Source organism: Culex pipiens, chromosome 2 (genome assembly GCF_016801865.2).
Source record: "Culex pipiens pallens isolate TS chromosome 2, TS_CPP_V2, whole genome shotgun sequence".
Lineage (NCBI taxonomy): Eukaryota > Metazoa > Arthropoda > Insecta > Diptera > Culicidae > Culex > Culex pipiens.
Window position 1 is genome coordinate 54,654,638 of NC_068938.1, and position 60,948 is coordinate 54,715,585.

The window sequence follows — 60,948 nt, forward strand, 5'->3', positions numbered from 1 at the left end:
TTGTAATTTTTGTAATTTTTGTAATTTTTATTTTTTTTAATTTTTGTAATTTTTGTTATTTTTGTAATTTTTGTAATTTTTTTAATTTTTGTAATTTTTGTAATTTTTGTAATTTTTGTAATTTTTGTAATTTTTGTAATTTTTGTAATTTTTGTAATTTTTGTAATTTTTGTAATTTTTGTAATTTTTGTAATTTTTGTAATTTTTGTAATTTTTGTAATTTTTGTAATTTTTGTAATTTTTGTAATTTTTGTAATTTTTGTAATTTTTGTAATTTTTGTAATTTTTGTAATTTTTGTAATTTTTGTAATTTTTGTAATTTTTGTAATTTTTGTAATTTTTGTAATTTTTGTAATTTTTGTAATTTTTGTAATTTTTGTAATTTTTGTAATTTTTGTAATTTTTGTAATTTTTGTAATTTTTGTAATTTTTGTAATTTTTGTAATTTTTGTAAATTTTGTAATTTTTGTAATTTTTGTAATTTTTGTAATTTTTGTAATTTTTGTAATTTTTGTAATTTTTGTAATTTTTGTAATTTTTGTAATTTTTGTAATTTTTGTAATTTTTGTAATTTTTGTAATTTTTGTAATTTTTGTAATTTTTGTAATTTTTGTAATTTTTGTAATTTTTGTAATTTTTGTAATTTTTGTAATTTTTGTAATTTTTGTAATTTTTGTAATTTTAGTTATTTTTTTAATTTTTGTAATTTTTGTAATTTTTGTAATTTTTGTAATTTTTGTAATTTTTGTAATTTTAGTAATTTTTGTAATTTTTGTAATTTTTGTAATTTTTGTAATTTTTGTAATTTTTGTAATTTTTGTAATTTTTGTAATTTTTGTAATTTTTGTAATTTTTGTAATTTTTGTAATTTTTGTAATTTTTGTAATTTTTGTAATTTTTGTAATTTTTGTAATTTTTGTAATTTTTGTAATTTTTGTAATTTTTGTAATTTTTGTAATTTTTGTAATTTTTGTAATTTTTGTAATTTTTGTAATTTTTGTAATTTTTGTAATTTTTGTAATTTTTGTAATTTTTGTAATTTTTGTAATTTTTGTAAATTTTGTAAATTTTGTAATTTTTGTAATTTTTGTAATTTTTGTAATTTTTGTAATTTTTGTAATTTTTGTAATTTTTGTAATTTTTGTAATTTTTGTAATTTTTGTAATTTTTGTAATTTTTGTAATTTTTGTAATTTTTGTAATTTTTGTAATTTTTGTAATTTTTGTAATTTTTGTAATTTTTGTAATTTTTGTAATTTTTGTAATTTTTGTAATTTTTGTAATTTTTGTAATTTTTGTAATTTTTGTAATTTTTGTAATTTTTGTAATTTTTGTAATTTTTGTAATTTTTGTAATTTTTGTAATTTTTGTAATTTTTGTAATTTTTGTAATTTTTGTAATTTTTGTAATTTTTGTAATTTTTGTAATTTTTGTAATTTTTGTAATTTTTGTAATTTTTGTAATTTTTGTAATTTTTGTAATTTTTGTAATTTTTGTAATTTTTGTAATTTTTGTAATTTTTGTAATTTTTGTAATTTTTGTAATTTTTGTAATTTTTGTAATTTTTGTAATTTTTGTAATTTTTGTAATTTTTGTAATTTTTGTAATTTTTGTAATTTTTGTAATTTTTGTAATTTTTGTAATTTTTGTAATTTTTGTAATTTTTGTTATTTTTGTAATTTTTGTAATTTTTGTAATTTTTGTAATTTTTGTAAATTTTGTAAATTTTGTAATTTTTGTAATTTTTGTAAATTTTGTTATTTTTGTAATTTTTGTAATTTTTGTAATTTTTGTAATTTTTGTAATTTTTGTAATTTTTGTAATTTTTGTAATTTTTGTAATTTTTGTAATTTTTGTAATTTTTGTAATTTTTGTAATTTTTGTAATTTTTGTAATTTTTGTAATTTTTGTAATTTTTGTAATTTTTGTAATTTTTGTAATTTTTGTAATTTTTGTAATTTTTGTAATTTTTGTAATTTTTGTAATTTTTGTAATTTTTGTAATTTTTGTAATTTTTGTAATTTTTGTAATTTTTGTAATTTTTGTAATTTTTGTAATTTTTGTAATTTTTGTAATTTTTGTAATTTTTGTAATTTTTGTATTTTTTGTAATTTTTGTAATTTTTGTCATTTTGATCATTTTGATCATTTTGATCATTTTGATCATTTTGATCATTTTGATCATTTTGATCATTTTGATCATTTTGATCATTTTGATCATTTTGATCATTTTGATCATTTTGATCATTTTGATCATTTTGATCATTTTGATCATTTTGATCATTTTGATCATTTTGATCATTTTGATCATTTTGATCATTTTGATCATTTTGATCATTTTGATCATTTTGATCATTTTGATCATTTTGATCATTTTGATCATTTTGATCATTTTGATCATTTTGATCATTTTGATCATTTTGATCATTTTGATCATTTTGATCATTTTTGTGGTCACTGGGTTATTTTAGCCATTTTGATAATTTGTATCATCTTGATTATTTTCGTAATTTTAAAATTGCTTATAAACTTTAAACACTGCATTATCAAAATCTTAGCGATTAGTCCTTGACAGGGTAACATCTCAAGCCGCGCGTATCCTGCGCGAGTTGCCCAGGTCGTGTGAATCGACACCATCATCGTATCGTGCTGATCCTGGCCCCAGGTTCGTCGCCGCCGATGTCGTTTGGGTCGTTTTGCCACGGTCATCATCAGCATCGCACCCCGGATAAGTATAAATCCCGACCGAAACGAGCCCGGCCACATCAACACCTTGCAAAGGTTCATACAAACGAAAAACCCTCTGCAAAGATATGCGAGGGTCCGAGGAGGCAGTCTCCGGGGCGCGTTGGCGGATCAATAAAAGTGTTTTCTCATAAATTTCCGCACGCGGGTAATAATAATGTTTTCGAAGGCCTCCCCGACTCCGGGACAAGTACGGCTGAGAATTGAAATAAAAATTCGCAGTCAGGGTATACCAAAAATAAAGCAAACCAAGAACTGACGCGGAAAGAACAAAACTCGCGCGAGAAAACAACAAAATACTGGAACGTGATTTAGTTCAACGAATTCGCATCATCTGGGGAGACTTGGAGGAAACGAGGCAACGAACCCGCGCAGTCGTGCTTTTATTAATCTTCGTCAAGGCACCGGAACACACAGGTTTGAAGTGTAAACGGTGCAATCGATGCAACAGGCCAGATAGGCAACCGCGGGAACGTGCGCCGAATGCTTAAACGGTCCAGAGGATACATAAATATATGTGTACCCGAAGCCCAACCAGTCATCATCGCATCGGCTTGATGAGGAGGACACAGCATTTTGGTGGGATGAGAGGCACCGGACTTGCTTTCTGATGTGATCGGATTTCGATTCCGTATCGCTCTGGTGAGATGGAATATTGGGATGACCTTTGCCGTTGACCGGGGTAGAATGTTTGAGTGCCGATCGATGGACTCTCGTATGAGTTGGTTTGAAGTTGTGCTTGAAGTTCGGTTTGATTGACTTGATGAAATGATCTGTTTTATAAATGCGGTTATGTTCTAGAAAAGTCGATACAAACAAAAAAAAAGAATTTATATTAAAAAATTAAATATTGAAATAAGAAAACATCAACCCATTTTAAAACAATTTTAGACAATCTAACATCTAAAGTAAACTGTTGCGGGTCAAAACTCTGAACGTTATGAACCACTTGTCCAACATATCGCGCCGATTTTCGCGTCGTCAACCTTTAAGACACCAAAGCTTGAAGTACTTCAACGCGAGTACCACCACTCGAGGAGACAAGGCCATCGGCATTCCGTCCGTCCGACGAGAGGTGACCACTCCAGCCCTGCCCCACCGTCCCCAGCTAACCCGTGCGAAGACAAAACGATTGATGTCACCATCAACGGCGTGTTTTATTAGATTTGCGATAGCGATCTATTGAATCTGATTTTCGGGGCCTAAGTAGATTATGGGAATGTGGCTTTTGAGGTTCCCTCCACCTTTTTTTTATAGAGACATATTCGAGAGAGAGCCGGACCGGCAAGCCAACTCTTGGGCCGATTGGAAGAGATAATAATTTAAACTAAATGCTTTATGGCCAGCTGAAGGGGGGGGGTGCCTGCCCGATGTCTAATAGGTACAAACGGCCACTGGCTGCCGCTGAGTTGCCGCCATGGCCCTGGCCACGGTAATCAGTCACTCGCTCGGTTGGCAAGTGACCACAGAGCGGTGGCGGCGACGGCCAGCAGCAGCCAGCACCGTGTGGCTAACCAATCCATCTTCTCACGTCGTTTGATGGGTTTATGCAAATTTGGGCTTGGGAGAGGCTGTTTTTAGTGTGGTGGTGCCCACGGTGCGTGGGCACTGGGTTGATTGAAAGTATTGAAACATTAATCGCTTACTTTTTTCAAAGGTCCATTATACATAGGAAACTCGATGAAGATCAACCGATTTCAACAATTTAAAACGCATTGGTGAATGTTTATATTTGATTTCATGCACTTAAACTCTTTTTATGAAATTTGAATTTAAGGACAACAGGTAGGACAATACATAAAATAATACGCCCTTTTGAAATGTTGGTCTTGATTTAAATAAAAAAATATTGTTTTCGAAAAGATCGGAAAATTTCACAAATGTTTCATATTTTAACATTGTAAATCGGACCATTAGTTGCTGAGATATCGACGTTACAAAAAGGTGGGTTGTTTGGGTAAGACTTAAAAAACATCAATATTCCTGTTTTTAAACCTTTGCATGGTAATATCTCAGCAACTAAAGGTCGTATCAACAAAGTTCAAAAAAGCAAAAATAGATAATTTTCTCAGCTCTTAAAAAATATTTTTTTCAAAAGTGGGCGAACATGTGCACTCATTTAAAAAATTTAAAAACTGCGACTATTTTCAAAAAAGTTACCTTAAAATGGGATTAATTTGAAATTTTTTCACTAAAGTTCTTTTTGATTGCAAATTAGATTTTACATCGAAAAATGAAGCTGAAAAATTTTCACGACCAATATTTGGATTTTTTGAAAAAAATAGTATTGATTCAAAAATTCATAACTCGGTCAAAGATTTTTTGCACAACCTGGAAATTCCTGAAAAGTCCCCTAAAACTTATCAAAAAATAAAAATAGTTTTTTTGCAAATCATGTTTGAAAGACAAAACGTTAAATTAAAAATCACCAATTTTTTTTATCGTGTATCATTTTTTTTCAGTGTAGTCCTTATCCTTACATACAACTTTGGGACCATCCATAAACCACGTGGACACTTTAGGGGGGGGGGGGGGGGGGGTTATGGCGATTGTCCACGCTCCATACAAAAAAGTTTTTTTTTTGTGTGGACAATTGTCCACGAAGGGGCGGGGAGGTTGAGATTTCCAAAAAAGTGTCCACGTGGTTTGTGGATGGTCCCTTTGCCGAAGACACCAATTCGATCAAAAAATTCCTACAGAGATACAGATTTTTGAATTTCCATACATCATTTTTGTATGGACTGCTGCCAAATTTGTATGAAACATTACATGGACAAACTAATGATGCAAAATGGCTTCTTTGGGCATACCGAAAGCACCATAAAAATTTCAGCCGGATTAAAAAATACAAAAAAAAATCGAATATCCGAAATCTGAGAGAATTTCTCAAGAGCAAAATGTGGTATGATACCAATTTACGGTATTGTTTTCATATTGCAATATTGGACCCACAATTTCGTATTATTTTGGTATTAAAGTGCACAGAAAAAAAAAGTTGAATTTTGGAATGTTGAAAATTTGGTAGGTTGAATATTACCTCTTTTTTTGAGTAATATTACATAAAAAATGTGTAAAAATGTGAACCTGATGAATATTCATCAAAAACTGATGAAAATTCATCATTTTCTAAGGTAAAATTCATCATTTTTTTAGCCACAAAATCTGTCACCATTTCCTGATGAATATTACCATAATTTTTTTTTCTGTGTGTTTCAAAGGCCTTTGAAACTATGGGAAAATTTTGACCAATTTTGACAAGATAATTAATTTTGCGCTAAAATGACTTGAAAACCAAAAATGTTGAAGCTGATTTTTAATTTTTTTTATGAAATTTATCTGAGTCGGAATAACCAAATACTTTGATTTACGAGTCAATCGACATATTATTTTGGTTAATTTCAATCCAGTTTCGTTTTAATAACATTCAATCTTGTTATTTTTCAGAATCTAGATGTATTTTACTGGGATGTATATTTCTGGGCAACCAAGGGCACATTTTGGTCTCTGTTATTTGCCCAAGTAATACCAAAATTTTGTATTCCCTTGTTATTTAGCCCTGCTCGGGGTTGATCCGACCGATTTTAAAAACAAATTGGCTCTCAATTTTCAATCGATAATATCTTGGAAATCATTGATCAGATTTTCAACGTTAAAAGTGAAATCTGATAAAATTTTATCACCTTCTTGAAAATAAAACATTCATATTCAGAGACGACTTTCAAAATGGCTTAGATAATATTATTTGCCCCTATTGAAATGTAAGTCTTAATTTTAATTTTGAAATTTAAATAATTTAACCTAAAAATAGCTAAAACTCAAAAACGATGCCCTTTATCAAAATTTTGCAAAAAAATCAATTTTACATTTGAAAATTATTTTTTTAAGTTATTTTTTTTGTGCAGTATCAAATACTTTCCAAAAAACACTATTTTCAAAAAAATCAAAACTTGCCCAACAACATCCATCATAATCTACAGCAATTCCCCACGAAAACAGCATGATTCGAAAAAAGAAGTTCTCCGATCGGGCTCAAAAATTTTCTGGGGGTTCCTTGGCCAAAATAATTAGACCCGTATTTTTTTGTTTGGCCATTAGGGTGACCTACATCGTGCTATGGTGGTTCGAAAAATGGCAATTTTCGTCATTTTTCGCAAAAACCACTTTTTTTCAAAAAATCATATCTCCGCGTCATTTCATCCGATTTTAGCAGTATTTAGCGCAAACAAAGGGTATTAGACGGGCTTTTGAGGAAAAATAGTTAAAAGTTCCAAATATCTAGCCTAACATTTGAAAAGGTCAAATAAAAACTTAAAATGCTCTTTTGAAGGTCTCAGGACCTAAGAGCCTATGTCTGAAAATATATTTATCATATTCCTCGGAAAATTTTACATAACATATCAAAGAATGGTGAAGTTATGTTTTCAATATTCCGAGACACGATTTTTCACTAAAACTGCGATAACATAAAAATTTCAGTGATGACCTATACATGTTAGGGTACCAAAATTTTCGTAATTGAAATACCTGTTTTTATTTTCAAAAAATCGTATCTCGGAATATTGAAAACATAACTTCAACATTTTTTGATAAGTTATGTAAAATTTTCCGAGGAATCTGATAAAATTATCCCGAGACCTTCAAAAGAGCATTTTAAGTTTTCATTTGACTTTTTCAAATGTTAGGCTAGATATTTGAAAAGTTAAAAGTCTATCTAAAACCCTTTCGTTTGCGCTCAAGACTGCTAAAATCGGTTGAAATGGTGCGGAGATATGATTTTTTGAAAAATGTAATTTTTGCAAAAATCGACGAAAATTGCCATTTTTCGGACCACCCTAACACGGCAATGGCCAAACAAAAAAATAAGGGTCTAATTGTTTCGGCCAAGGAAACCCAGAAAAATTTTGAGCCCGATCCGAGAACTTTTTCTTCGAATCATGCTGTTTTGACAGCCCCCAAATTTGTAAGGAGACTTGTATGAAGAAACTAATGATGCAAAATGGCTTATTTAGACATACGGAATCGATGGACAAAGTTTTATACAAATATAAAAAATACAAATCGTTTTGCGAAATTCAAGATAAATGCTCATTACCAAAACTTTCATCCTGCACTATTTGTAACCGCACCAACACAACCGATCCCTCAAACCCCACTCGTATCAGAAGCCATAATCTCAGATCAATGAATTTTTAATCGTACAAACAAAACTGTCCAAACGAGCCCCACCATGGCCAAACCGGGGTGGAGGATGGATCGATCGGGGCCCATGCATGGTTCGGAAAATGGACCCCTCTCCTGCTGCGTACGAGATGAATCGTGCGTTGATTTGTTCGTTAGAGGGAACGAAAACAAAGGTCTCTACAGCTTGGTTCAAGCAACTCCCTTCCCATCCCAGCGGGAAGGATGACTTCCGGTTTAATGGCGCGGATTGATGAATTGAAACATAACAAATGTCATGTCGTGAGTAAAAGCCGATAATTTTGTTTTGTTTGATTGTGATAAGCTGGAGCTTTCTAATCAGGATGAGCGTTATTTGGTATTGAGACAAATAGGGAATAAAATAAAAACGAACAATGCAATACAAGACTTTTGAAAAGAGACAAAATCTGTACCGAGAAAATTCCAACAACCAAAAATTACTCAAAGCCGCACGAATCCATTTCCACTGGTACTGTGCAGTTTCCAGCTCTCGTGAAATTCCTTTCGCTGATCGCAGCTAATCGGTTGCTTGTAAATGGGCATAAGCTTTGCTGAACGTTCTTTGCCAAAAATCTCCCCCGAAAAAAATCCTTTCATTCTCGTCATTCCCGCGTGCCCGTCTTGGGTCGATTCTCGAACCAAGAACACATTTCGCGAAACACACACACACACAAAGTACTTTGGCGCACTCTCGCGAGCATACAAAACTTCTCCCCCTTTTCCCACCCCCTCTGACAACTCTGGCAATGCAATTTTAACCGAACTTGGACAAATTCCCGAACATAGTAGAGGCATTTTAATCACCCTGGAGGTTGATGCTGAAAAGTACCACCACGACAATGATCGAGAGCTGGCCAGGAAATGAGGCATAAAAATTGCGTGCCAAATCGATCCAACTAGTGGGGTTGAGGGATTTGAATACCAAGTTGATTTGTTCTACAAATCGAAAATTTATTATTGAAAGAATGTTTAATTAAAAAATGATTTTTTAACAGAGCATAAATTTCCTTAAAACAAAACAACAATCACAGCCTCGCGAAAGGTAACCGTTCCGATCCGCTCCGGTTGCCTGTGTCCACACCTTTCCACACTCAGGTGAGAGAGACTAATGACTAACACGGAAAATGTCTGGTGGTCAGGGTGGAATGATTCTGTGGGTAAGGCCTGCGACGGACACTGCGACAACATTGTTGCAATTTAATTGCAGCCGCCGCAGACTGCGGCCTCGACTGCCGGGCCAAGGCATAGTGACCACACCTGAGGGCATTAATTTCATGAGTTGGTGCTGAAAATAAATCGAATCAATTTTATTGCGGCCCAAAGTGGCATCGTTTAACGCGTTTATTGTTTAGGCGAAACGTGATAATTACCGGTTTAGGGGAAGGGGTTTGCTTCGCTTTTTTGCGTAATCCTATTAGGTGTTGTTACTCGTGAAACACGTTTGAAGAACTGTTGATAAAATTATCGCTTCAGAAAAAAGATTTAAAAATATATTTTTTGCATGCATGTATCACTAGAAGATTTACAATTGCGTACAATCCCAGGTTAATTTTAATAACTTTTTTGCAACAAAAAAAATCTTTTTGCGATAATTGAATATCTTGAAATGAAATCTAATATTCTAGGGCGTCCAATTTTCCCGGGTTTTGAATTTCCCGGGAAACGGGAAAAATATTTTTTGAATCCCGGGAATTCCCGGGATCCCGGGAATTTTTGAAACAGTCATAAAATCTTTGTTTTTGTAATATTTGTTATGTTTCTCCAGCTTTAAATCATAGAATGACCTCAATGCTAGTAATTATTTATAATCTACACTTAAATCTAAACATGGGCAGCAAAATAAGATTGCTTAAAATACAATCAAATTTTTATTGTTGTTTATTTTTGTGCTATGTATTTTAAATGAACCACAATTTTTAATCCAATGTGATTGAAATTAAATAAGTTTCTTATTTATATATTAATATATTTCTCTTATTTATTTATTTATTTTAATGCCATGACTACAAAAGCTTAAAAAAACTTTTAAACTGTCAGTGAAAAACAAGAAACGAAAATAAATAAAATGACAACAGCCAATGTCATTTTGTTAATAAGTTTAGATTTTTTTTTTAATTATCTTTAAGTCACTGCCGCCAATTGTGAAAAAACAACGGGACTAAAGTCTGAATAGGTACAGGAGAATTTAGAGCAATAAATTTGGAAATCGGTGTACTAATTGTTTTGTTCTGTTTCTGTTCACCCGAAATCAATGAAAAAATCGAAACATTTGGCCTAAACAGCTGCCTCAATTCGTCTTAATTTGCTCCAGATGCCGATTTTTGATGAAAAATAATAAAGTATGATATTTTTTATGTTTAAAATCATAAATATTCGTGAATATTATAACAAATCTTTTAAAAAATAAATAAAATTAATTAGAAAATATTTCGAGGGGATCTGTAAACTAAAATTTTAGCAATTTTCCCTAATAAGCCAAATTAATATAGGCAGAACACAAATTTTAATGCTTTGAAATTCTTATCGATTACTAAGTATTGAACTGTTTTGAACTGAAATTTTTCTCAACCAAATCTGAATTTCCAGACCAGAATTTGTTTTTTTTTTCAATTTCGGGAATTCCCGGGACAGAATATGAAAAATCCCGGGATTCGGAAATTCCCGGTTTTGGAAAAATCCCGGGAATTTTGTCCCGGGAATTCCCGGGATGGACGCACTATAATATTCTAACAAAAAACAACGCACCAACATTAATTTTGAATTATTTACAGTTTTCTGAACTTTGATTCAGAGGGAGTCTGGATTGGCTACATTAGAAGTAATTAGAAATGACCTTTAATTGTAGGCGTTAACTCAATAACACCGACCAACAAAATTTTTGCGCAGGCTCAACTCGATGGGAAGCATGAAGTTTGGAGTCTCAGAAACACGTGCATTTTGAAATTTCAAAAATATTTAGACTGGGCCGAATGGTTTTTCTCCAAAGATTGTATGGCGAATAAGTGCTGTTCGCTACTCCCACATATTGCATGCAATTTTTAAATTGTATGCACCAGCGAAGAACCGCCCTAATTCTCCATACAAACTTTGGAGAAAAACCAATCGACCCACACAGATAAAAAAAGTTGAATTTTGGAATGTTGAAAATTTGGTAGGTTGAATATTACCTCTTTTTTTGAGTAATATTACATAAAAAATGTGCAAAAATGTGAACCTGATGAATATTCATCAAAAACTGATGAAAATTCATCATTTTCTGGGGTAAAATTAATCTTTTTTTTTTTTGACACAAAATCTGTCACCATTTCCTGATTCCTGATTTACCATCATTTTTTTTTCTGTGCAGTTTAAATATTTTTGAAATTCAAAATGCACGTGTTTCTGGGGACCTTCATGCTTCCCCTCGAGTTGAGCCTGCTTAGTAATTTTTGTCAATTTTTGTAGGTCAGTGTAATTTATTAATTTTCAGTAATTAATTAGTTTTCCGTGTTTAAAATGTGATATCTTCAATTGAACACTTTTATTAACACAGAAAAAAATGATGGTTATATTCATCAGGAAATGATGACAGATTTTGTGTAAAAAAATTATTAATTTTACCTCTGAAAATGAATTTTCATCAGTTGTTGATGTTCACATTGTTTACACATTTTTAAGTAATATTACACAAAAAAGAGGTAATATTCAACCAACCAAATTTTCAACCTTCCAAAATTCAACTTTTTTTTTCTGTGTACATACTACCAAAATGTAAAAAAATAACAGCAAATAAATTAGTATTATAAATTAATTATAATAAATTAGTAGTTTATGCACTAAGTTGCAAAAAGTAGATTTTTTCAGCACGAGTCGTACATTTATCCAACTCGGTCAACCTCACCGAGTTGGATAAATGCGATGAGTGCTGAAAAATCAAGTTTTGCAACGAGTTACTTACAATTTTTTTGCTATTTTTAAAAACGCTTTTCCAATGGCACCCTAAAGTGCTGAAAAGTAGAAAGGTATTAATTTTCCATTCTGATATTTTTAGGTAGAGAAAAGTTGGCCGTTTGGTCGCTCGAGAATGACAGGAAAAGTAAGCTGTTTCAAGACGGAATTGCAAAAAAATATAGTTCGGATGAAATTTGTGACCAATTGAGCAAGTTGGGACTTACCATGTTTATACACAATTTTCTGGAATTTTTGATTCGGTTCTTTTTTGCAAATTTTCATGTGCTGAGAAATGCTTAATTTTTTATTTCAATTTCTAATTTGTTTTTTTTTTTTCATTGGAATTTAATTGAATTTAATTGACAACAATTCTCGCCAAAAACTTTCATTCAAAAGAAGTTGTTAAAAATTATGCCATTTTATGTTACTTAAGGGGTTACATACATGTAAATCGGCAAAAATGTCAAGGGGCACACAATCAAACTTTTTTTTTAATTTGTTTTCAGGACATAAACATAAACATTTTTAACTCTAATCAACATAAATTTTAAGACATTTGGTTGCATCATTGCCGAGATATAGCTATTTGAAGTTAGCAGTTTCAAAAAATGGGTGCCACGATATCTCAACACTGATTCGACCAAATCGGCTCAAAATTTTGGTGAAGACTCATTAAACCGGTCCCGTGTGCATGACAAAGGCCGTTTATTTAAAAAAAGATAAAAATATTTTTGTGTTTTTCATACTAAAAATCATCAGTTTTTGATTTTTGTATTTTTTTGAAAAGCAAAATTTCAAAATCGGGCTTCGTCATGCACACGGGATATGTCTTGAGAGTCTTCACCCCAGCCAATTTGGTCCATCCAATCTCGAGATATCGTGGCACCCGTAAATCAACTCGTTGTTCCGAGAAAAACGCTCACAAAGTTTGACAGTCCACTTTGCGCATGGCAAAACTTTAAACTTAAATCGTCTTATATTCGCTTATATTATGACATATCTTCATGCAACTTTCAGGAGTGATTTGAATTCATCTTTTTAAAGGATTTAATAAATATTCGGAAATATTAAATATTGAGGTTTTTTACATTCCAGAATCGATTACCCGAAGACCTCGATTTTTTTTTCGAAAATTCGAATCACGAAAAATAAAATTCGTTGTCTTTTTTGTGATTGTCGTTGAAAATAAAAAGAATTTCTGCAAAAAATTTAAAATATTTGCATCCAAGCATTAACATGCTTTCAGATATAAGGCTTTCTAGTCAGAAATTTACCAACACATTCAAAGTATGTTTACATTACAGCTGGAGGTTTGTTTGCATCAGGTTTCCTATCTCTTTCTAGCAAAAGTTTTTTGTCAGGCGATTTTAGCTGGGTTTTTTTATTTGACTGGTCGCCCGATATGTCAGCCAACATATTTCGCAGAGCTGTGACAGCTCGAGCTCGATCATTATTTGCTGTGACGAGAAGTTCGTCATTTTAAGGTTAAATTATATTTTTTCACTGGGCCTAGAAACCCTTATATTTATATCTTCTAACAATAGTTACATTTTTCACAAGAAAATCAATCGAAAATATTGAATAGGGGACTCCTAAAATGAAAACGAAAAGTTTAACAATTAGTCAACTGTTAGTGTTTTTTTTTTTTAATTTTATTTAAAATCAGCACAAAATATCAAAGTATGGTCCATCAAAATTCGAATTATTCGCCCTTGGCAGTCTCTATTGCAAAATTCCTACTCATAACTAGGTGTCCAAAAGCTTAAAAAGGTGAGCCACCCAATCATTTAAACATAATATCGCTTGTTTCTATCACATATTTACTTTGTGCTTAATTTTTCATCAAAACGGTAGATAATAATGTACATAATTTTACCCACAACGTAAAATGTAGTTGTGAACATGAATATAAACAAAAAAACAACCATAAACATTCACAAACATTCCATAAATCGCTTCCAAATTGCTGCTACAACCTAAATCCACCCCGAAAACAAATCTCATCCCCGAATTATCGCGCCACAAATCAGCCCCTGCTCAACACACTTCCACCATAAAACGGATGTCATCACGGCCATAATCGTTAAAACAAACACCCCGAAAACACTTGTTTTCGCATACAGGCGCGCACGCCCGGCTCCACCCCCGTGGGCACTTTTGGCCGCAAATAAAAAAACCGCCAAAACAAACAACCCTCATATATTTTTCCCCTCAACATTGCAACATTGTAGTTTTCTGTCCTGAATGCCGCCGCGAAGCATTCCCGTTAAGCAGTCAGCAGTTGTATTTACTTCCATGCGGCACCGAAGACGCGACTCGCGCTCATAAAACTCGAACGTAACTACCCCGCAGGCACACTGACTCCGTGGTTCAAATGCCGCCAGAACGGAACAGGAGACCGGCTGACCGACATTCTGGTTAAAGCTCATGATGCTACCCTCCACTATCTTGGGATCATCTTTGGATTTTTCACTTTTCCGACTGACAGCGGCGGCGGCATGAACTAGCCCTGCTCGCTTAGCTGGGTTTATGGCAGAAGCAGCCAAAGTAGCCGAAAGTTATGCTAAATATGCTGGTGAGCAAGCTCGCGGAACATGCACATTCCGGCTCCTCACCTGAGGAAGGATAGTTAAGGGGAAACGATATGATATAGGAACTTGGGGAACCTCCGATCGTTTGGACCAGGATACAACGGACGAAAATCACGAATCTGTGTCGGTAACGCGCGTGGCCAATGCTTGCCCATTTTTGTATGAAATAGACGTGAAGCTAGGGAACTCCCAAAATATGATTTTGGTAATTTTTATTATTATGAAAATTTATAAGAGAATTATGAATTCAAAAACAGATCTATTTGAGTGCCACTTGAAAATATCATCTAAATTCATAATGTTGATATCAACAGAAATTTTATGTAAATTATAAAAAAATGGGCAAAGTTTTTGTTTGTCCCTCTTTCCATAAATTCTAAAAATCATGGGACGAAAAGTTCAGTAAAAGAAAATTCACGAATAAAATATATGATAAGTAAAGATAATTACATAAACCTAAAGTTACTGTGATAGTTAACTCAGATAAAAACTCTGAAAATTTAAAATTTCTTGAATCAAATCAACGACTTCATGAAACAAACTAATAATGAAAAACGGATATCATCATTTCTAATCTAATCTAATCTAACCCTAGTGCAGCCAGTCTTTCGAGGGCATCCTGGAAAATGCCTTAGGTTGATTAACGCCTAGCATCCTCTTGTCATTAACATTTGCAGTGCCCCAATGCAATAAATTGCTTTGAAACATCACAAAACGTTAAAGCGGCCAGGCCAACTGCGTAATGTTTACCGCAAAGATGATTCGTTTAATGGGTATCATCATTTTTTTTATTTAAAAAACTGGAGGTGGACAAAATAAAGCGAACCGCTCAATGACCCGGTCCACTAAAAAGAGCGAACGAACCTTGGCTCACAAAAAAAACGCGATTCTTTTTGAAACTCTGGTCTTTTGAAAGAACCGTTCCAAGACATAATGATTTTATAAACTTGTGTCTTTTTTAAGTTTTTAAACAAAATTAATTGAATTTCCAACAAAATGTGGTACTAAAATTGTGATTGAAGGTTGAAAATGTAACTTCTAATTCTTATGCTTATAAATTAATTCCAAATTTGTTAAAATTGTCATACGGTGTGCTTTTTTGGGTAAAAAAGGAAGGTTAAAGAGGGGCTATTTCCCGCCCGTTTGGTTAAAGAGGGGCTATTTCCCGCCCGTGCGGACCGCGCACTGGCTCACAATCCAGAGGTTGCTGGTTCGAATCCCGCGGCGGGCGCTCTGAAATTCTTTGTGTAAATATGGGTATTCGGCGCCGTCGCTCCGTGCCATACTCCTTGTCCTTGTAGTTAAAAAGGAAGACACTAGTGGTTGGTACTAGCAATGGTGGCCGACAGTTATAAAGTCAACTTCGTTTTTTTTTATTTCCCGGGATTTTGAGAGCTGGATCGACATATTACATTGGAACTTTCCCACCAATATTCGTTGAAATACCTTTTATAGCATTTATGCTAATATTTGAATACTACTTAAAAGTTAAAAGTCAAATCCAAAATATGGTTTCCTAGTTTTCTTTGAAATTACTCCTAAAGTAATGCTTAATGATTTTCAATACAAAATTGCAAAACTGGCCGTAAAGATACATTAAAATTTTAACATTTCAAAATGTTTAACTTTGAGAATTTTACTGAAAAGCTATTAAAAGTTTAATCAAGCTAGAGGATTTTTTTTAAATCTCATGTACTTTTTTCTACAAAATCCTATATTTAGGTTTGGGTACTCTTCCCATCCTATTCTATAGGCATTTAGGTTCGAGTAGAAATCTTGACAAAAAGACCGCCAAGACCTATGGTTTTCAAGCAAATCTTCTCTTTTTTTTGTTTTTTTTTTTCAAATAGTTTATAAAATTCTAATGAAAAAAAAACATAAATTAGAATTTTAATTAAAAAAAGCGAAAGAGCGAAAGAGCGAGCGAGCGAAAATAAGCGGCTCCTAAAAAAGAGCGTTTGTGCCCACCTCTATTAAAAACTAAACACATAAAATACAGTTGCATGTGTTGAGACCACAGATAAAAAAAAGACTTCAAAACAAAAAAAAAAGTGGAATTCATTGACATTTTGAAAATGTTTGACAGAAGAGTACTGCCCCTGATCGCATAAATGTCCTATATGTATTTTCATCACTTTTGAGTTATTGATGCAGTTTGGTTCAAAATCGTGTACTCTTTCAGAAAAGCCTATAACATCCAGTACTTTGTTCTAGGAATCTGGAGGAAATCCAGTTTTTTCGCAAAAACTTAACACGTAGCCTTAAGTGTGGGACATATATGTTTTGCATTTTTCTCAGCTTGCTGTTTTTGCATATGGGACATTAATGCGAACAGGGGCAGAGTAGTTCTGTATAATTTCCTCAATCGATTTTTCTTTGTATATTTTTATTTGGATGATACTTCCTCCATATATTCCTTATGTCAAAAGAAGCAATTTTCCATCATTAGTTTTTCCATACAAGTCTCCATGCAATTTTGGCAACCGTTCATACAAAAAGGCTATTAAATTATTCAAAACTCTGTATCTTGTGAACGGATTTTCTGATCGATTTGATATCTTCGGCAAAGTTGTAGGTATGCTTAGAATTTTTCAGAACAAAATAATAACACTCTGAAAAAACCTACCCATTTTTAAATTGGACTTTTCTTTAAAAAAAAAGCGTATAACCATTTTTGAAAATTTTCATTTTTATATCTGTTCTAGAATTCCGATTTTCAATGTCAAAAAAGAAAGTAGGTATTGTGAAACTTTCCGATCTTCTGAATTGTGTGTTTGATAGTTTTGGTCACCGAGAATTTTTTTTTTGGCTTTAGTTGATGTTTTTCGGTGAGAAATGAAACAAAATTCTTCTTCGTTACGTTTCGGCCTACTTCTTGGTGTCGGCCATCTTCAGACTATTTTTGTGTTTAAATATATTCTGAAGATGGCCGAAACCAAGAAGTAGGTCGAAACGTAACGAAGAAGAATTTTGTTTAATTTCTCACCGAAAAACATCAACTAAAGCCAAAAAACATATTCTGAATTAAAAATATTTTCAAAATGTTCAAACCAACCTCAACATTTCAAGGCTCACGGCCCAAACACACTTATTTTTGACCATATCAAATGTTAGAATAAGAACACACAATGTTTCATGAAAATTTTAAAAAAATACAAAAAAATAATTTTAAAATAAAATATTCCTTGAATGAATTGCTAAGTTTAAAAAATGTACACAAAAAAAAAGTATAATATTGGTGTTTTTGATCAACATTTTACAAAATATAAATACCACCCTAATGTCACAGAAAAATATATCATGTCCACTACAAAGTCCAAAAAGGCAACCCTTCCACCGCAGAAAAAAATGCAAAAAAAAATCTCCAGAGGATGACGTGACTGCGACGAGGTGGTGGCAGACGAACGCGCGCAAGAGGCACGAGAATTGAAGCAATAAAATCATAAACGCTCTGGGAAAAACACTGAGCCTTTTCCGTGCCTGCTCCCCAGCGCCAGAACCGCATCCCTCCAGGGCCATCGAGACTGTCCCCGGCTCCCCCCGCCTGTGTCTGTATATTTACATTTATATTTCAATTGCATTTATGACTTCGATTAACAATTGCCGATAGGTCTGTGGCGGAAAATGCTCGGCCCTACAATGTATTGGTTCGCTGCACACAATTTATTATGCCTCACGGTGTTACCCTAATGCCCTCCCTCTTCCCCCCTCACTTTCAGATGACTTTCTCAAAGTTAGTTTCGCGCTGCAGTTGCACACAGAACTTCTGATGAAGACCGCCGCCACTGCCACCGCAATGGGTTTGTTTTCTCATCTCCGAGTCTCTAGCTAGGCGAGAGAAGCACCATTTCTGGGCCAACGAAACAATCAGTGGCCAGGGACGCGGTCTAGGAACGACGGGACCAGCCAGCAGCATAACCCAGTGCTGGGCACAGACACGAGTGTGAGCTGATGGTTTGAATAACATATTATGCTAATAAAATGATAAATATCGCTGCATAATTATGTGCTTTTTCTCTTCATCGATTTTTGAGGATTGGGATGGCCTGGGAATATGATTCAGATTCGGAAAAGTATTGTGATCGATTTAGGCGGAACAGTGGGAATTTCACAAATAGTAGGATAAGGTATTGGTTTTTCGATGCCTCCCGAGCTTCGATGCTATGGGGAGGTGTTTAATAATATAAACCCGTCGCCGAGCCTTCTGAGCTACGACAATGACTACTTTTTTCTATTTTTTTAATAATATTCCCAAAATTCAAAATTATTTAAGGTTCTGTCTTTGAATTCAAATTGTTATATTATATTTTCTATTACCAATTCCAACATATCTGCTAGTGGCATTACTCTCAGCTTCCTCCTAGCTTTCCACTCAATTTATCTCAACCGCTGGTCCTCCTAGAGGACTGGCTGGAGGTTTGTTGTGTCGTGCGCCCGAGTACCACAGTGATCATGCACGACAGATCATTGCTATGTATACACTTGTACCAATCCCGAGACTCCGGTTCCCAGTGTAAAGCTACGCTGTTGATCAATCCAACCAACTCCACGAACAGCCGGCAGAAGTTGCTGACTGTCATACATATTATTATGGCACCGGGGATGACGGTATATTCCGAGTGGTGGATTGAGGTGAGAGAAAATTAACGCCAGGCGTGCGCGCGCAGTTGGCAATACGACGGATAAATCATAAATTATTCCCGCGTATGCAAATTTAGAACAAATTCGAACATAATTATTCACGACTTTGGTAATTGACAATCGTAGATCGAAGTGTTGTTTGGAGACGGAACAGGGCTTAATTTACCTGGTAGACCCCCCGCGCAGAGTCCGGAATCAACTGTAGTGTGACTTCAGCCTTGTTTGTTTTAAGCATTTCCTTATTTCATGTTTTCGGCTAGATTTACGACCCCGCGATCTAATCGGGCCGAACTACCGACGGAGGCCACCGATTGGTCGCCAATTTTTGATGAGGGCGGAGCGTTCGATTCCTAATTTATTGATGAAGAAGTTAAATCGTGCCTGGTCGATAAGCAATTAACGCCTGGCTCCTATTTTTGTGCGGAGTGTGTCCACACCCCAAGCAGTGCTGTGCGTACAGGGTTTCAACTTTTAATATGTGGTAATAAATGCGACCCAGCCACTATGGGGGAACAAATGGCAATAGACCACAGTCGAAATTTATTTAATTACAAATTTACATAAAAATATTCCAACAAATAGAATTTCCTAAATGGAATGTGTATGTGGACAACAACTCGTCGTGATCGTGCTAAATTGTCGCACGTCGATTTTGGGCCAAATTGAGTGAAGGACGCCATTTTATGAAGCTTTCAGAGCCTCACCTTTTGACTTTCACAGATCTCCAAAATTCGATTCCAATCCTGAGATATTCAACAAAAACTCGAAATACTTCGTGCATTTATTTCACTTCTCATTAAAAGTCGTTTCGATCTTGTCGTGCTATCTTGACACACCCTGAAAATTGATGTAAGTGTGACAACTGGCCAAAGGGATTTTATACAGAACACGTTTGACACACGTACATGCCCGGCTACTGTAAACATTTGAAATGAACCAAACTTTGGGACAATGCACAGAACGAACAGCCAAACAAAACGTGTTTATGATTGATTACATTGCGTGCTCTAATTTTTGTTTATTCAAGGTCAAACGTGGCGTGTATTTTTCTTTCAGTGCGTCCAATTTCCCACTATCGTCGATTCCCACTATCGGTTTTTTTGAAAAAGTTGACGTTAAGACCACTTTAAAAAACTGTTTTAAAAAATGTTTTTCTATTTAGGAGGGACATAAAATCCTGCATTTTTCGTGAGTCTTTTGTTATATCTAAGGCTATTTTCCCAAAAATTTTGAACGAAACAAATGGTTTCTTAAAAGCCGAAAAATCTTATAGCAGTGGCGTGTATTTTTCTTTCAGTGCGTCCAATATCCCACAAGTTTGTCTCTGACCACTTTTGAACTGATGCAACGGCCTTGAGTAACAGCAATATTGAAATTACGCGATACAAAAATATAGAAATAAATTATGCCCTTCTCAAATGTCATTTCGAGTGCAACTGGATCCATATAATGGCTTATTTAAGCCTAAAATAACGTGTCTACAAAGTTTCATTGAAATCAAGGAGGTTCGAGAACAAAAGTATCATTAAATTCCTGATTTGAGCTGGAATTGTTAAAAGTACTTTTCGATTGCAAATTTGATTTTAAATTAAAAACTGAATTAAAAAATTGATGAAGTCAAATTTCTATTTTAACAAAGGCACAATTTTCAATAAAATCATTACTTGGCAATAACATTTTTGTCCATACTTTTCCATGGCTCAAAAGTTGGGGTTTTTTGTCCCCTAAAACCCTAAAACGTAACAAAAAAAATCAAAAAATAAACAATATGGATTTTGGGAATTTTATTTTTTATGAAAAAAAGTTAAACTTTATTTGGCTTCATCCATTAAGTACGTCACGCTAAAATCAGCCAAAATTTACCCCCTCCCCCCCTTTGTCACGCTTTTCCTATACTTATAGCATGCAATGCCTCACTTGCTCAGCTCCCAAACCCCCCCCCCCCCCTTAGAACATGGATTTCGGTATATGTACGTAACGTCATGACAGTCTGTTTTGAGAGAATTCATTCCAAATATGTCTTTTCTAACAATTTTTCATCAAAATTTTTAAATTAAAATGACTTGTTGTGCTTCGAATCCCGGACACTGGTAAAAGCTAATTCGAAATCCGGCCACTTTTGCTTCGATTCCGGACACTCGATTTTGCTTATGAACCGCACAAATTTGGACGAAAATGTTAGTGAATGGCATTCTTTAGGTCTCAAATAAGCTGTTAACATTAAAACAATCGATATTTATATAAAAAATTGCTAGAATTTAAGGAAATCAAAACCATAAATTTCTGCCTTGTCTTTCCGGTGCATCGGACGCCTATGAAATATGTCAGTGAAATGTTTCACATTTTTGGTAAACTTATAATTTTATTTTATATAATTGTTTTGGCATTAACTACAGCGTTCAAACAAACTCTAAATGAAAGTTGATGCTAGAATTCATCAAAGAAAACAGTTTTGACATTTATAATGCGAACTTACATCAAAATCAATGATACAACAAGATGAGGTGTCCGGATTTCGAAGCGTCCGGGAATTCGAATCATGACGTTATCAACCGAACGCAAAGTTCCCTGCTCCTCCATCGAAATTAGTTTCAAGTACATTTGCTGGAGACGCATGGTACTTTTTGTTAAATTAATTTGCCGAAATCCAATATTAATCCCATAGGGACGTGGCGTTACATCGTGCTGCCATCTGGTTTTTTTAAGTGCAAGAGTGGAAAAGTGCTGAATCATCGTCTAAAAATAGACGGCGTCCTATCTCGCCCAGCAAAATGAAGTCGGTAAAGTAGTCGGTTTCGATGTGAAAAAGTGGAAAATGCGGTCTAAAAATAGCGACGCCATCTCCCTATTTTCAGATATTTACGTAAAACATCTAGAATAATCAAAGAAAAATATTTTCAGGTGTGACCTCATCGGTCCAGAGACCTTTAAAGCACCAAATAAAGTTTTCATTTGATGTGGAAGTGTATTCAGCTATGCTGTTAAATTCTCTAATATTTTTCATTAGAAGCCCAACGTTCTTCTGTAACGTGGCGAACCAACATTGGTTCAGCCGTTTCGAAGATACGTTTTTAAATGTTGTTTTTACGAATATCAGAATGGAGACTCTGGGAATCAATTATAATCAAATTTCGGCTCAGTAACAAGCGAGATAGCAAGATCACATTTTGCGGCTTACTGCATCCAAGAGAATTTAAAAAAATTGGAATCAACGGACGCTTAATAGGAAGAGCGCAAACAAGGTCAATCAAAAGTTTGAATGTAGACGAATGGAAAACCTTTTTTTTGTAAATTGCTGACATTTTTCTGCAACATTATTTACTAATTTTGTCGATGTTCTAAAATATTGCATCGAAATCAAGAGTTTGATTCTAAAGAATAATGTTTTTGAGTGTTTCTAGAATTTTTAAACGTTTAAAATTATCGGCGATAATGGACTGTCCCAGTAAATCACCATATTTTGAAATAAAAAATGTTGGTTTATGACATAGACAAATTTTAACAAAATAATTTCATGGATACTGCTTGAATTGTTTTTGTTATGTGTAAATCTAAAGTGTAATTTTAAAGCTAAGATTTCAAATAATTACATTAAAAGCATCATCAAATCCCAGTCTCAAAAGAGTTCCTAGACATCTCCAAACAGCGACAACGCACTAGAGTCTACACATCTAAGCTGTACGCACCACGCCGGGCCACGCCACGTTAACGGTAAAACGGCTCAATGGTTCATTATCGTTTGGAAATTTTTAATGCCCATACGAAATGTTATAAATCAAACAAACTACCTGGCTTCTTATCAAAATGGAAATGATCGGTGGAGACGAGGGGTGGGGGGAATGGGTTCAGTATTGGACACAGATTTTTTTTTTAACTAGAAAGTATGAATGTGTTTGGCTGATGACTAAAGCAAAATTTCCGAATTTAGTAGATTTGTGCTGCAAATTGAGTTAAGTGTGATTTAAAATCTCAAATTCACAGTTGGCCACTCAGGTTTCAGGCTAGTTGATCGCGCTTTCCATTGGAGAGGGGGTGAGCGGGGGTTACGAAGATCAGCCGCGAGCGAGAGTAAGATATATTATTATGATTATTGTTATGATCATTGGCCGTGGCCGTTCGGTGATGGAAAGTGACAATCATGAAGGGGGACACAGAACTGCCACTTTCGGAACCGATTTTTGGAGAGCCGAGACGGGGACATTTAGTAAAACGATACTCGCAAGCCGTTTGTCTAATGGCCCCAAACATAGTTCGGCTAGGTCTGTTTGATTTCTGATAGGATCCAAATCGATGATGGCCTCGCCGGATTGGTGGTGGGGCAGCACGTAAATCGTAGTGATTCATATTTATTAATTCGATTTTTGTAGCCGTTTACGGCGGCATCAGAATCAAACGGTTCACCATCGACTGATCTGTTCGAGCTTTTTTTTCGTGATCCGTCCAAGTTGTGTATCTAGCAAATGGGAAAGAAAGATGAAGAAAAAATAGTCGTTTATAGAACCATCAAACGCACCCAGCCCGACTTTTGTGCGAGAACAACAAATTCCTGATGTGAGTCTAGTTGTAACTTTTTTTCCGCTCGTTGAAAAAAATATAAATAAAAAGGTGTGGCCTCACCAGCAATCCTATCCGCGGGTCATTGATTAGTTTTTTTTCTGGTGAGTTTATGGATAAAAAGAATAAAACCAGGTGCGAAAGGTAAGCGAAGAAAAAAAAAAATCTTCCAACCTGCAAAACGATTTTGATGTCATCATTATGGTCCGCATTCATAAAGCCGCGCGCGCACGCGGTTGATGAGTTTTTGGCCGCCCCGCGACTGGTATAAAACACACATTTTTTATGGGTTTTGCGCCATCGGATACTGTGCGGGAAGGTGATCTAATGCCGTTTGATTGCGCGCCCGGCTTGTGGGCCACCATTTTCGGAGGATTCGAAATATATGTGAAATTGCTGGACTTTTTGTTCGACAATAGCTTTGATCGAGCCGATAGCGACTTTAAGCAAAGTAAGTGTATAAAACCGATTCTTGAAGATTAGTTGTTAAAGTATTTTTTTTATTTTTTTACCCGGATGTATTCTATTTAATCAATAATGTAAAACAATTTGAAGAAAATAAAATAAATGTGTTCAGTCAAAAATACAACAAAGATGAAGAGCATTAAGCCATACCACTAAGCATGTAAAAGAAATGTAATTTTTATAAAGAAGTTCAATCAAGACATATTTAATTTCAAAAAAATTCAAACCTTTAAAAAAATCCCAATTTAAACAGCGTTTTGGCTGTATTGGCACAGTAAAAGTAGAAACCACCCAATGTTTTTGCATATTTGGAAAGGTAAATTTTCCTGCATAAAAATTTTATGGCTATTCAGACTCTATCAGAAATTCGATTATCCGATGATTTGTATGGGACTTCAAATTATCAAATCATAAACAAAAATTTTTTTTTTACCTTTAACATAAAAATAGAGTTCGGAAACCCCATTAAGTCAAATTTGAATAGTTGTTAAATTACTAAATGCATTTTTTTCCATATTTCGTTGCCGTCATTTTGGCCGCCATCTTAGACTCAGACATTTTGAATCAGCAAAGTTCTAGCAAAGTTAAGAGGCAGTTTTTGTAAATATTGCTCGGTTTGTTCTAGAGGTCGTATCGAGGTGCTCCGATTTGGATGAAACTTTCAGCGTTTGTTTGTCTCTACATGAGATGAACTCATGCCAAATATGAGCCCTCTACGACAAAGGGAAGTGGGGTAAAACGGGCTTCGAAGTTTGAGGTCGAAAAAACATGAAAAATCTTAAAATTGCTCGCATTTCCGTTAAATTTCATCAATTCCAACTCTCTTAGGTGCATTCGAAAGGTCTTTTGAAGCACTTCAAAATGTGCTATAGAAATCCAGGATTGGTTTGACTTTTTCTCATAGCTTTTGCAAATTACTGTTAAAAATGGATTTTTTTAAAACCTTAATATCTTTTTCCAACAGCCTCCAACACCCATACTCCCATAGGTCAAAAGATAGGTAATTTCATGCTCTATAAGCCTACGGTAATAACTTTTTGGCCAATCGCAGTTTTTCTCAAAGTTTTTCAATTTTTCTAGAACAAACATTTCACAACGTTAGTTTTTGCCCTGTAGGCCGCCATAGCGGCACTTTTTGGTCTCAATTTTGTCATATTGGGAATCCTCGGACAATTTCACGTAAGTTAGAAGTATTGGAGTTGTAATTTAGATTGGAAAAATTGCCATTTAGAATGAATTAAAATATTTTTTAACAATTTGTTGGATGTTGGTAAAACAGGTTTTCGCCTACTTGATACAGCATTTGACGTATTGATCATAGGATAAATAAGATCTATTTCTTTTTTCAAAAATATTTTATTTAAATATTTTTTAAATCTAAATTACAACTCCAATACTTCTAACTTACGTGAAATTGTCCGAGGATTCCGAATATGACAAAATTGAGACCAAAAAGTGCCGCTATGGACGCCTACAGGGCAAAAACTAACGTTGTGAAATGTTTGTTCTAGAAAAATTGAAAAACTATGAGAAAAACTGCGATTGGCCAAAAAGTTATTACCGTAGGCTTATAGTGCATGAGATTACCTATCTTTTGACCTATGGGAGTATGGGTGTTGGAGGCTGTTGGAAAAAGATATTAAGGTTTAAAGAAAAACCATTTTTAACAGTAATTTGCAAAATCTATGAGAAAAAGTCAAACCAATCCTGGATGTCTATGGCACATTTTGAAGTGCTTCAAAAGACCTTTCGAATGCACTTAAGAGAGTTGGAATTAATGAAATTTAACGGAAATGCGAGCAATTTTAAGATTATTCATGTTTTTTCGACCTCAAACTTCGAAGCCCGTTTTACCCCACTTCCCTTTGTCGTAGAGGGCTCATATTTGGCATGAGTTCATCTCATGTATAGACAAACAAACGCTGAAAGTTTCATCCAAATCGGAGCACCTCGATACGACCTGTTACACATTGGTGAAAAACTCGCTCTTAAGGTGTCATACTCTAGCTCGACAATCAAAATATGACCACAAAATTATTGATTTGTTAAATAAAAACAGGTCAAACTGAAAAAAATATTAAAGCATCGATGAGTTATGTTTGAGACAAAACCATTTGTATTGGAGTTACTCTTTTATACAAGTTTATATTTAAAACTGGCGACTCTTTTATAATTATTCAATTTATTGCAACTTTGGTCTTAAATTCACCAAGAAAAAATGTCGAAGCTATCATTAAATCCGAATTATTCTTAAATTTTCAGAATACCAGGCGTTTATTTTTTTTACTTCTTTCATGTGTCGATGTCAACATTATGAAAAATGCATTTTTTACTACACGTATATTAAAAATAGCAAAAAAGTGAAAAAACATGCAAAATATCGGTGAAACAACAGTTAAAAATATAAAAATTTTAATTGCGTGCCAAAGTATTAAAATTTGAATGAAAAAGTGTTAAAAATACACACCTGCCCAGTTGATTTGCAATCTTTAGTTTTCAAAAAATATAAGAAAAAAAACCATGTGCAGTACATACTGTACAACGGAATTTCACAAAAAAAAAAAAAACAAATTATTTTTGATCAATCCCAGACATGCTAAAGATAGCTTTAAACGCAAGAAAATGCATTTCTAATTGTTTTCAGTTGATTAGAATTTTGAAATTTTCTGAAATAAATATTTTTTCGACCCCTGATATTTCGGACCGATTTTGAAAAAGGGGCCTTAACCCCACCAATCTCACCTCCCAGACCCAATGTCACCCCTGAACAAATCCATGTTTCTTGAAGATTTAAATTTCCATACACAATATTATTTTAGAGTGGTCATTAACAAAAACCAGCTCGAGAATAAAAGCATTTTTTGCCTTTCTACGGCTGAGTAATTTTCCTACGATTTTCTATTTTGTTCTATGTTTTCTAAGGCTTTATTAGAACTTGTTTTTCAACTTATATTTAATTTTGTATTTTTCTGTTATTTTGTAAATAAAACCCTAAAAAATAATATACAAAAACTGGAAACATTTTTTCTACAAGCAAATCAAAATCCAACACAACAACTTTTATGTATTTTCATTAGGCCGATGCAAATATTTAAAAAAGTTTTTGTCCCTCGGCCCTGGCCGAGGTCAAGGGGGGGGGGAGCAAAAAAATAAAAAAATATAAAAATTTAAATAACAAGCCATTGTCTTCACATTTAAATGAAAAAAGTGTTTTAAAATGCATTTTACACTAGTTCAGTTGTTTTGCAATCATTAGTTTTCAAAAAATCTAAGATCTGACAAAAACAAAAATTATATCGAAAAAAAGGTGCAGGTGGTTATGTTACACATGACCAGTATGACAAAGAACTTTGCAAGATGGTTGTTGAAATTTTCGATTACATTGTCTGGTCCAAATTTCCCAAGATTCACTAGATTCATAATTACCATAAAGTTTGATACCCATATTGCCCCTACTCTTATGGTTCGGCAAATGTCCCCCCATCGGAACATCCCCGGGGCCTCCGGCCACTTCGGATTGTGGCCACTTCTGCTGAAATGTCAAATTTCATATCTAGTATCAAAAATCATAAAGTATGATACCCATATTTCCCCAACTCTTATGGTTCGGCAAATGTCCTCCCATCGGAACATCCCCGGGGCCTCCGGCCACTTCGGATTGTGGCCACTTCTGCTGAAATGTCAAATTTCATATCTAGTATCAAAAACCATAAAGTTTGGTACCCATATTGCCCCAACTCTTACGGTCCAGCAAATGTCCCCCCATCGGAACATCCGCGGGGCCTCCGGTCACTCCGGATTGTGGCCACTACTGTCGAAATGTCAAATTTCATATCCAGTATCAAAAACCATAAAGTTTGATACCCATATTCCCCTACTCTTATGGTTCGGCAAATGTCTCCCCATCGGAACATCCGCGGGGCCTCCGGCCACTCCGGATTGTGGCCACTACTGCCGAAATGTCAAATTTCATATCCAGTATCAAAAACCATAAAGTTTGATACCCATATTGCCCCAACTCTTACGGTCCAGCAAATGTCCCCCCATCGGAACATCCGCGGGGCCTCCGGTCACTCCGGATTGTGGCCACTACTGTCGAAATGTCAAATTTCATATCCAGTATCAAAAACCATAAAGTTTGATACCCATATTGCCCCTACTCTTATGGTTCGGCAAATGTCCCCCCATCGGAACATCCCCGGGGCCTCCGGCCACTCCGGATTGTGGCCACTACTGCCGAAATGTCAAATTTCATGTCCAGTATCAAAAACCATAAGGTTTGATACCCATATTGCCCTAACTCTTACGGTCCAGCAAATGTCCCCCCATCGGAACATCCCCGGGGCCTCCGGCCACTCCGGATTGTGGCCACTACTGCCGAAATGTCAAATTTCATGTCCAGTATCAAAAACCATAAAGTTTGATACCCATATTGCCCTAACTCTTACGGTCCAGCAAATGTCCCCCCATCGGAACATCCGCGGGGCCTCCGGCCACTCCGGATTGTGGCCACTACTGCCGAAATGTCAAATGTCATGTCCGGTATCAAAAACCATAAAGTTTGATACCCATATTGCCCCAACTCTTACGGTCCAGCAAATGTCCCCCCATCGGAACATCCGCGGGGCCTCCGGCCACTCCGGATTGTGGCCACTACTGCCGAAATGTCAAATTTCATATCCAGTATCAAAAACCATAAAGTTTGATACCCATATTGCCCCTACTCTTACGATCCGGCAAATGTCCCCCATCGGAACATCCGCGGGGCCTCCGGCCACTCCGGATTGTGGCCACTACTGCCGAAATGTCAAATTTCATATCCAGTATCAAAAACCATAAAGTTTGATACCCATATTGCCCCTACTCTTACGATCCGGCAAATGTCCCCCATCGGAACATCCGCGGGGCCTCCGGCCACTCCGGATTGTGGCCACTACTGCCGAAATGTCAAATTTCATGTCCAGTATCAAAAACCATAAAGTTTGATACCCATATTGCCCCTACTCTTATGGTTCGGCAAATGTCCCCCCATCGGAACATCCCCGGGGCCTCCGGCCACTCCGGATTGTGGCCACTACTGCCGAAATGTCAAATTTCATGTCCAGTATCAAAAACCATAAAGTTTGATACCCATATTGCCCCAACTCTTACGGTCCAGCAAATGTCCCCCCATCGGAACATCCGCGGGGCCTCCGGCCACTCCGGATTGTGGCCACTACTGCCGGAATGTCAAATTTCATGTCCAGTATCAAAAACCATAAAGTTTGATACCCATATTGCCCCAACTCTTACGGTCCGGAAAATGTCCCCCCATCGGAACATCCCTGGGGCCTCCGGCCACTCCAGTCCAGGTGGTGGCCAGTTCCAATGATCGACTCCCGCGACTGCCATGTCTTAGCTGGTCCTTGCCTCCAAGCCATCTGCTCCCAGACCTCCAGGCCGTCTGCTACCGGGCCACCAGGCCATCTGCTTCTGATGTGTTCTCGTCGACGTCCAGCAATAGAATGAATTTTCGGGACCGACCGAGCCGAGTTTTGTTGGCTCGTCGACGATCCGAAAATTATGAGGTGGAGTGGGGGTGATTTTAGATACATCAATCTCACGTCTCTCGATTGACTGATTGGGAAACGTTCGTTCATCCAACCAGCGTGCACCAAAAAGAGGGGAAATTTGCCGAGAGGGGAATTCGTCACGTAACGTTTTCGCTTCGCGAAAATTTTGGATTGACACCACGTATAGAAACCTTAGGACAAAGTTCTTTGTCAAAAAAGATTTTGCATTGAAAATTTTCAAAAAATCTTTAGATTTTTTAATAAACCCAAACATGCTAAAAATTATTTTAAACGCAGAAGAATGCATTTTAATTTGATTTCAGCTGGTTGCACATGAATTTTCATTGAAATTTTGAAGTTTATTGTAATAATATTTTTTTTGCCCCCTGATTTTTCGGGCCAATTTTGAAGGGGGGGGTGACAAAAACTTTTAAAAATATTTGTACCAGCCTTAAGCAACGCTAAAGTTTGGTTTAGTTTTGAATTGCTGACCTTTGTCAAAGATTTTAGATTTCGAATTGATTGATCAAAACAACTATCCGGATATCCGAACCAGCATCTCTAACCCCTGAATGCACCCCAAGTGCATTGTATAACAATTATGTTTTATCATTATTTAACGGGACAATTTGAAGCTTTTTCATAAATCGAATTTATGGACCAAAGATCGGAGAAAGATAGCTTTACATTACTGAAATTTATTTTTGATAAATCCTTGGAAATCAATGATATTTTTAATTGTGGTGTCATTCTACCATGAGTATTTGAGTAAGACTGAGTTTTAAAATTTAATTTTATTACTGTTGTTTATTTTATTAAGGTAACTTTAACCTTTATATTTTCATTCGTCGACGTAACTCTGTTGAGCACGCGATTATCTGTGTGATACATTAAATCATTTTATTGCTTTCTAAAGTACAAATAAAAAAAACCTAGGATTCAATAACATAGATTGCGCTTATGTGTCTGTTTGTTTTTTTTTTATATTTTATTTAAATCATGAAAATAAAATTTCATTTCAACACTTCCGGAGCCCACTTCATAATGAATGTCCTGACATACGGCCCAATGCCACTTGTGTGAAAATCCGATACCTTTTATGTCCACAGCAAACTTAAACTCTGACAAAGCGCACATTTTATTGCGGTTAAACTTCTCGAGCAGATTTGCGTTTGGACAGAAATCGTACGGCTGTGGTCAAAATCTTTCCAAATCTGAATTTTTATCCACCGACTGATCCACCGCCCATTCTGTCGCAAGCAATCAAACGGCTACATGCGCGGTTTGCGAAAGGTCACCTCGAATTCTGATGCGCTCCTGATTCCGGTCGTAAATTTGCACCTTTATGTGGGTTCGCGTATTATTTCGGAATAAGTACAGTTGGCTCACACAATGCTCTTGATCCTTTTTTGCTCTTCAAAAATCCGCGATGCATGTAGGGTGCGCACGCTGAGAAAGAAATCTTAATCCTTTTGAATGTGATTTCTTTTCGGGAACTTTATCTGCATCTCAAAAGTCAAAGTCATCGAAACAACAGCCTGTCCAAAGAGCGCGGCCGCGTGGCTGATGTCAGAGCAAAGGGGGACCATATTGTCGGCATTCACCAGAGCACACACATGTGCGCGAGAATGAACCAGCTTGGCCTTTGCTGCGACAAATAAAAGACTGAATCGCGCCAGCACAGAATGAGGAACTGGGAGAAAAAAGGTTTTGACCATTCAAAATCCTACGCGCAAAGTCGCGGAATCGCGCGAAGTCAACGGGCTAAGTTAAGCGATTGGCAAAAGGAGGGTAAACGGTACAATTTTGAAGGAAGATCGTGCTTTTGAACATGGCTGGAATTTCAATACCAAAAATTGCCGCTTTCACCCTACACATTTGATCTGGTATTTGTGCAGTGTCCGGATCATCATTGTCCTTTTCCTGTGCGGCTCAACTCGGAACGGGCTAAATGAGCCGAATTGGTGATGCTCCAAAGGTGTCTGCAGTCACGTTCCCTCTCCGGTTAATATTAATATTTCAATAACGATTATGTATCTGTTCTGTCCCCACGGTTTTTCTCTCCTTGCATAACCAGCAAATCGGAAGAACTCTTTGAAAAGGATCAACAACATTTCTTTTTACTTGTTTAGAAAGCAATTCGAACATTTTTTTAAATATTTTTTTTTTTTGCTTGTTCAAATGCAACAACCATCGATTGTTTTGTGAAACAATTTTTAATGTGATTGTAACACAATCTATTTATTTTATAACTTGCCTTTCATCATGTCAGCATGAATCATTTATAAAGTTTCTGTTGAAAAATTCAAAATTACGCCCTTTTTAAATGATAGTCTAGGTTTAAAAATTTTGAAATTATTTTTTTTTCGAAAAGATCGGAAAATTTGAAAATCAGATCAATAGTTGCTGAGATATTGACATTAGAAAATGGTAGGTTGTTTGGGCGAGACTTGGAAAACATCAATTTTCATGTTTTTAAACCTTTGCATGGCAATATCTCAGCAGCTAAGGCTCGTATCAACAAAATTCAGAAAAAGCATAATATAGAGAAAATTTTCTTAGCCTTTCAAAAATATTTTTTACAAAAGCGGGCAAACATGTGCACTAATTTAAAAAAATAAAAACTGCCACTTTTTTCAAAAAAATCACTCGAAAATGGATTTAACTTTAAAACGGTGCACTTTATCAAAATTTCACTAAAGTACTTTTTGATTGAAAATTTGATTTTACATCGAAAAATGAAGTTGAAATTTTTTTGCGACCAATATTTAGATTTTTTTTTTAATCAGTATTGATTCAAAAATGCATAACTAGGTCAATGATTTTTTGCACAACCTGGAAATTTCAGAAAAGTTGTCATTTAATGCCCTCTAAAACTAACTAAAAATAAAAAAATAGTGTTTTTTTGCATATCAAGTTATAGTAACAAAAAGTTAAAAAAAATATCACCAATTTTTTTTTACCCTGTATCATTTTTTTCCAGTGTAGTCCATATCCATACCTAAAACTTTGCCGAAGACACCTAATCGATCAAAAAATTCCTTCAAAAGATACAGATTTTTGAATTTTCATACATCATTTTTGTATGGACAGCTGCCAAATTTGTATGGAAAATTATATGGACAAACTAATGATGCAAAATGGCTTCTTTGGGCATACCGAAGGCACCAAAATAGTTTCAGTCGGATTAAAAAATACAAAAAAAAATCGAGTGACCGAAATCTTTTTTTTTTTTCAATTTTTCAACTTCATATTTCTATTCTGGTTTTCTAGTAAATTTGATTTTAATTTTTTTTATATAATTTACTGTTTCGATTTTTTAAGAGTGACATCTTCAGGATTTTCATGACAACTGTATCAAAGTTCAAAATAACATTCAAAGATGTCGCTTCAGCCATTTTAGTACAATATACGAAGCGTTACATGTGCACACCTCTTCTGTATCTCAAATACGTTATGAGTCGTTACACTTTCTACCTCAATACAAAACAGTGACAATCGCTGGTAGGTAAGCAAACTGCCTTGTTTACGTTTTCCATTCCGTCATCGGAATCACAATTTCTCCAAAGAATCTTAACTTTAACAACCTTTCCTGTTTTTTTAATAACGCAAAACTCGATAGCTTCAGCTTTTGACAATGGATCTGGCACGAGTTCCCAACGAGCGCAAGTTGTACCTCTGCAAATGGTACTTCAAAGGTAATTCTTTTGTAAATTGTGACACAAACTCTCCCACTATGAGTAACAATGAGTCAACTTTTTCCTCACTTCCTAGTCGGATTTGCGCTGCTTCCGTTCGTGTGGGCCATCAACACCTGCTGGTTCTTTAGTGAAGCCTTCCGAAAGCCGGCGTACGATGAGCAGAAGGAGATTAAAAAGTGTAGGTTTTGTTACTGTAAAATATTTTGATAGTTTTTAATAGATTCGGATAGAGCAGACACAGATTAACAAAAATAGTGCATCGATTTCCAAATGTCAAGCTTTTAAGTGCTCTAAAACCTGCTGTCCCTATTCAGACTGTAGTCCCGATTCGCCCCAGATGACGGTATACCAACATGCAATTCTTACTTTTTTTTGTTGAATTTCCTGAATTAAAATCCAACGAAGTTAGGAGGCCAAACGTCACCAACATTTAATTTGTTTAACCTTCCAGATGTGATATTTTCCGGCATTGGTTCCCTCATTTGGCTGGTGGCCATCCTATCCTGGGTGACGACGTTCCAGCTGAAGCGTACCGACTGGGGAGATTTCGCGGACAGCATCAGCTTCATCATTCCACTTGGGCGAGCTTGAGATCAAAGATCAAGCACTGATTAGTTTTTAAGATTTCAACATGTCTCACAAAGAATTTATTTTCTTTTATTTATAAAATCTATTGCCAACCCACGACTCTCAATAAAGTTCACCATCGGAAACTAGGTGACTATCGATTGCTATTTTCAAGTTCACAACCACCTAGTTCTAATGAGTCACGCGCCGACACTGCCGGTGTCAATCGATCAACTCTACTTTCACGAGGAGCCCGCGAACCTGTTGCACGTGACTTCCGCTCCAGCTGTTGTTTGGCATATCGGAACGCAGCAGTCGCATTTCCACCGTTGCTAAGATGCCTCCCGCCCCCAATTGTCAGGTTGCACAATAGTTGTTTATTTTCCTGGCCTCATTTCCTGGGTTCAGTTTTCCAACGGAAGTCGGATCGATAAGACGTGCCTTTTGTTCGCTTGTTCCGTGGAGGAATTTTCTTTTTCAACATGGAAAAAGAGTCCCGTTCCAAACCGATTTCGATCGAACCTAAGAACGTGTTCGGTCTCCGAACGGACATCCTTGGGAATGTGCACTTTACGGTGAAGCAGGAGATCATCTATCCGGTGGCGGGCGTGCTGGCCATCCACAACTTTAGCACCAACAAGCAGAAGTTTCTTAGGTTTGAGGCGTTTTTCTTAATTTTTGAATGAAACTCAACCCTAAAACAAATTTAATTCTTTCAGATTCCCGGAAAACTACCACCCGGAGCGGATAGTAATAAGTCCGGATCGGAAGTTCATTGCAGTTTCGGAGAAAAGTGCCGACAAGTGAGTGTTGCTCTCACGGGCTTAAATCGATAAAGGCCAACCGGATTCTATGGCAATATTTGGGGGCAATGGCTGCAACCAGTGTGTATTCGGTCGTTGTGGTGTGAGAACACGTTTCGATGCATTTTTGAGGAATGGAATTTTGCGGAATTCTCCAGCACAGAGTGTTGGCGTGAAATAAGTTGCCTCGCTGGTACTGGGGTGATTTAATCTTTTCTAACATTTATATTACATTTTTTATACAAAAATATCTCATGGCATGGTGTCCTGTCCAATGTTGTTAAGGATGGTCTCGTAAGTTATTACACATCTTCCAAATTTACAGAAGACGGCAAAAAAAATGAGATTTCGAAAAAAGTGTCCACGTGGTTTATGGATGGATACAGAAAAAACTGATCTTTACAAAATTACAAAATTCACATTATAATCAAGGCGACCCGGTTTCAATTTTAAAATTTCCAGTTTTCTTTAAATTAGCAATTTTTTTTAATACCATTAATACTTTTTAGATGCATACATTTGCTACGGATATTTTTTCAATACTTTGATTTCTCAGCCCAGCTTTCAAAATTCGCAAGCACAAGTTGTAAACGAATCAGTTTTGATCGGTTAGGGAGCGTTCTTTTGTTACGTAACGCAAAAAATCGAATTTTCAAAACCCCCCGTAACAAAATTTCCATACAAATTTTAACAATTTTGTATGGAGCGTAACACGGCCTTCGATCCCCCTCCCATTTCTTCACTATTGCGTTACATAATAAAAGAACGCTCCCTTATCAATCACAAACCCTAATATCCATGAAGCTTGAAAAGTTTCTTCATGCCCGGGCAGACGGCAACAACAAAATTCATGCCATTTCAATAACAAATACCTACTGTTAAAATAACAGAAAATGTTAGGGAATCTTCTTGAAAAAAACACTTTTGTTTAAAAGATTAATAACAGTTTATGATATCATAACAAAATTTATAATTGGTACTAAGCCTATTAATAAGTAATCAATTCAAATGTCGTATTCTTTATAACATTATAGAGTTTTGGAGTTCCATTCAACCGTGATTTGTACTATATGCGTCTCATTTGGGATCTTATTGAATATTTAAAAAATAAATTTGGCAAGAGAAGGACAAAATAGAATAATTTTAAAAAGAATCAATTATGCATAATTGTGAAGCACTCTTGACAAATAAAAAAACGGGCTAAAAAAATAAATATGTTTTTACCATCCACATATTACTGAACGCAAATCTTTTGTTGTGTTTATGATAACCAGTGTTGTGATCCTCACGCGCTCTTGAGCGCTCATTTTTCGCCCATTCGTGAGGAGCGCGGCGCGAACTAGCACACGTTTGTTCCGTTTTTTTTTTCAGCTCGCGTTTGCTCCACGCTCGCGCTCATATTTCGCTCGCTCATTTTGGAAGTATCGCTTATCGGTTTACGGTTTTGAGAAAGTTTTTTTTTCAACTCTGATTGATTTTTTTGCTTAAGGCGCAGCAGGGCAGTGGGAACATTCCACTATTTTTTTGTTATAGTAATTGGAAAAGCTCTTTTTCATTAACTATGTTTTTGAATAATAGAGTGGATACGCAAAGGTCAAATCATTTTGAAGATCTGCAGCTGCATAGATATTATCTTAATAAAAATAAAGGTAAGCAGAGACACCTTTGAAAAAAAAAAATAATTCAAGAAGATTTATGCTCTGGTAAGTTCGATTCAGTGTTAAGAGCTTGGTTGATTAAAATATAATTTTAAGCTGTTTTATGTACCTTAACAGTTTAATTACCTTTCCAGAGTGAGGGTCAGAATGAGCTACCATTAAAATAAATCATTTCGTTTAATAAATCGTTAAGTGATTGGAAACGGCTGAACATTTTAAATAAAGCTAGTCCACTTGGAATACGATATTCGAAGATAAAGGACAACTGGTAGTATCAAGTGGTTAAGAAGCGAAAAAAAAAATCACCAGATCACAGACGGGATTCGAACCCGTACCACCCACGTCTCTAGCGGGGTACTCTACCCTTAAGCCACCGTGATCCTTGGGATTCTAGTTGTCCCAAGACACCAAAGTAGTGTTCAGCTGTAGATTTGATCGCACAACCACGCCTCTAATCTAGTTCTTCTTTTCGCTCTCTTAACCTTCTTGCTACCGTCGTTATTGTCGCTCTCTTCTTGGTGAACATCGCTGAGAACCACTTGATACTACCAGTTGTCGTTTTTCTTCGAATATCGTCTTCCAAGTAAAAAGAGTCATGGCCTAACTCAGGGTCAATAATAAAAAAGTAACAAACAATTCTGTATACCAAGATACAAGCCTGTACTGAGCAGGAACAGGAGTCCACGCTTTGAGAGGGCTCATGAGTAGCAATCCTTACTACCAACTACCCTCGATAAAGCAAATGGCCTATCAAACACTGCTCAGCGATGTTCACCAAGAAGAGAGCGACAATAACGACGGTAGCAAGAAGGTTAAGAGAGCGAAAAGAAGAACTAGATTAGAGGCGTGGTTGTGCGATCAAATCTACAGCTGAACACTACTTTGGTGTCTTGGGACAACTAGAATCCCAAGGATCACGGTGGCTTAAGGGTAGAGTACCCCGCTAGAGACGTGGGTGGTACGGGTTCGAATCCCGTCTGTGATCTGGTGATTTTTTTCGCTTCTTAACCACTTGATACTACCAGTTGTCGTTTTTCTTCGAATATCGTCTTCCAAGTAAAAAGAGTCATGGCCTAACTCAGGGTCAATAATAAAAAAGTAAAGCTAGTCCTTCTCTTTCTTATTCTAGAAAATAGGGTAGAATGTTCCGAATATTAGGGAAGATTGTAACTTTTTTAAAGCTTATTTTTGGGTTTATTAAAGGAACAATAAACCAAAACTGAATATTTTGCTTTTTTTGTGTTTTTAAGAATCGCCTATTCAGGGTATACAAAAACACCCAAAAAGCAAAAATTAATTGGGGTTTTGGACATTTAAAAAAAATAAATATCCAGATTCTAAAACATGAAATAAACATAATTTCTCAATAAATTAAATTGTTTGTACATATCAAGCAATACAATGTAATTGGTCAAATGTTAATTTAAAAAAAAAACAGTGCATTTCTTCACGTGAATGTTTTTTTCCAAATCCATTTGATTGCTTACTTTTGTTTGTTTGACCACTGGCTTATTTGTTTTTGCTGCCTGTGCTGAGAAAGCAGCTGCTTCAACAGGAAAAAACAACTACCTACTTTGTCTCACCAGCTCACTTGAGCGCAAAGCGCTCCAGTGAGCGCGAGCGAGCACGAGCTATCTGATAAAAACTCACGTTCCAGCTGGAGCGAGCACGCCTTTTGTGAGCGCTCGCTCATTCGCAAGCCTGAACAACTGAAATTTTCATCGATTCAAATAAAATAAGAGATGGCTTTTTTGAGGATTTATCATTACTTTAAAATGATTTGTAAAAAAAATAATAACAATTTGTCCAAAATGAAATTAATAACAAAAAAAACTTTTTTAAATAATGACACCAAATGTTTTACTGAAAAAACTGTATAATATTATAAAAATACCAGTCAATTTATATAGAAATTCATTTTTAAAATGCAAAGGATAAATTCATTCGGTTGTTCAATGTGCTTATTGAAATCAAAAAGGTTTGAATTAAAATTTTAATCCGGGGAAACTGGCAGCTTATTAGAAACTTATTTTGAAATTTTAAAAACAATTTCGCAAGAGCTAAAATTATCATGCGATCCTCAACAATACAAATCAAAGCCAGGAAGCTTGACTCTATTATACAATGTTGAACATAGTTTTTCGGAAATATTGACAATGAATTACCAGTAGAATAATATTCTTGTAGAGAACAAACATACTGCTGAATTAATTTCTTTGTGGAATTTGTATTGTTTTTTTTTTATAAAATCCCGATTTGTAAGCCGAATTCACGAGTTTTTTTCCGGTTTGCTTCCGGTGTGTGTGTGTGTGTGTGTGTGTGCAACCAATCAAACGGGACCACGCGGCCGCTTCTTACAAATTAAGTTGTTTTCATGTATTTTAGATTTTTTTCTATACATGCAAATAACTCGCATAGGCATTTGGAAGGTGTTAGCTCTGCCGAGCTTCGATGACCCATTTCTACGCTGACTAGCCAAGCGCGAGGTACCTCCGCTGAACCGACAAGCCCCGCCCTAAAGAACGGTTGCATCAATTTGATCCAAACGTTATTCAGAACTTCCGGACCCTCGTCAAATGGACAAAGATCCAGCGCGTATATAATTGTTAGCAGTAACAGTATTCCTAATTCCAGTCATAGCTCATAACGCCGCGAATCTGGACGGGGGATCGAACCTCGCCTTGAGCAATTTTGATTTTTTGTTCATGTTCAGGAATTTCAAGAATTTATATTTCCTTAACTTTCTCGATGGGAATCGAACCCAGAACTATTCGCTTATAAAGCGAACACCGTAACCAGTCAGCCACGGCCGCTCTTGCAACACTTGAAAATTCAATAAAGATGCAAAAAGGAAATTCCTCACCGGGTTTGAACAACACGATCTCAAACAGCTGGTCTATGCCGCGGAAAGCACAAATCCAAATTCCTCAGCTCCACCTAGTCTTCTTCAGACCAAAATTTGATAGCAATCGCCACCCAGCGCCGTCCGGTACAAAACTGTCCGTAAGGCGAATTTAGTAATTCACTTGGTTGATGGCCGGCGCGGACAAAACAGTTTCCTTCTTCACCAGGTGCACAAGTATTAAAACATTCACAAACCGTTCGAATAATTTTGAAGACATTTAAATTTTGTCTCAAACATTAAAAAATGAAAACTCCATGAAAATGACAGGAGCACAAAAATTTGCGTCCGACCCGCAGCGCAACCTACTTCGATCGTTTTTTTCCGGTTTGCTTCCGGTGGCATTAAATTACCAACTTTTTCCCGGTTTTACCTTTTCCCACTGGTCACTTTGCATTAAAATTCATGTTTTGAAATCTTCTGACAGTCTATTTTTTCTAAACTGCCTCATCCTTCAGCAAATCCCTCATCAACATCTACGAGATTGCAACGCTGCGTAAGCGCAAAACCCTCCAGCTGCCCCCGGACTGCCCAAACACCCAGATCGGCAACATCTGCTTCACGTTTGACTCGCGCGGAATAGCCGTCCTATCGGTCGAACCGGATGCCTTCCTATCGATCTTTTCGTTCGACAAGAACGAATCTCTCATCATCGGACGGGCTTCAAACTCGAGCCAACAGGGTCAGGCCACGATCCTGTCGTGCAACCCGAGCGATGCCACGATCGTGGCCGTCGGTGGATACTGCATGCTGAAGATCATGAACAAGACGGACAAGGGCTTTGGCCAGATTGGAACGATCAAGGGCGACAACCTGCAGGTGACCTCGATCACGTGGCTGACGTCGGAAGCACTGGCTGCTGGAACGGCTGAGACGGAGCTGATCATCGTTGAATCTGGAGAGCTGAAGTTCAAGTTGCGAGGAGACGAGATCGAGCGCATCGACCTGTCGGCGGAAACGGAAAGTGAGCTGTCGTCTACACCGAGTGGATCGGAACTGAACAAGGATAACCGCGACGTGCTCTGCTTGACGCAGTTCGACAAGGGATTTCTGTACTCGATCCACAATGCCGTGCACGTGTTTGAGAAGACCTCGAACTACACCTTCATCAAGAAGTCGGTCATTCGGATTCCCGTTACGCTGTACGACGAACAGTCGTACAAAATCATGAACGTCGCCGTGAACGCCGAACAGGACACGATCGTGGTGGCGACCAAGCACTCGCAGATCTACATCGGAATGCTGTTCGTGCCGGAGACGCTTAAGATTAGCGAACTGGTCTTTCGACACCTCGGAGAGTCGCTGCACGTCAGCGGGATTGTCGGGCTGTCGGTTTGCTCGTGGAAGCCGATCATCATGACTGCTTGTAAGATTCGTTTGAACTACTTGAATGTGATCATTGGTAACTAATATTTTCTTTACAGCCAAAGATCTAACGATTCGTTTGTGGAACTACCAAAGCATGAAGGTAGAGCTGGTCAAGAAGTTCCAGATTGAGATCGGGGTGATCGCGCTCCATCCGTCAGGCTTCTTCGCTGCCGTTGGTTTCATCGACCTGCTCCGCCTGATGCAGATACAGCTGGACGACTTGAAGGTTACCAAGGCGTTCAACTTTCCCAACTGCACCCAGCTAAAGTTCTCGAACCTCGGCCACCTTCTGGCAGCCGCTCACGGCAAGATCATCAGCCTGATATGCATCTTCACTTTTGAGGTCGTTCAAACGCTTAAAGGTCACAACGGTACGATCCTGAGCTTGTCGTGGTCCACGGACGACGCAATACTCGCTTCGGGTGGTAACGACGGAGCGATCTACAAGTGGAACGTCGTCACCGGTGAGCGCATGGAGGAGATCGTCCAGAAGGGAATTCACTACCGATCGCTTGCGTTGACGAGTGATGCGCACTCGGTGTTCGCGATCACCAATACGGGGTTGATTCGGGAGATGTGCAAGTCGGATATTGTAAGTTGTTTTATGTTATAGAACCAGAGTTTCGTTAACAAGACATTACTTTCCAGCTTCGCGAGTTCAAAATCCCAGACTTGACGCCCCTAACGGACATTGGACTGTCGCGATCGGACGCGATCATGTTTGTGGGCACCGAGAAGGGTCACCTGTACAATGTGGACGGTAGCAACGGCAACTGTAGCAACATTCGGTTCTTCAACACCAAGATAACCAAGATCTGCATTACGTACAACGATTGCACGCTGGTAACGGCGGCTGACGATGGGACGCTGATTGTGTGGAAGATTTTGAACAATGAGGGTAGAACGGCACCGCAAGCGCCGGAGCTGGGTGCTTGTACGGATATTCTGATTGCGCGCCAGGAGCTGGTGGACAAGAACGATTCCGTGCGCACGCTGGAGACCCGCATCCAGCAGCAGATCATGGAGTTTCAATACAAGATGAAGCAGGGCGATGCGTTCCACTCGGAGCAAATGCGGGACATTCATCGGGACTATTGTGCAGCGATCGAGGACTTGAAGGTGAGTTGATTGGGGACCTTGTAGAAGGAGTTTTGACGACTTTGTTTTGGGTTACAGAAAAAGAACGAGGAAATGGAGATGGCTCACCTGGAGGAGTTCAACCTGATGACGGCCAACATTGCTCAAGCCAAGGAGGAGCACCAGAAGGAGCTGATGGATGTGGAGGCGCAGTTCCACGAGAAGATCATTATGGAGTACGACAAATTGACCAACATGAAGCAGCGCATGGACCAGATGCGTGAAGACTACGAGATTCGGCTTCGCCGTTCTGCGGGTTGCTTACAGGACACGATCGAATCGCTCGATGCCGACCACAAGAAACAGCTGAACGACAAGCAGGAAATCATCAACGGACTGCTGAAGGAGATGGAACGCAAGCGGATGGAGTTTGACGAGTACTGCAAACAGGTCGACGTGGACAACGATCGGATCAAGGTAGAACTGCAGCTCAGTTACGAGAAGAAGCTACAGGAAGAGGAGGAAAACTGCATGAAGTGGCGAGGAGAAGCCGGCGTGCTCAAGAAGAAGTTTTCAACGCTCAGTAGGGAAGCGGAAAGCTATCGCAAGGAAATCGAAACACTGCAGTATCAGCATGGAAAGTTCCAGCAAGCGATCCGTCAACATCAGAAGGATATCGAGGATCTCAAGCGGGAGCTGAGTGATCGAGAAGCGGTCATCAAAGACAAGGAGAGGAAGCTGCACGAGATGAGCAAGAAGAACGGAGAGCTGGAGAAGTACAAGCAAGTTCAGACGCACAAGATCAACGAGCTGAAGAGTCAGATCGAGCCGAAAGAGCGGGAAATCAAGGAAAAGAAGGAAGTTATTTGCGAGATGGAGAAGAAACTGGAAGAACTCCAGCAGAACAACAAGCAGCTGGCACTGCAGCTGCAGGAACTACGAGACAAGTACTACGGCGCCGACTTGGAACTGCGTAAGGAGCGGAACAAGTTCCGCAGCTCGCGCCACCAATACCAGCAAGTTTGTCGAGAAATTTACAACGTTGCCGGATTGATCCAGAAGCCGGACGAGCTGAAGCGTGGCATCAAGGAGCTCTGCCGCCGATACTCGGACGACAAGGAGCTGCAGAAGACCCTCGCGCTGGACGAAGACGTCCAGAACGAGTTCCTCCGCCAGCGGGAACACCTCGAGAAGCTCACAAAGAACGCCAAACTCAAGGGCAACCAGAAGAAGGACACCGGCGAGACGATGAAGCTGATGAAGGAGAACATGGAGCTGCTTGGGGAGCTGAACAAGCTGCGCGAACTGCTGAACGAGAAGCAGCGCGCGTGTACGCGCATGGAAGCCCTGCTCGGGCTGTCCAGCAAGGCGATCTCGCCGCGCGAGGCCAAGCTGAAGCTGGAAAAGGCCGTTGCGGTGCGTTTGGGTGAATTTTGGGATTGTGGTTTTATTTTTAGAGTTTTTTTAATTGCAGGACAAGGACGAACTTGAGGCTAGACATCGTGAGCAGGTCGCCAAACTGCAAGAGGTCGTCAAATCACTGTCGAACGAGAATCAGAATCTGCGCTCGGAGATTGTGGCTATGAACAGGAAAAATAACGGCAGATGAGCGGATTGTGTTCAACCTAAATTGTATGATTTTAGTTTTTGAAGCATTTTAAACTCTTTATGGATGTAAATGTACTCTTATGTAAATGGGCAAATGTGAGTTTGTAAACAAACATTATATCCTGTTCACTCCTAATGTAAACAATGACGTGAGCAGGATACACTCTTTCGCTTAGAGATTGTGGTTTTAGCGGATTGCATACTGGATTTCGTCATGTTCATGCAAGGATTATCCAAGTTCAAGTTTGAATTTTTGAAGAGGGTAAGGGGACCATCCATAAACCACGTGGACACATTAGGGGGGGGGGGGGGGGGGTAAGCGATTGTCCACGCTCCATACAAACAAGATTTTTTTTTTGTATGGACAATTGTCCACGAAGGGGGGGGGGTTGAGATTCCCAAAAAAGTGTCCACGTGGTTTATGGATGGTCCCAAGGGAAAATTTCGCTTGAAGTTTCGCTTGAAGTTAAACGGTTTTTGGGAAGCTGAATGGTCTAAGGAGCAGTAAATTCCCAACAATGCCGATTGAAAGATTTTGTGTGATCAAGATCAAAACAACATTCAATGTAATGACAGACCCCAAAGCAAAAATATGACATTGTGTACGCATTTTATGTCAACTAATGTTTTGTTTGGGTAGTAGCATTGGATGTCAGGTGGTTTTCGTTTGGGTGTAGTTCATCTAGAAATTTTATACAAAGTAAGCAATGTGAAGTACAAAACCAGTAGAATAAAGGAGTTTTCTTTCCAGAAATCGAACCATTTCTTCATATGAACAATCGTCTATTTAGATCTAAACGCTAAACCCGGCCACATACGCCCCAATATCGTCACAAAGCTCTCTGAGTTCCTCGTTTGATTTGAACTCCACCGCCAGAATCGCATTCCCCACGGCAATAGTCTCCTTTACCGTTTTCCCCTTAACCCAAATCCTCCCATTCATTCCGGCGGCCATCTCGAAGGCCAGCTCCTTCGCCAGCAGGTCCAAAAACGGACACTTGGGGTTCAAAATCTTCCTTACCAGATTGATGCTGCAGTTGAACACGAACCCGTCCTGCAGCGCTCCCAGCTTGCCCTTCTTGCCGTGCGAGTCCACGCAGATCAGCTCAGGTTCCAGGTCCTTGTTGGCAATCAACAGTCGCGCGCAGATGACCTCACCCACGTTGACGTCCGGCCGGTTCTTCTTAGTTGCACCTTCAAACGCCATGTAGGACAGCGAGGCCGGTTCACTTGCGCCAATGTCCACCCGGAATATGTCCCCGGCTTTCTGCGTCACGATTCCGATCACGATTTCACCCCGGTTCGGCACGTACCGCTTCTGGTGGCAGTCGACCCAGAACGTGTTTGGGGGCTTCTTGCGCAGGACACCGCTTTTACACACCAGCACCAGGTCGTCCCGGTCTTGCCGGAGCCCTGGTCCGAGAACCACCTTTTTGTTGTTTTTGGCCAGCTCGATCGCTTCCTGGACGTGGAAGCCCGGCAGGACGGTTCCGTTTACCTCCGCTAGCATGGTCACTATTGGTTCTCGACAAGTTATTCCGTAAAATTAATCCGATTTGGAACCGTTTTTGGTAGCGTGTTTTTGTTTTTGTCGAACCGCGCCGCAACTGTTTTGACGTTTCTCGCCGAAACGTCTGATGGCGTCTTGTTTATAAAAACATCAACAGATGATTTTCTATGTTTACTGTTGTCAAACAAAAATACGACTCGGCATCAGTTCAGTTCAGTTTTCCAACAGATTCACTATCTTTTTTAATGGGAAAAAAGTACTTTTGCGATTACTGCGAGAAGCACATCCAGCGGGATCCCAGCATTGTGCGAAAACACAACGAAGGGATCCCGCACTGTCGTGCCCGCGCGGAGTATTACGAGAGGTTCAAAGGTTCGACTCGGGGGGGAAAACACTCAAATTTCATTCATTGTTGGGCATGGAGTCGCTAACTGTGAAGAGTAGGGAAATGTTGAGCATAGTAATCCTTGATCAATGTAGGCTGCAGCAAACAAAATAAAGTGTCATTCCAATTCTGTAATTCGGACTAAACGGACGTCTTTGCTTCCAAAAGGTTATGGGCTGAGGCCAACGCCATATCGGTGAACCAGAAGCAGTTTTAGAATCAAAATTGGTTAGGGGACGTCTTTTCTTTCAAGAGGTTATGGGCCCAGGCCAACGCCACATCGGTTAACCGGAAGCAGTTCTAGAATCAAAAAAGGCCAGGTTACGGGCCCAGGCCAACGCCAGATTGGTTAACCGCAAGCAATTTTGGAATCAACTGAGGTCAACCAAGACTCCATTTAAAGAAAAGTGGAATTTGTGCCCATGTGAATTTCGAGCTAGATGCAAGAGGACCATTTCTGGAGCAACATTTGAAAGGGGCGGTACGACATTGCTCTTACGGCCTTTTATAACACGCGTTTAAATGGGACGAAAGGCCGTAAGAGCAATGTCGTATTGCCCCTTTCAAGTGTTGCTCCAGATTTTGTCATAGACACGGTTCGACTCCACGCTTCATCTACTGGTTAAAATAGATTTAAAGTGTCCAGAAGTTAATTTTCCCATTTCTTCAAACAGACCCGAGCGTCATCTTGAGCGAGGCAAGTGGAAAGAAACAATGTCGCACGCTAATGACCGGAGCCGAGTGCCAGTTTGGGCCAAACTGTCGCTTTAATCACTATACGACCGCGGAAATGGATAGACTGGGTCAGCAAGGTTGGTAACGCTTGCAAGTTCTTATTGTCACCAGATATTGAGGCAATGACCAATTTTAGTTGACTGGACGGCTCGTCAGAAGGCAAAACGCACCGAGGAAACGCTCCAGAAGCTCACGAATGCCCCGAACATCGTGCAGCAGTTTCTGGAACGTCGTGAAGCCAGGCTGGCCAAGGAGCAAACCGAGTACAAACCATTCTGGAGTTATTCGGAGGAGCTTCGGGACGGTGATCTTCCGCCGTCGCTGCGCGAGATTGACCCCGGTCGGATCGATTCGAGCGGAGGGTTTGCCCGGTGGGGATAGTCATCGAAAATGAAAAAATAAACTTATGTTTGTATTAAAATATATATTAGACATCTAATAGATTTATTTATTATCAGTTCCATCAGTATACTATCTCTCAAACTTTCAGATATATATCATGTATGTGTCAGCTATCTGCAGCCGAGTGCTTTTGAGTAAATCACAATCAGTTTATGATATTTGTTATAGATTTTTCTTTAATACTTATTTTGCCAATCAACGACAATGGACAACAGCACATAATTGCACCATCGATTCAAAACGGGAGTGTGTTTTGTGAGGTCAGCTAAATGGTTCCCACCAGGAATTGAGACGTTGCACAGTACGCTTAGAGAAGAGTTAAATAAAAGTGACAATCATTGTGTGTACTTAACATGTAATAAATAATAAAAATGCTTGCTACATACGTAAAACGTATTCATTAAACGCGCCGTAATGTGCCTACGGCGAAGCTCTAGAGGTTAATGGAAGAGAATTTCGCTAGGTGGGCGGGAACAGTTCTAGTAACTACTATTCTAGCGGAAAGTGTCACACCTAACTCATCACTGGAGGAGGTTTGGAGAAGCTTTTCTACAGCGTGGTCGAGGTGACCGCGTTGATGCCGTGCACCAGTATCGTCGGCGGCAGGTCGTACGTCAGCTCCGTCAGCAGGTCCAGATAGTGGTGGCAGCGCTCCTTGTAGTCGATCGTGCCCACCTTGGGCGGCGCCGGCAGGTACATGAACGTCACGGCCGTCGCGTTCGACTTGTCCCGGATGATTTGGTTGACCCTGTGGGAAAAAAGAGGTTTTTCACAAAAGAAAGCATGAACAAACATGGTTGACCGCCACCAAACGGCGTGCCTTCCAATCAGCGATGCTAAGAGAGAAATTGTGAGCAGTCGCAACGCTGACATGGGAAGGACTTCTGTTGTGTTACTTATTTCGACTGACTAGACAGAAATTTGACGACATGCCATCCGAGCTAGGATACTATGGGAACGAAGTTTAAACAAAATCTTACCTCTGCATGTACAACTTGGACCGGTTGATGTTCTCCTCCGTCATGAGCTGGTTACTGTCACTCTTGCTGGTGAACTGCTTTAGGATGTTGCGGTGCCGCGGGAAGTCCATATCCTTGTTCCATTCCGGGATCTGCACAAATTACGATTTGATAAATTTGATCGAATTTCGGCTTTCGAAGAACGTTACCTGATGAATTGAGGCGGAAATGCGCAAGGACTTCAGCAGCTGATTCAACCGGTACTCCGCTGGGCGCTCAAAGGGAGTACTATTCATTTGGAAATGACTGTTATTAAACGACGCGGACAGAACGGGAGTGATTTGTGCGAGAGAAAGAGAGATGCAGAGAGAGAGGGAGAAGCATTGCAGAAAAGGTGAAGTTGTGAATGTTAGTTGAAAGCAATTGGACCACACGATCTTACCTCGCATCCGCCTGCGTTTCCGACTCGCAGAGGAACACCCGCAGCTCGAGACGCTTCCAAACCGGAAGCATGTTAATAATACAAGCCAGCTGCATCATGAACAGTGACACCACGTCGAACGGATCCTCGTTCTTGGGCTCGAAGATGTTCACCGGCCACACGTCAATGTAGTGGATGTGGTTGCTCTTGGCGATCATCTGCTTGTCCAGCCGGTGGAAGTGCCGACACAGACAGATATTCTTCTTCATGCGCAGCACGTCGTCGATGATCTGGACGTAGTCTACGGTCAGCAGAGACTTTTGCTCGTCGTTACGCCGGTACGGGAACAGCTTGATGCCGTTGTCGTCAAACTCGCCGGTCCGGTAGGGGGAGTTTTCACTGAAAAAAGGACGATCAGCATCTATAAGAAAAGTGTAGATCACCTCAACTTACTGCTCGAAGAAGTCCTTGGACATCTCCTCGTCGTAGAATCCCAAAATGATCGTGTTGGGCTTCATGGCGCCCATACCAGAAATCCGGATCAAGTGCTGAATACCTTCCCGCACGCTCTTCGCCAGCGTCAGCTCCACGAACGCCTTCACCTTCATATGGTCGATCAGCGACAGCCACTGCGTGTACTCCTCGATCGTGGGATCGTTCGACGAGTCATTCTCCGAGAACTCGCCCTGCTTGACGTGCCCAATCACGTACAACCCACCCTTTTTCATATCGTTCACGAAGTGAATCAACGGGCAGCACGATCGCGGACTCGACACGAGCAGCAACATCTGTGGACGCCAGAACTTTACGTGATCCTTGCGCGAGTCCAACATCAGCAGATACTTCCGGACCTGGTGAAACATCAACGCCTGCGAGATCGATCCCCACTGGACGCCTTGCGAGGCCGGTGAAAACAGATGCAACGCGATCACCAACAGCAGACACAAGATCACGCTGGACGAGGCGTAGATCGGGTTGATGACGAACATCATCACGGCTGTGCCGACCAACCCAATGAAGGCCGTGTGCCACGTAAAGTACTTGTATGTTGGTCGGAAGTTCGGCGCGCCCGTGATCTCGATCCCCAAACAGGCCAAATTAGTCGCCAAGTAGGACAGCATGAACAACACCGAGTTGATCTGGGCAATCGTGTTCAGCGAACCAATCAGTAAAATCGCCTCAACCAGCACCCAACTCCCGATGACCGCCGCGATCGGATTGCTCTTGTACGTCCCTCTCACCACAAAGTTCAGCAGCGATCCAAACACCTTATCCTTGGCCAGCGCTTCCAACACGCGACTCGATCCGATCAAATTGCTCAACCCCGTAGAAAACGTCGCCGTCAAAATGCCGATCGTCACGAACGTCGGCCACAAATTCACCGGCCCAAGAAACAAGAAATTGTTCTGCAGCAAAAACGTCGAAGTCGTCGCCGCCATCAGCACCGACAGCCCAATATAGCACAGGAACGTAAACAGCACCGCCGACAGCGTCCCCGCCGGAATGCTCCTCGAAGGATTCTTCAACTCCCCGGACATGTTCGCCCCGGCCATAATCCCCGTCACCCCGGAAAACAACACGCCAAACACCACCGCAAAGTTCACCTCATTCCCGTGCGACGTATAATCCCGCCCGTAATGACTGCCCAAGTTCTCCGCCAGCGTTCGCATGCTCAATCCGGTGTAGCTCCCGTTCACCCGAAACGTCGCGTTCTGCACCAAATCGTTCTCCAGCGGAATGGCCACATCCAGCGGGCCCTTCGACAAAAAACTGATATAAGTCGACACCAAGCACACAACCACCACCCCCAAGATCAGCATCGAAGTCTTGGCGAACATCTCCGCCCCGATCAGCACCACCAGCAGCATAAGCGTGTTGATCGAGCTGCAGTACAGGAAGCGCCACCAGCGCCCATCCGGGATGGAACCACCCTCGGCGCCCGCTTCCGACGGGCCAAAATTCTGGATGATGCCCTCGGCGCAGCCGGAAATGGCTAGGCCACAGCCGACCACGTTCGCCAGGAAGAAGAGCGTCCCGATCGAGCCGCCGAATTCGGGCCCGAGCGTGCGGCTGATCATGACTGTGGAATAGAGGGACAAGAACGGTACGTTGGAACGATCAACATTATTTTGGGAGTGTTGCCAAAAAGGTTTTTTTAAACGACGAAAAAATACGAAAATAAAATTTGCATTTGAAAAGTTTTTCACAGAAATTCTGAAAAAAAAATTCTGGAAAAAAAGAGTTATATGAGTAAAATATCGATTAAAGTGTAACGAAAACTGAGTTATAACCGAATTTGCTAGCTTTTTGTCGAATTGCAGCTGATAATCGCACATAACATTCAAAACGGGCGTAGAAATAGTAAGTAAGTAAATCTTTCCCAGTTCCTGAAGGGATCACCCTTGAAGAATATCGGGGCCGGCATTTACAAAGCAGATTCAGTGGCAGTTTCATTCTCAAATTAATGTTAACATGTTAAGGTTAATGTTGACATTCCATAGGTCGCCTCCCTAAAAGAGCACCAGTTGTGTTGGTCCGAGCCGGGATTTGAACCCCGATCTACCGCTTACGAGGCGGAAGCGTCACCACGTGGGCTCCTCAACATGACTTAAAAATGGGACAGGCTACTATTCATTCATTCATTCAAAATACTTGGACTTTAAAACAAAATGTTTGAATTTTCATTAAAGTAGATTTCACAGCTTTTGCAAAGGTCGTTGTCATATTGGTCATGTGTAACATAACCAAATTCAGGTTTTTTCTAATATCTTTTCTATAATATCAGCAATTTCACGAAAGTTTCATTTTATGACAATGGTTGAAAAACTTGAAAAGTTTTTTTTATTTTCAAATGATTTTTTACCATGTTAAGTCTAAGCTCAAAACGTGGATTTTTTGGTGGAAAACAAACATGGATTTTGGAATTTTATCGTTTTAGAATTTCAGAATTTTGAAAATGTTCAGATCTTAAAGATTTGTTTAAATTTTCGAATTTTCATTTTTTCATGAATTTTCTGATTTTTTATGAATTTTCTGATATTTTTTGAATTTTAGGATTTTTCATAATTTTCATAATTTTCTGATTTTTTTTTCTGAACTTCCAATAATTTTAGAATTTTCAAAATTTACAGAATTTACTAAATTATCTAAATTAACAGAATTTTTAAAATTTTCTAAAATTTAAAGTTTTTAAAAAAAATTAAAACTAAGGCATTTTTTAAATTTTCAGAAATTTAAAATTTTTGAATTTTTAGAAATTTTCGAATTAAGAAAAAAAATAATACTTCAAGAATTTTTAAAATGTGGATTTTTAATGTTTTGCAATTTTGGAATTTTATAGCTTTACATTTTTGAATTTAAAGAAATTTTCAAATTAAAAAAAAATATTTAAATTTTGTATTGTTTAGATTTTTTTCGAATTTTAGATTTCTTAGAATTATCCGAATTTTCGAAATGTTTTTAATTTTCTTATTTTACTTATTTTACCAATATTTGCTGAATTTTCTGAATTTGCTGTTTTTTTAATTTTCAGAAATTGTATATTTTTTTAATTTGTTAAAATTAAAAAATATTTAAATTTTGTTATGAAATTTTAGATTTTTGTTAAATTTTTGATTTTTTTTCAATTTCAAAAATTTTAAATTAACAAATTTTCTAATTAAAAATAATATTTTTTAATTTTCCGAGTTTTTTTTTAAATTGATATATTTTCTAAAATTCCTGAAAATTTTAAAAATTAAAAAAAAATTTAAAAATTCTAAAAAATCAGAAAATTTTAAAAATTCTTAAAATCTAAACAATTTTAAATTTTTTTAAAATTCTGAAAATTATTAAAACTCTGGAATCTGTAAATCTAGAAAATTCGGAAAATAAGCAAATTCCTGGAAACTCTTCAGAATTAAAAAAAAATTAACATTTTTTAGAATTTTCTTTTTTTTTTAAATGTTTAGAGTTTATATAATTTTAGAATTTTCGGAATTCTTCGAATTTTATGATTCAAAAAAAATGTGGAATTTGCTGATTTTTATTTTATAATTTTAGAAATTCTGATTTTTTTTCAGAATTTTCTGAATTTCACGATATTTTTTGAATTTTGTAATTTTAGAATTTAAGAATTTTATAATTTTATAATTTTATAATTTTATAATTTTATAATTTTATAATTTTATAATTTTATAATTTTATAATTTTATAATTTTATAATTTTATAATTTTATAATTTTATAATTTTATAATTTTATAATTTTATAATTTTATAATTTTATAATTTTATAATTTTATAATTTTATAATTTTATAATTTTATAATTTTATAATTTTATAATTTTATAATTTTATAATTTTATAATTTTATAATTTTATAATTTTATAATTTTATAATTTTATAATTTTATAATTTTATAATTTTATAATTTTATAATTTTATAATTTTATAATTTTATAATTTTATAATTTTATAATTTTATAATTTTATTATTTTATAATTTTATAATTTTATAATTTTATAATTTTATAATTTTATAATTTTATAATTTTATAATTTTATAATTTTATAATTTTATAATTTTATAATTTTATAATTTTATAATTTTATAATTTTATAATTTTATAATTTTATAATTTTATAATTTTATAATTTTATAATTTTATAATTTTATAATTTTATAATTTTATAATTTTATAATTTTATAATTTTATAATTTTATAATTTTATAATTTTATAATTTTATAATTTTATAATTTTATAATTTTATAATTTTATAATTTTATAATTTTATAATTTTATAATTTTATAATTTTATAATTTTATAATATAATAATTTTATAATTTTATAATTTTATAATTTTATAATTTTATAATTTTATAATTTTATAATTTTATAATTTTATAATTTTATAATTTTATAATTTTATAATTTTATAATTTTATAATTTTAGAATTTAAGAATTTATGAATTTTAGAATTTCAGAATTTTAGAATTTTAGAATTTTAGAATTTTAGAATTTTAGAATTTTAGAATTTCAGAATTTTAGAATTTTAGAATTTTAGAATTTTAGAATTTTAGAATTTTAGAATTTTAGAATTTTAGAATTTTAGAATTTTAGAATTTTAGAATTTTAGAATTTTAGAATTTTAGAATTTTAGAATTTTAGAATTTTAGAATTTTAGAATTTTAGAATTTTAGAATTTTAGAATTTTAGAATTTTAGAATTTTAGAATTTTAGAATTTTAGAATTTTAGAATTTTAGAATTTTAGAATTTTAGAATTTTAGAATTTTAGAATTTTAGAATTTTAGAATTTTAGAATTTTAGAATTTTAGAATTTTAGAATTTTAGAATTTTAGAATTTTAGAATTTTAGAATTTTAGAATTTTAGAATTTTAGAATTTTAGAATTTTAGAATTTTAGAATTTTAGAATTTTAGAATTTTAGAATTTTAGAATTCTAGAATTCTAGAATTTTAGAATTTTAGAATTTTAGAATTTTAGAATTTTAGAATTTTAGAATTTTAGAATTTTAGAATTTTAGAATTCTAGAATTTTAGAATTTTAGAATTTTAGAATTTTAGAATTTTAGAATTTTAGAATTTTAGAATTTTAGAATTTTAGAATTATAGAATTTAAGAATTTTGTACCGGGTAAGTCACGTACGTTGCGAGGCTCGGGAGCAAACCCGGTCGGAATCAAATGTCTAGTAGCAAATGAAGAATCTTTCAACAACTCAGTTTAAAAAAAAACAAATTTATGAAATTGCGATAAGGCCGATGCAAATATTTTTTGAAGTATCAACATTTGATGAAAAATCATTTCGGATTGTTATCATTTGATTTGACTTCTATTTCCTTTACAATTTTAAAGTTTTTCATTTTTTTTTGTCCCCCTGATTTGGGAAGGGGTTTCCTCCTTCAAAATTAGTCCAAAAAATCGGGCGGCGACATTAACTATGAAAAATATTTACAACGATCAAATTTAGAGATTTTTTAAAGGTCCTTTAAGCTATTGTGTTTCATATGTTTGTAGGACCTGTTTTAAAAACTCTAGAAATGTTTAAAAAAAAATCCTTAAACTAGATTTCAGGAACTGGTCCCACAATCTCAAACCTAATCAGAATTGCATTACTCACAGTACACTCCTCCTCCCTCGACGGCTCCGTTCGTCGAGATGGCGCACACGGACGAAACAGTAAACAGCAAAATTACATAAGCAATCACAAATTGCAGCAGCGTGACGTACAGCCCGGCATTGCCGACGATGAATCCTGTACGGCCAAACATTAATCAATTAGAGCTTGCCTGCTGCTGATTCTTTCTTTTCTTCTTACCAACTCGGATGAAAACCAGCGCACTAAACATGGACAGCGCCACCGGGCAAAACACCCCCGCGAAGGTCCCAAGCGTCCGACCGGACTGCGTCTCCGGATCGGAGATGCTCCCAAACTCGACGTACCCGGCCGGGTCGGCATTCTGGGCCGAGGACGCCCCCGCCGCCGACTGAAACAGGCTGCCAAACTGGCGAATTAGCCGCGACGAGCCATGGCCGTTGGCGGTCGTGCCCGTAATCGGCGAAGATTCCGACGACTCGACCGGGTCGTTGTTGGTGCTGCGGACGTTGTTGGCCGCTATCATGGCGTGGCGCTCTGGACGCTGACGTGGATGAGGCTTCTCTCGTTTAATTTGAGTGGCGCTGAAATAGGTAAATAAGCGGGATAGCGTTAGAAACGACAAAACCGGGAGTTGGGTTCACAGCACTGTAAGCAAACAGCTGATTATGGTGATGTTGTCCCCGCGCCAAGAGAATACGCCCTCGAAAAGCAAAGCAGCCGTCTGGTCAAGTGACGAACCTCGCTTGCTGCTCGAAAAGTGAGTCACTGAGCGGAACAAAGTGAGATCTCACTAAATCGCTGCTGGCTGGTTCACTGGGGTGGTGTGTTGGTAGTGTCGATATAGAACAGAAAGCATAAACTTGTAGACGACCCACCGGAGTCATTATGTGTTGGGCACATTCGCGGTAGGGAGAAGGGGGCGCGAATGGAAATGCGAAAAGCAGACGCGAAAATGAAAAAATTGTGTAGTTGCGAGGAGCAAATGGGCACATGTTTTAATAATGATTTTTCACTTTTAAAAATTGATTCGAATCGTAATATTGACAAGAATTGATTAAATCGACGTCGTCGTGCTATCTTGTCGCATGTTTGACCTTGAATAAGCAAAAACGAAAGCACGCAATGTAAACAATAACAAACACGTTTTGTTTGGCTGAAGTTGATTGCTGGAGTCCCGAGTTATAATTACAAATGTTTACGGTAGTCTAACTTGTACGTGCGTCAAACGCGTTCTGACCTAAAATCCCTTTGGCCAGTTGTCGCACTTACATCAATTTTCAGGGAGTGACAAGATAGCACGACAAGATTGAAACTACTTTCATATGTAAAGTGACAAAAATGCACGGAGTTTTTTTTCGGATTTCGTTGAATATCTCAGGATTGAAATCGAATTTTGGGGATCTGTGAAGGTCAAAAGGTGAGGCATTGTGAGCTGAACAAAATGGCGTTCTTAACTCAATTTGGCCCAAAATGCACGTACGACAAGATAGCACGACGGCGACGAAATGTTGACTTCTTTTTAAAATATTAAAATCTTAACAATTAAAAGGTAGTTTTTGTACATTTTGCTCGGTTTGTTCTATAGGTCGTATCGAGGTGCTGCGATGAAATTGTCTGTGTTTGTTTGTCTATACATGCGATGAACTCATGTCAAATCTGACTCCTCTACGACAAAGGGAAGTGAAATGAAACGGACATTTGAAAGTTCTTTTGGAGCACTTCAATAATTGACCTAAAGATTCGGGATTGGTTTGACATTTTTATCAAAGAAACCTCCAACACCCATACTAGCGTGGTTCATGGATATATTTTGACTTTTTTATTAGGTCCTATAAACAAATCCAGAGTTTATTTCATTTTTGTTTAAAAAAAGGTCCTATAAGCATTTGTATTTCATATGTTTATAGGACCTAATAAAAAAAAGTCCAGAAATGTAAACATTGAGTGTATCCCTTTCACACCATATCTCAACGTCCATCGGAGTAAGTGGGATACACTCAATATTTACATTTGTTTAAAGAACCTAATAAAAAAATTTAATAGATGGAAAAGACAAAACTGTTTAATTTTAGGAATTGATCCCAAAAAGATACAGGATATTTTTTAAAATTTACTTTTTTGGCAAAATTTCGAGTCAAAAGTTAGAGATTTTCATGGACTATACTGCCGTTCTACGCATAATTGTCCCATGTTCAAAAAAGTGCAACTGAGAAAAACGCGATTGAAATTTTTCGACCGATTTCTGTGTTTCTACGCATAATTGTCCCGTGGGTTCCTATTCGCCCTATGTGTCCCTAATCACCCCAGCTAGCAGTTTATCACCTTTATTTGTGATTCTCTTGCTTTACAAAAGGTAAACAAGACATAATGTTTAGTAAAACTAATGATTCCGTGTAAGAAAATACTTGGTGGGACAATTATGCGTAGAAGTTTAACGATGGGACAAACAGACTTGGTGTTGTTTTTAATGAGTTTCCGAACAAAGTACCAGATTTTATGTGTTTTTCTTATAGTACACATCAAACTAAACTTAAAAATGTCATACAGTCAAAATCGACCAAAACTGACATGGGACAATTATGCGTAGAACGGCAGTATAAGCCTACTGGAATAACTTTTTGACCAATCGCAGTTTTTCTAATAGATTTACCACTCAAATCCCATTTTCAAATTCCCGACTTATCCAGAACCTCAAATAATAGGCATTTCTTATTTAAAGTATGTATTTTACCAGGTTCCATTTTTAGTTAGTTAATTTAAATATTGTTTACCCTATGTTGATTTATCGCGTGGTTAGCATTTAAATGTTTAAATTCTTTTCAATAAAAAATCTGGAATGATAAGACTCCATGTAAACCACTAATTTCATGCGAAATGATCGAAGAGAAAAAACTTTCAAACATATTTGTGATTAATTAAACAAACATGTCAAGAATTCATTTATTTCTTAATACTTTGCATATTTTCAACAAGTTTTTAATTTTTTTTATTAGGAACGAAAAATGTATGGAACTTTTTCGTTATTAACCCATACTCAGAAAAAAGTTTGAGGAAAATTAAAACAAATATAAATTTAGTTTAACATTTGCATTTTAAAAATATTCAACCCAAAAAAAAACTACTGTCAAACTCAAAATGGAATTGTTTCCAAATATTCAAGTAATGTAACAAGATGAAACAGAAACATAACTTGACGCTGGCCATAGTCGTTGAAATTAGGCTTTATTTTCATATTGGTTTTGCATTAGTTTTGTTGTTGATTATGATAAACTTATCAAAAAAAAAATCTTGTGGTTCATAAAAAAATATTATTAAGAAAATCTGTGTCAAATGCTTGCCATCTTAATCATCCAATTTATTTATTAGTATGTAATTTTTATGTAATGTCTAAAATAGTCTTAAATAGGTTAAAATAGTGAAAGGAACCTTAAATTTAAAGTTAGTCGCCAAAAAAGAATGGAGTGAAATTAATTTGAAAATTGTACAAAATCATTCAAGCGATAGAAAATAATTTTCAGACAAGTATGCATCGGATTCCCGACCTTTTCCGATTTTTTTTTTCAAAACTCCACGAAAATCGCACGAAAAATCGGTAAAAGGAATTTAAAAAACGTTACTTTATCCATGGCATGGCATCCTCGCATTATAATACTTTTGATAGGTTTATCAAATCTTTAATCTTTTAGGCTCAACAGAAAGGTCTTTTGATCACACAATTTACGATGGGTCGCTTGATGGATCCGCTTATCTTTTTTATCAAAATACCTGAGATCCGGCCGTAAGATAAAACACCTAAGTCCTTAAGTGCTCGTAACTTTTGATAGGGTTATCAGATCTTCGAACTTTTGGACTCGTTGGATTGGTTTACCTATCCAACGATGGGTCGCATGAAAGATCCGGGCAACGTTTTCTTAAAAATAGCTGAGATCCGGTCTAAAAAAAGTGTATGAATATTACTTATGTGCTAAATACTTTTGATAGTGTTATCAGATTTTCGATGTTTTGGGCTTGTTGGAAAGATCTTTTAAATATATAACATAATGGGGTTTCTTACAAAAAAAAGATCAGAATTTGATTCTGAGTCGATATGTATACGTGAAAGTTGGTCTAAGAGCTCGTACTGAGAAGTTAATTTTTCGATTGATTTTAAAGCCATTCGTCAGTAAGCTGAAAAAGGCAAAAATCGAGCCAAACATTTCATTAGGGCACAAAACCAAAACGTAAACATTCGGGATTATACCACCATTCCATCCAAGAATCATATTGATAACAAACAATTTCCTATTGAAAAAATCAAAAACACAAAAGGGCACATAACCATGTTCACTGCAAACCAAAAAATATGTTCAAATGTGCCCTTTTATTTTACGTTAGTTTCTCGTACTTGAGGAACTTTTTGTGTTATGAAGTGAACTTTTCATACATTCTTAACACTACTTCACTTCAAAAAAAAGTTTGGTTTACTTTCCACCAAAGATTTCTGCAGAGAAAAACTTCGTCAAAAAATAATTTTTAATACGGTCCCGTGGCTGCTGTTCAGTACACTTATGAAAATTTTTTATGTTTTACATACCTTATCTAGACTATTCAATCACAAAACTTCACCAATTATCAAAATTTCTACTGAATTCCTCATTAAACAACTAAACAAAAGGGCCCGTAAACATCATTCAAAACAACAATCCGGTGACAGCGTTTTAGTGAAAGGGCACTCTCTTCGAAATTGCATTTAGAAAGGGCCCATTATGATCAACACTTGGAATTTAAAAGGGCCTATTAACGAGATTTTTTTAAATTACGAGTTTTATTGCGAAAATCAACAAAAATTAAGAAGCATTTAAGCAGAGTTGAGGATAATGATGTGTTTTAGCGTATCATCAGTTAAAATACCATCAGTCAAGCTTCTTTTTTAAATAGGAATTGAAACAAGTTGTCCAATTTTTGCAAACGATTTTCTCGAATCGCGGTTTTTGGTTTTGTGCCCTTATGAAATGTTTGGCTCGAAATCATCATCTTGATCATTCGGCGGCACATCTTTTTCCAAATTTTACAAAAAAAAAAAAGAAAAAAAGCTTACAAATAAAGTCGGATATTTTCTGTACAATACACTTGCAAAGAATTTTAATAGTACATTTAAAATACTCTTGAATCGATTGAAAAAAAAAATATTTATTGTTTATTAGTCTGCAATTGCATCATTGTACCATTAGAAAATAAAGAAATATTCAATCGGGTCTGGATTGATGTTATTGTTGTTGATTGGGGAAAATATAACGAATGTTTTATATGAAAAAGCTTTAAATGGCTACTACGGATAAGGTACAAAATTTGTTCATGAAGCTTCGGAACAATGATCTGAAATGGCTTAGATTGATGATTTAAGTTTTAAAAGTAATGAAGAGCTTTAAAAGTATAAAGCATAATTGTGTCGGTGGATTCTAGTTTTATTGTATTTTTTTGAATAGTGCTCCAGGCGAAAAACATTAAAATTATTATTAGCGTCTCCAGATTTGGAATTTCAAAAGCTTTATTTTGTTCAAATATTCTTTGCAATCGATTTTTGTGCTGATAACTAGGCACTTAAATATTTAATACATTCTTTGCTTGCAAGCGCCACGAAATATGTATTGGTGCGCGAACTTTCTGCATGTACTAAAGCCAAGCCGTGGCGATTGATGAGCTCAACACAGCAAATCCAGCAAAGACGAAACGCAACTGGCAAAACAACCAGCTGTTCCAGTGAACCAGATTGCAATATAAAGAAAAGACAAAAAAAAACATTTTAAGACAGTATCGCCCCGCATCTATTTCGTAACAGCACAATTTACTGCGCTCACGGGAAAACATCAACATTTTCTCCAAAACTCGATAACAGTCCACTTCCGGTCGGCCCCCCACAATCAGATCAGAAGATTCCACTCCGTCATCAATATCTATACATACCGCTAGCGCTACGCCACCCACTGTTTTCGCGTTTTTGTTTACACCTCCCACTGATAATAAAATTGTGCTTTGTTTCAGCCGTCAATCACTGCACTGCTTTTGTTTACAGAACACCACTGCCGCACATTGTGCAATCGGCAGGAATCGATTACAATAAATCCGCGGCGTAACAATTCTTCCACGGTGGCCAAGCAAAACGGAGAAAAAAAGAAAGAAAAAACTCGCGAAAAACCGCGGACCACGCAGAAACAGCGAACTGGACGGGCCAAGCTCGGGCGAAGGAATGACGAATGACAACAAACAAAAAACACGTTTGACGTTTCGGACGTTTCTCGGCTGTTCTGAAAGCGCAAGGAGGACTGTGTAAAAAGGTGTGCACGATAGATGAATCCAGTTTGAAATCTAGCTAAACATTGTAATAGGCCCTAAGCCGAAGTGTAAACAAAAAGTCTATCCTGCTCGTGCCAAATGTAAACATCAACTGACGTGAGCAGGATAGACTCTTTGTTTACACTTCGGCTTCGGTCCTTTTACATTGTTTTGCTTGAAATGGCCGCTAGGTGGCCAATGGTGTTAGAAATGACAGCTTCCATGTATTTGAATATGGGACCTCAGAAAAACTCAATTTTAAGCAATAAAATGATTATTTATGATAAAAGTATTGATTGATTAGGTGCACAAAATGTGTCTAGAATATTATTAAAATGAAAACTGCTCAAAAAATTTGCAATGGAGATAAGTACACCATTCGATTCAGCAGGAATTTTGGGCACCAAAAATATATAGTTTTCATATGTTAAGTATTTTATTTTAAAAGATAATTAACAAAAAGTATGAAAATCGAGACATTTAGTATGGGAGCTGTCAAATCTCTCACCATCAAAAAGCAGCGTTGAGCTTTCGCTGGATTTGTCTATTGCAAAATAAAAGGAAAGGTACCCAAAGTTGGGTACGAAGGCGTTAGTTGAAAATGTAGTTTGATTTTATTTTTTGTATAAAATAATCAAAAATATAATTAAAAATAAAATATAAAAATATGAAATTGTAAAATTGAAAATTTCTAAAATTATAAAATTGTAAAATTGAAAAATTGTGAAATTGTTAAATTGTAAAATTGTAAAATTGTAAAATT

The 60,948-nt window shown here is 36.9% G+C and overlaps 5 protein-coding genes across 6 annotated transcripts; 3 read left to right on the forward strand and 2 right to left on the reverse strand.

Annotated features, from left to right (window-relative positions):
- The first annotated feature begins 33,192 nt into the window (after positions 1-33,192).
- On the forward strand, positions 33,193-34,085 carry LOC120416264 (gamma-secretase subunit pen-2). Its single transcript, XM_039577968.2, has 3 exons — positions 33,193-33,373; positions 33,450-33,554; positions 33,828-34,085. The coding sequence occupies exons 1-3, from the start codon at positions 33,313-33,315 to the stop codon at positions 33,965-33,967; spliced, it is 306 nt and encodes a 101-aa protein (XP_039433902.1). The 5' UTR covers positions 33,193-33,312; the 3' UTR covers positions 33,968-34,085.
- A 164-nt stretch (positions 34,086-34,249) lies between these two features.
- Positions 34,250-43,454, forward strand: LOC120416265 (cilia- and flagella-associated protein 57). The gene is made up of 7 exons (XM_039577969.2): positions 34,250-34,598; positions 34,663-34,746; positions 39,765-40,672; positions 40,731-41,266; positions 41,323-41,793; positions 41,851-43,167; positions 43,226-43,454. Exons 1-7 carry the CDS (start codon positions 34,426-34,428, stop codon positions 43,358-43,360), a joined length of 3,624 nt encoding a protein of 1,207 aa, XP_039433903.1. The 5' UTR covers positions 34,250-34,425; the 3' UTR covers positions 43,361-43,454.
- Positions 43,455-44,033: 579 nt separating this feature from the next.
- LOC120416263 (exosome complex component RRP40) lies at positions 44,034-44,979 on the reverse strand. The gene has a single exon (XM_039577966.2). It carries the CDS (start codon positions 44,867-44,869, stop codon positions 44,153-44,155), a length of 717 nt encoding a protein of 238 aa, XP_039433900.1. The 5' UTR covers positions 44,870-44,979; the 3' UTR covers positions 44,034-44,152.
- An 81-nt stretch (positions 44,980-45,060) lies between these two features.
- LOC120416267 (zinc finger matrin-type protein 5) lies at positions 45,061-46,586 on the forward strand. The gene is made up of 3 exons (XM_039577971.2): positions 45,061-45,241; positions 45,929-46,066; positions 46,126-46,586. The coding sequence occupies exons 1-3, from the start codon at positions 45,115-45,117 to the stop codon at positions 46,368-46,370; spliced, it is 510 nt and encodes a 169-aa protein (XP_039433905.1). The 5' UTR covers positions 45,061-45,114; the 3' UTR covers positions 46,371-46,586.
- Positions 46,394-60,105, reverse strand: LOC120416266 (solute carrier family 12 member 9). 2 transcript variants are annotated; one of them, XM_052707602.1, is made up of 8 exons: positions 59,817-60,105; positions 54,093-54,454; positions 53,895-54,029; positions 48,225-49,851; positions 47,793-48,170; positions 47,560-47,638; positions 47,372-47,502; positions 46,394-47,139 (listed from the first exon to the last, which is right to left on the reverse strand). In XM_052707602.1, the coding sequence occupies exons 2-8, from the start codon at positions 54,394-54,396 to the stop codon at positions 46,941-46,943; spliced, it is 2,853 nt and encodes a 950-aa protein (XP_052563562.1). In that variant the 5' UTR covers positions 54,397-54,454; positions 59,817-60,105; the 3' UTR covers positions 46,394-46,940. The 2 variants fall into 2 exon arrangements, with proteins under 2 accessions (XP_052563562.1, XP_039433904.1); XM_039577970.2 differs by having other exon boundaries at positions 47,560-47,656.
- Between the last annotated feature and the right edge of the window lie 843 nt (positions 60,106-60,948).

Coding starts and splice junctions, on each gene's coding strand:
- LOC120416263 (XM_039577966.2), bottom strand. CDS start 44,869: ATGCTAGCGGAGGTAAACGGAACCGTCCTGCCGGGCTTCCACGTCCAG.
- LOC120416267 (XM_039577971.2), top strand. CDS start 45,115: ATGGGAAAAAAGTACTTTTGCGATTACTGCGAGAAGCACATCCAGCGG. Junction 45,242..45,928: donor GTATTACGAGAGGTTCAAAG/GTTCGACTCGGG, acceptor TTCTTCAAACAG/ACCCGAGCGTCATCTTGAGC. Junction 46,067..46,125: donor GGATAGACTGGGTCAGCAAG/GTTGGTAACGCT, acceptor GACCAATTTTAG/TTGACTGGACGGCTCGTCAG.
- LOC120416265 (XM_039577969.2), top strand. CDS start 34,426: ATGGAAAAAGAGTCCCGTTCCAAACCGATTTCGATCGAACCTAAGAAC. Junction 34,747..39,764: donor TCGGAGAAAAGTGCCGACAA/GTGAGTGTTGCT, acceptor CTCATCCTTCAG/CAAATCCCTCATCAACATCT. Junction 41,794..41,850: donor CAGCGATCGAGGACTTGAAG/GTGAGTTGATTG, acceptor TTTGGGTTACAG/AAAAAGAACGAGGAAATGGA.
- LOC120416264 (XM_039577968.2), top strand. CDS start 33,313: ATGGATCTGGCACGAGTTCCCAACGAGCGCAAGTTGTACCTCTGCAAA. Junction 33,374..33,449: donor CTGCAAATGGTACTTCAAAG/GTAATTCTTTTG, acceptor CTCACTTCCTAG/TCGGATTTGCGCTGCTTCCG. Junction 33,555..33,827: donor GCAGAAGGAGATTAAAAAGT/GTAGGTTTTGTT, acceptor TTAACCTTCCAG/ATGTGATATTTTCCGGCATT.
- LOC120416266 (XM_039577970.2), bottom strand. CDS start 54,396: ATGATAGCGGCCAACAACGTCCGCAGCACCAACAACGACCCGGTCGAG. Junction 48,171..48,224: donor TCCAAGGACTTCTTCGAGCA/GTAAGTTGAGGT, acceptor TCCTTTTTTCAG/TGAAAACTCCCCCTACCGGA. Junction 47,657..47,792: donor GAAACGCAGGCGGATGCGAG/GTAAGATCGTGT, acceptor GTTTAATAACAG/TCATTTCCAAATGAATAGTA.